The sequence below is a fragment of the Elaeis guineensis genome, chromosome 11, assembly GCF_000442705.2.
Source record: "Elaeis guineensis isolate ETL-2024a chromosome 11, EG11, whole genome shotgun sequence".
Lineage (NCBI taxonomy): Eukaryota > Viridiplantae > Streptophyta > Magnoliopsida > Arecales > Arecaceae > Elaeis > Elaeis guineensis.
The window spans coordinates 121,297,554-121,358,501 of NC_026003.2; the positions used below are offsets into that span (position 1 = coordinate 121,297,554).

Sequence of the window (60,948 nt, forward strand, 5' to 3'; positions counted from 1 at the left end):
CGTGACGGCATCTCCGGCAAAGCCTATCAAGGGCGTAGAGACCCTCTTGAGTCGGTCGGTTGATAGTTGCATCCGGAAGAAGGTCGAGTAAAACAAAACATTTGTCGAACTTTCATTATCTACAAAAATTTTTTTACATCATAGTTTGCTATTGTTGCCGAAACAACAACTGCATCGTCGTGGGGGGTTTGAATGCCCCAAACGTCTTCCTCTGTAAAAGTAATCACGTCGTTTGGGCACAGCTTCTTCATGGGCTCCCCTTCAGCAGACGTCCCCGGGCCAAATCGTTTGGAAATCATATTGATAACCCCGACCGTCGGCTGATTGATGGTCGCTTCCTCAATCGGTGGGGGTCGGCGGTCAGCCACAGGTCGAGTCGGTGGGTTCCTCCCGAATTTACTGAGATACCCTCGGCGGATGAAGGCTTCGATCTCATCCTTAAGCTGGATGCATTGCTCGTTATTGTGGCCGTGGCCCCGGTGAAATCGACAGTACTTCCGTCGGTCGAGGCCTTTTGCCTTCAGAGGCGGAGGCCGTCGCAGGTATTCTTCCCTCTCGATCTCCATCAAAATCTGCACACGGAAAGCGGAGAAAAGAGTATAGGAGTCATACCTGGGGCGTGTCAGCCTTGGAATCTGCCGTCGGGGCAACTTTTGATTTCGTCGCGGGGGCGAGACCCGACCATCAGTCGGGGGCCTGCTGGATTCGGCGGGGTCCCGACCCTTCCTTCGCTTTTCCTTCGGACCCTTGAACTCGGTCGAGCGCCGGTCGGAGGCTCCTTCGTCCGCGCGCATATACTTGTACGCGCGCTCCAGCAATTCGGCATAGGTGCGGGGAGGGCCTTGTCTAGGGAGTAGGTAAATCGGGATGCCCTCAGCCCCCGTTTCATGGCTGAGATAGCCATATCTTCGTTGAGGTCCCGGACCTCGAGCGTGGCCGTGTTGAATCGCACCACGAAGTGTCGGAGCGTCTCATTTTCTCTCTGTTTGAGGGAGAAAAAACTGTCCGACGTTCGCGGCGGCTTCCGACTGGTGCTGAAAGGAGCCACGAAAGAGTGCTCGAGCTGCCCGAAGGAGTGGATACTTTCCGATCGAAGACCGGAGTACCAGGCCCTGACAGCCTTGCGGAGCGTGGCGGGGAAGCCGATGCAGAAGAGAGCGTCGGTTGCCCCCTGAATCGTCATGAGAGCTTTGTAGCTCTCCAGGTGGTCGATCGGGTCGGTGGAGCCGTCGTAGGGCTCCACATGCGGCATCTTGAACCGATTGGGAATCGGTTCGTCGAGAATGAGTCGGGAGAGAGGTTGGGTGGTCTGAAAGTCGACATCGTTTGAAGACTTCTGTCCGTCCACCTGCAATTGTGCAAGTCGACGGTCGATTTCCTCGAATCTGCGTTCGTAGTCGTCCGTCCGTCGGTGCTGAGAGACCCCAGGAGTGGAGTCTCCAGAAGATTCCGAGAGGGAGGCAGACGGCGTTCGCGGTCGCTTCTCCTTCCTCGCTCGCTCCAGTTGGGAGGGAGAGAGCCGCTGGGACTGATGGGCATCACGCCGCGGCCGCCCCTCCTCTCTGTGGGAGCACTGTGGCAGGCACTCCCGCGGAGAGGACGAAGGATGACGCAGGCGTCGGCGGCTGCTCCTGGTGGGCATCGAACGTGCCGCCGGTTGCCCGGCCGGTTGTTGCTGGAGGCTTTTGACCGCGTCCGTCAACACGGTCATCTGCCGCACAATTGCCGCGATCTGTGCCTCCGTGGTCACCGCAGGGTGCGGAGAGGGCGGCGGAGAAGCCTCTTCCCGACGGGAAGAGCGACTCGCCGACCCGGTGACTCTCGATCGTTGAGCTCTCTTGTCTTTGTCATTAGTATCTACTGCTTTGCTAGACTTTCCCTACCTGGCGCGCCAATCTGTTGGTACCAATCCCCTCGTCGCCTGGTCACCGGAAACGAGCGCCTGCAAAAAGAAAGTCCACACTGATCGAAGGCGACTCCGACGGGGACCCTCCGACGGTCAAGTCAGAGAGGTGACTGGGCAATAGTAAAATGAAGACAGAAAGCTCGATCGAGAGAGTGTGAGAAAGGGAGCAAGCCTGGGAGTTCTTTTGAAAAGATCCCCTCGCACTGTTGCCCTCCCCGATATATATAGTGGAGCGTAGTATGGCGCCGTTATTAATGGCGTAGACAATTGAAGAATTGTCAACTCGCCGTAGACCGTCAGAGTCGCCGTGAAAATGTCACATCGCCGTGGGACTGTCAAATCATTAGGATTGACAATGCCCTAGGTGGGAGAATGCCCTTAGACGGCAGTGCCGCATACTGTTGTCAGGGCTGACAGTCTTCGACAGCTGCACAGCGATCGGAGAAGTCGACCGACCCTAGATCGATGGCCAGCTGTGCAGCGTCAAGTGGAGATTCGGACCTCTTCGACGATCAGTCGGACATGTTGCGAGAGTCGACCATCAGACTCCCTGGTTCAGTCGGTAGAGAGCCGTTAATCGACCGGTAAAGACGTCCGACGATCGATCGATCGGTCGATCGGTTGTGTCCGATTATAAGCCGGCGTGAGCAGGATCGGTCGGTATTCCCCAATATGATTCATTGAAACAAACAGCACCATGCTATTACAACAGTTGCAGTTTAATTCAAAATTTGAATTAAAAACTTAACTGATATAAAGGGAGGGAAACCCACCCAAATTTATTATTGAAAAAAAGAATGTACAAAAGAAACGTAAAAAAGAGAAAAAGAAATCCTAGTACAGAAAAAAAAAACCTCATCAAACCATCAAAACCAAAATTCAAATTTCAAATTTGAATTTCAAAAAAGAGAAACCCCCGTCCTGCCGCCGACGGCGATGAAACAATGCCAATCGTCGGAGGAGAACGTCAAATCCACTTGTCCCAAGAGGAAGGGGGACAGGCGGCTTCTCACCAAATTGACGATACCTCTATCCAATGTAGCCATGGATGGTCGTTTCGCCTTCACCGTCGACAACGCCGGCAGCTCAGAGAAGGAAGAAATCAGGCGGTCGGAGAGGAAGTGGGCAACTGGGGAAGAGCAAATGCTGGCGACTAGAAGAAGGAGAAAGTCCATAGTCGACTCGGGCCAACGGGTGCCTAGATCCTGACATCGGAAGAGAAGAGAACAGATGCCAAGGAGGGCCTCAGAACAGAGGGGGAAGCCGTCACTCAAGAACCACCAGAGTACGAGGGCTTTGATCTCGCTGCCCGAAGAGAGGAGAAGCAGTCCGAAGCCCAGATATTTTCAGCCAGAGAGAGGAGAGGAAGGGAGTCCAGCAGCGGGAAAAGAGAGAGTCGAAGAGAGGGAGAAGATATTCGCGAATTCCGGCGAGAAAAGTCTGATAACGCCCCGTGAAAAACTGGCAGAGCTGGTCCACCACCGAAAGAGACCAACGAAGAGGGAGGGAGAGAGACAGAGAGAGAGAGGGAGGCTCGGCTTTTTGCTGTCCATCATCCATCGGAGGGAGAGATCTGTCGAAGAGAGAAGAGAGGGAAGGCGGATCCATGGCTGAAAGGGATCGACGAAGAGGAAGAAAGAGAGAGAGAAAGTGGGACCTGGCCTTCTGCCGCCCATCGCCCGTCGGAGTGTGAGATCTGTCGTTGGGAACCGGAAGACAAAGAGAAGAGAGGGAGGGAGGAACCGGAAGACCAAGAGAAGAGAGGGAGGGAGGGGGAAGAAGGGACATGGCGGGAGAGAGGAAGGAGAAAAGAAGGAGGGAGAGCGCTTGGCACCGACCGTCTGAAGAGAAGAGAACAGGTGTGGCCGACGGTTGCTCGAAGAAAGGAAGAGACTTGGGAAGAGGAAGAGAGAGAGAGAGGGATGTGGGGGTTGAACATGGATCCCAACCGACCCCGTGCCAGAACAGAGAGGAGGAGTAGAGAAACAGAGAGAGAGAGAGAGGAGGGGGAGGGAGGCAAGAGGGGGTGCTCAACGACTGGCATTAAAGAGAGAGAGAGGGGGGGCCCGATGGCTGGCAACAAAGAGAGGGAATGGGCTTACCTGAGGGGGTTCCAACCGCAAAGAGATAGAAAAAATCGGAGAGGAAACCCATCGGAGAAGGCCTCATCGGAGAAGACAGGAGGCCCAAGGGAACCAACGGTGAAGAGAAAAGGAAGGATGGGGAAGAATGGGAGAGAGAAGAGGAGTGAGAGAGAGAAGAGGAGTGAGAGAGAGAGAGAGGGGTCCGGCAGCCGGCTGACGCCAGCTGGCTGCTGGGGAACGGACCCGTCGGAAGGCTCTGGAACACGAAGTCAGAGGGACGAAAAAAGTTCTCAGAGCTTCTCTCTCTAAAAAGAATAGATAGAGAAAAATATGATCATTATTATTATCTTTTTTTTGAAAAAATTATTATGTCTATATATAAATATTATCACAGCAAAACCTTTATGCAACCTGAGTTACCATTACTCTCACAAAAAAATTTTAGATACTCTCATTCCCAATAAATTCCCCCATACATTTCTTTACCATCCCTTTGAGGAGAGAGAGAGAACGACAGAGAGAGAGAGAGGAGGTGCACTTGTCAAAAGCAAAAAAAATGCTTATCAAGTTACATGGAGGATGGCAGTCATAAATTTTTTCGGCCACATGCATCACATATATAGAGAAATATGATGTTTCCTATAATAATCAAATTTATGAGATCATGTTGAGATCTTGAGTTGAACGTAGAGCAAGGACCAATTATAATTTGAAAGAATTATTGCTATTGTCGTCTACTAATTATGATGCATTATTTTTTGACAAAAGAAGTTGTCATTTGAGGCTACGAATGTTGAAACAAGAGCCCACTTTGGGACCATCATCATGGTCGTAAATGGAGTCATTATGGCGATGTTCACGCGGGTCGCTCCTCTAACTAGCCGATGCAGCGGAAAAGGGGCCTAACTCATGGAGCGGAGGTCATGAGACCTACCACTACTTTCTTCGTTGGAGTCTCCCCAATTTTTTTCAGAAAGAATAAGCCCTTTTTCCCATTAAAGTCTTGAAGCTGGCCAAAGAAAAAAATTCTTTAGGCTTCCACTAGCAGGGATACGATAATTTTATCCGGCTCTCCGCCGGATACAATCCAAATAGGATAGATTTTATTTGATTAAATTAAAATTTAAAATAAATTTTATATTAATTTTTATAATTTAATTTAAATTTAAATTTAATTTTTTTAATTTTAATTATAGCAATAAAATCTTTTAGATTCCCTTGCAGTCCCAATTAAGTCTATTAGCCCCCATGGATGGAAACTAATAAAAATAAATAAAAAATAATTATTTATAATTAACATGATAGCTTTTAAAAATTAAAAAAAATATGACATAACAAAAATGATAGCAAGTAAATAATTAAGTGCTATATTATATTTTTATTTTAAAAAATTATCATGTTAGCTATAAATAATTATTTTTTATTAATTTTTGTTAGCTCCTTCCACAGAGACTAACAGGAGGACTTAATTGAGACTCAAAGAGAATCTAAGAGATTTGATTGCTATAATTAAAACTAGAGGGATTAAAGTGGAATCTAGATAAAACTAGAGCGACTAATATAGAGTTTGTCCTTATGATGAATATAGATTTTAAAAAAATATATATTCAAAGTAAATTTGAATCGGATATAGATAATAATATGCTCCACTCTGAATCTGACCTAATATCATCTTAATCTATATCTTCACTTCAAAAATTATAATTATTTTATAATATTTATATATGTATCCAATCCGATCCTTTTTATCCATCTATTATCAATGGAACTCTGGTACCTCACTCAAAAATATGGATGGACTTTGGTCGTGGCCAACCTATACATTAGCCACTGACCCTCACATCAACCGTCGATCTATACATAGATTTTCGACCTTGTTGCTCCTAATCTCCGCGCTTGAAGTCGGATAGCCGAGGTGAAGATAGCCGAGGTGACGCTGTCGCGGAAGCTTCACTCGAATACCTGCAAAAAGCCCTCATCAGGGTGTTCTCTAGTGAAGATCCTTCGACACTCAAATCAGGAGATGGAGAATAATGAAAATGAGAGAGTGGAAATGAAGAACTTACTTTGAGGGTCTCTGTGCCCCTTTATTTATAAGAAGAAATTGGAGTCATATACGTCTCGAAGTTTTGATAGCTTTTTGCATTTGGCATATGGATTGATTCGGAGAAGTTATTTTCTTTTGCGAGAGACTCAATCATGGAAGAATCCTTCTTTATTTGAATTTTTTCAATTCATGAGAGAGAGAGACGGATTTGTCGGTGAAGAGCTTAGCTCGGCTATGGATGAGCTAAAATAGATCGTCCAAAATCGAGATTTTGGAGACCGTGGTGTGCTCGTTGTTGACCTCAGATGATTTGGAATTAGTTGATTATGGACGAGCTAAAATAGGTTGTCCAAGACCAAGGTGAAATCGTCATCAAGGGCTGAGGATAGATAGTAGCCACAACTATCTCGATGGAGTATATCTGATGACCTTCGTGACTATTATATGCACGTGATCTGACAAATGTCCATCTCTCATAGATCGATCTGAACCGAGGATCCTTTCAGCCGAGGTCAAGGTACAGATCCACAACAGACCTCATCATCAATATTCCCATATATAGAAGCCAGCAATCCATACTTCGACCACCGATCCTTCTATCAACAACCAACCCCCTCTATCATTGGCTGACCCCATCTCTGTGCACATCAAATTGCTGACCTATATGTCGACCGACTCTCTCATCATCAAAGCGATCTCTGATCAGGCTTCGAGTTCCGACCCCACATCGGCTCTGACCTAGGTATCCACTGCCAATACTCATTTCCAACAGTACGTGTGGTAGGTCGTCGAGCCACTCCCTTCGACCCCTCTTCGATCATCATTTTCAAAAAGATTGACAGAAAACTCCCGTACAATTCCATCTAATCATGCTCCCACTAGAAACAGCTGACTATCGACCAGATAAGATAGGTACAATCTCTCAATATTGAGAAACTAAACCAAAGATTTTGAGATAATGCATCCAAAAGAGTTGGAACAATATTCAATTCTTCTCTCCTACAACTCTCATCTTTATAAATAGAGTTAACCAGGAGACCCTCAAGATAGATAATTTCTCCCGTATGCTTCTTCCTATCTATTTTGTTGATTCCTAAGTTAAGCATCGAAAAATTCATTCAGAACTAATCCCGATCAGAGACTTATTTTATAAATTCAGTCGTCGTCATCTTATCGGTCACCGTCTCACTCCAGTCGATCTGATCCAAGTCAGAAATCTGCCACAATACCATCCTATTTGATTCGATTTGTATCTCTATTTGATATCTGACCCAAGATAGATATGCGACAGTTATAAATATAGAGTTTTTAATTATAGAATGAATATCGATATTGTTTGATTTGATCCGTATCTTATTTGGTGCCATCTCTATTTGCTGATACGAAATAGCATCCATGACTTACAATTTTTTGAGTTAGCACTTCATTGTTTTTTTAAGAATTATTCTTTACTTCTTTCTTATAGAATGATGGGCAAAAATAAGCAAATAAAAAATTATTATTATTAATATTTTTTATAGATTATAATTAAGACTGAGCATAGATTGGATTCGATCAGATTGAGAAAAAAATTTTATCCGACCAAATCCAATCGGATTGAAGAAAATTCAATCCGTTACTGACCGTTTATCGTATAGAAACTGTTTGAAATAGAAATGAATAGTTTACAGCGGGTTCAGATGGATTATATTGGTTTGGCCTTCAATATTGATCCAATATTAATTTTAAATTTAATATTAATTTATTTAATTTTTTTTTATCAATTTAATATAAAAAAATTTTAATTTTTAAAATAAAATTTAAATAAAATATTAAAGTATTGAAGTCTAAACAATGTTGTCCAAAATAAAATGTGTTTGTGAACTATAACGTCGGCTAGATTTGATTTCATATGAATTAAAAATATAAAAATTAAATTTAATTATAAATAATTATTTTTTTATAAATTTTAATTTTATTTAATTTAATTTATATCCATCAATCGATCAAAACCGTTGTTTATTGATCGGATTGGATGGATTCTTCGATTTCGATTATTTGCTCAGCCCACAGCCCAAGTTATAACGACCTCAATTTTAATCTATCGGTGCGCCAGCGGGTGGAAAACATTAAAAAAATCTCAAATCTCATCAATCCAATTAAAAATCAGACGGACAGAAACCATCCACCTACCTGGATTACGAGGAGCCCTGGCAGCCCAAGATCCGACCGCAGATCTCGTATCAATTTTTCCATTCTCCCCTTGTACGCCACCGCGTCGGCGCGGGTCACCGTATCGCTCTCACCCTGGTACCACAGCACCGCACCTACCCGGCTGCCGCCGCCACCGGCTGCCCTCGCCCGCCGCACCATCTCCCCATACAGCCGCGTCCCCTTCTCCCACTGGGTTATCTTGGTGCCCCCTATGGCGCACGGCACGAGGCCCACGACCGCCGGCGCGGCGGCGGAGTTCAGGATCTCGTGGGCGAAGGGCATGCCGGGCCCCACACCGCAGGTCTTAAGCACGTCGATGTCGGCGTGGAGGGGCTCTCGCGCTTCCTCCCACCGTAGGCCTGCGTTCAGGCGGAGTATCGATGGGCTCGGCCGGCATTCCGGCGGGACGACGTGGTTCCACCGGTCGCCGGTGACGCCGCCACGCCCGGCCATGTTACTCTGCCCGGCCAGTATGAAGATCAGCTTCCCGGCCTCCGCCGCCGCACCGGCTCCGGCTCCGCCCGAGCAGGCAAAGAGGTGCGAGGGGGAGACTGATGCGAGCAGCTGCAGAAGTAGCGAGACGAGCGGAAACATGGCGTTTTTTCTTGTGAGTGCTTGTTGTGTGTCCCGAGAGAGAATATAGAGAAGAAGGCGAGAATTATCGGTTAGCTCACCTGTGTAATACCAAATCAGCACACCACCTAAGCAAATAAATTTTTTCTCGTTCAAAATGATAAAAATTAAAATCTGTCATAATTAATAATAATTTTATTATATTTAATTTTTTTTATCAAATTTGAAAAATAGTATATTTTTTTAACTAATAGATAATGTGTTGACTTGGAGGAGGTCCTGAGACGTAACAGTGTAGCTTTATTCTGGTTCGAGGTCTCTTGAGACGTAATTTGTTTGTTAGAGAGAGAGAGAGAGAGGCAAGTGAGTAATGGATCACAAGTTTGGCTCATGGCTCATATATGGGTGGGGTTTATCGGTGAATTATGGCCATGGGATCGAGGGAATATTGAATGAGGATTTAAAAATTAGAAAAAAAATAAAAATAAATATTAAGAGATATTTGATTGGAGGGAGTGGAGATTTAGAATTGGATTCGGAATGGGTGATTCTCATTCCAACTGTTTGATTGGGAGGAGTTCAATTCCGATTCCGATTTCAGGATGGAATGGGAATGGTTCAATTTATATAGAACTCAATCTCTACTCTCCTTTATAGATTCAAATTTTCATTCCAATTCTGATTTCGATTCCGATTCCGATCACGAACCAAATGCTTCGAGGGATTTGATCATTCCGATTTCGATTCCAAACCATTCCGATTTCTATTCTCATTCTGATTTCGATTACGAATCAAACACCTCCCGATTCCAATTCCAAACCATTCCGATTCTCATTTCCATTCTGATTTCGATTACGAATCAAACACTTCCCTTAGGTGTTTGATTCGTAATCGAAATCTAGGGAGGTGTAGGAATCGAAATGATTTGGAATCAGAATCGGAATGATCAAATCCCCCCGAAGCATTTGATTCGTGATCGAAATTAGGAAGGTGTTTGATTCGTAATCGAAATCAGAATGAAAATCGGAATCGGAATGGTTTGGAATCGGAATCAGAATGGTCAAATCTCCCGAAGCGTTTGGTTCATGACCGAAATCGGAATCGAAATCAGAATTAGAATAAAAATTTGAATCTATAAAGGAGAGTAGAGATTGAGTTCTATATAGATTGAGCCATTTCCATTCCATCCTGGAATCGGAATCGAAATGGACTCTTCCCAACCAAACGGTTGGAATAGGAGTTACCAATTCCGATTCCAAACCTCCACTCCCTCCAACCAAACACTCTCATAAATAGGGAGGTGTTTGATTCGTAATCGAAATCAGAATGAGAATGAAAATCGGAATGGTTTGGAATCGGAATCGAAATAGTCAAATCCTCCGAAGCGTTTGGTTCGTGATCGAAATCGGAATCGAAATCAAAATTGGAATGAAAATTTGAATCCATAAAGGAGAGTAGAGATTGAGTTCTATATAGATTGAGCCATTCCTCTTCCACTCTGGAATCGAAATCAAAATGAAACTCCTTCCAACCAAACGGTTGGAATGGGAGTCACCTATTCTGATTACGATTCCAAACTCTACTCTCTCCAACCAAACACCCTCTTAAAGGATCGGAGGATCTCTATTTTCTTCTAAAATCGAAATAGAAACAGAACTCCGTCAAACTTAATGGTTGGAATGATAGTTATTTATTTTCATTTCAGTCCATCTTTGTCCAACCAAATATATTTTAAATATTAAAAAAAAATAATTTTGATAGATTCGAGCAATCCAATTGCTTTTGGAATCGAAATGTGAATGAGATTTTTTTAAAAGAAGTCCAACTTCCTTAACGTGGAGTGAAAAGCAAGTCTTGGAGTTGTATCTTCCGTGCAAAAGAAGGGATCCACCATTGGTTACTTTGAGAAGAAGGATGCTGTTCGAAGAGCTTTGAGATGTGTGCGGCAGGTGATTCAATGGTTGATTTGTGTAAAGAAAGGTGAAACCTTCTTTCACCCCGATCAGAGATGGTCATCCCAAGAGTTATGAATATCTAGCGAGAAGAGAGGTCACAGACCTCATGCTATCAAGAGAAAGCAAAAACAACGTTGGATGAGATGATTAAAATCTTACGAGAATCAACCAGCTGAAACGAAGGTCGTTAAAGTTGTTACACTGAGGTCAATAATAAGCCAAACAAAATCTAACACAAGCTAATTTAAACTGTTCACTGTAACCTTCAATTTGGCTTCGACCAACTCTATGGATCAACCAGGCTCTGGTTGGCCAAATGATGGGTCTACAACCCCGTCTACAACCAATGTTGTAATTCACTCATGTAAATATCTACTGTAATAAAATCAGGTGGAACCACTTCCTCCCATGTCAATCCAAAAAAACCAAAAGAAGAGAGGTCATGGCCAGGGATGGGAACACATGATGCCAGCGCTAAAGACTCCTACATCAAACTGAAACCGACGAACATCAAACTCCAATCATATTTACCTTTGTCGTGTTTGTGTAGTATTTATGTAGATTCCAAAATGTTGAAAAAGATACATTATTGATGTCTCTTTCCTTGGTTGGACAGCTGAAGAAGGGTCATTGAATAGGACACTGGCGAGGTTAGGTTTTTTTTTGGTAGAACCTGGAGCCAAAGGCTCCCCATTTAAAGATATAAGTTCAGTATCAAAGTTTACAGACCTGATTACAATGTTTCAGAAAATTATCCCTTGCATAGATTGCATAACATACGTGGCTAAAGAACCCAACCAGCATAAAAACTAAATTCAAACAAAATTCTGTCATCAACAGGATCCATGTACATTTCTACACCAACAATTTCTGACCTCAAACTTCAGAATTCATCCAAATTGACCAAGCCCAATTACAATTGGCAGCTAATACAAAATCTGCAGAGCTCCGATTCAACCCAATTTTCTTCCACAAGTTTTGCCCCTATGGTCTTCCTGAAAAATAATGGCCAATTTATATGGAATAGCTTCATTAGTGCTCTAAAAACAATCTGTTTGCTGAGCTAATTTGGCATTGAGATCAGCAGCTCTATTTGTGTCACGCCCCCGACCTAAGATTGTGAATCGAGGATCATGACAACCGCCGCATACTCATAGAAAACTCTTCCCATAAGCATGCAAGGTATCTTATCATGCTATCTTAAAACAACAGCGGAATAATTAATCAATAATTCAAATCCAAAACATAACGATCTAAATTTCTTCTTTAATATTTCAATAAATTCAACAACGATTCATAGGCTTTACATCAAATTCAAATAAGACTTTCGACCGAAAATAAAAGTATAGAGATTCTGCTTCTGATCACTCTTCCATTCATATCTTGTATCTTAATTCCTCAATATCTGTAAAAATAGTAAAATAAGAGGTAATGAGCTAGACAGTCCAGTAAGCAATGACCATTTTTCAACAGATTTCATCAGATATTTAAGTAAATAATTATTTATAATTTGCTTTCCTATAAACATGAGATATCAAAAATACATGACACTTAAGCTTCCAATACAGAATATCAATGATCATTGGTGGGCCCTGAGTATCTCCCACCTTACAATTAGCAATATCAGAAATAACAGCTTAAGAATCTCCTTCCAGGCAAATACAGGTGGCTTTTAATTCCACAACTGCTACCCACAAACCCATTCAAGCAGATACAAGTTCAGCATGTTGAACAGGACAATGATAGGTTGATTTTCCACCCGTTTTAATCAAGCATCCATTAGAGTTTCGAATGATAAAACCTACTGTCACTTTGTCGCTTCTTACCGCTGCATCAAAGTTGACATTAAGATATCCAGAGGGGGGAGGTGACCAAGAAACAGATAAGTATGAAGAACTACCCAATTCAGGCAGTGAGAGATCAACCCAGCGCCTCGACGGACTCTTAGAGCCAAGCTGATTGCCATCATTATCATTAGGAACAAAGTAATCAGGGATTTTATACAGCAATTGAATAGGAGAAGACAATGCATGCTGAAAGATTCTGTCATTACGATTTATCCTTAACAGCCAAGCTGTGATTGCCACAACTGATTTGCGTTTCCCCTCGACCTCAGCGGCAGATAAAAACTCCACCAAGCCGGGCATCGAGGAAGGAATGATATCAATTTTATAAAAGCCTCTAATGAGATTCCAACAATTACATGCAAATGAGCAATCAATCAAAACATGCTGGATATTTTCCTCTGTACCTGGGCAGAGATCACAACCAATTGCATCATTGCTGATAACACCCCTCCTCACTAGCAGACTCCTGCAAGGGATGCATTGCCACATTACTTTCCACCAGAAAAACTTGATTCGCAAAGAGACCTTTAATTTCCACACCCAACATATATTTGGATTCATGCTTGTTTGAGTCTCCCAGATAAGAGGGTATATATCTTTAAGTTTTATATTGTCTGAAAATCTGTCTCCATGTTAACTGAGCAGAACAAATAGTTTGCCCATTCGGCACTCGACTAATTTGTTTCGTTTGAGATTTTAAATACCGATACCGCACTCATGTCGATTATCAATCGATACTATATCGTATCGATCCATATTAATAATAAAAAAATTAAAAAAAAATCTATTCAATGACCAAAAAAATAAAAAATGAGAAAATCAAATTGTATCTGTGCCATACCAACTGTACCGTTTCATATGGCATCGTACCATATAGTTCGGATCCATACCATACCGAACTGATTGGTACGATCCGATTCAGATCATTTATCGAAAAATTGATTTGAACTGTATCAATTTTCAATTGTTATAATACGATATAGAGTATATCGATCGGTTCAAATTGGTACGAAATATTATGATTTCATTATGTTAGGTGATATTAACGGGCACAAAATATTAGTATTTCATTTCAAGTTAGAAGAGATAAGATCGCACACTTTCATGTCAGATGGTTGAGAGTCAACATTAATGTAAGTAGGCCATCTAGCTAGGAATTGTGTCTATGCACGGATCATTAACAACACTTACCTTATCACCAAATCCAATTAGCCACATGAAATTGTATTGTATCAGAAAACCACAAGCTGTAATTTTCTCCCAGATGGCTGAACATTTCTTTGGATTAGAATACTCAGCCCAGGATCTTGAAAATTTGTATTTAGCTTTGACAACTCTTGACCATAGGGAATTTGGCAGAAGAATCAGTTGAGAGTGGCTAGGTTGGAAGTGGGGTGGGGAGCCAGGGTTGAGAGTCGAGAACTGAGCGAGTGGGTGGAGGAACGGAACAGAGATTTGAAGGGATGCCTTCTTACCACCGTGCATCCCCCTCGGAGAGAGAGAGAGAGAGAGAGAGAGAGAGGAAACTAATTTGTAGCATTATGCTGAGTATGCTATTACATTTTGAAGAACGTAAGATACATCAAAATCTTTTTCCTAGAACTTCCGCCTTGGCTGGAAGAAACCATGACTCAGCCATCTTGGTGCTAGCCACCCACCATGATTTCACTGAGATCGGGATGAATACATGCCTTTGGTTTTTTAAATTATAAAATCAGAAAAGATAGAGTATTCTATATATATATATATATATATATATATATATATAGAGAGAGAGAGAGAGAGAGAGAGAGAGTCAATTTGTATAAAGTTTTGGGTTTTACTATAGTACTTCTTTATAATATTTTATTATAAAAAATATTTTAAATATTTTATCTCCTTTCTTCTTCCATTCGTCCCACTCCCACGCCATGCACACCCCCCTCCCCCACCCTCCCCGATAGTCTTCCCCCCTCCCCCCCGCACTCCATGCCACACTCCCCCTCCTTCGGGACGGTCTTACCTCCCCTCATTGGTGCTCGTGCTGCCCCCCAACCCCTCCCGTGATCATGCTGCGCTGCCCCCCCTCCCATCCTAGTAATGCACCCCCCTCCTCAAGGGTCTCCCCCCTGATGCTCGTGCCATCCCCCTCCATCAGTCTTTCCTCCCTGCTCCCCCTCACTGGTGCTCGTGCCGCCCCCCTCCCGCAGCCCCCAATTCTTCTTTCTTCCTCTGCCGCAACCCCCCTCCCCCCTCTATCTTCTTTCTTCTTCTCCACCACCCACACGCAAGTCCTTCGCTCGCTGGTTCTTCCCCGCCCTTGTGGCCCCGCCATCACTCTCCCTTTCCTCGCCCATGGTGTCCCCACCACCCCCAGCAGATCCTCCACCCTCCTCCCCTCCCCTCCCCTCCCCTCCCCCCCTCATGTGACCCGCCCCCTTCGCTCTCATGGCTACTCCTCCTCTAATGGTGCCCGCAGCTTCTCACACCATCACTCCCCACCACCCATGGCTTTTCCACGCCACACCCCCCACCGCCATCCCCTACCGCTCCTCCTCCACCTTCGATGGCATAGAAAAAATATTTTGAAAAAATATATATATATAATAATTTTAAAATTTAAAATATTTATCATATCAGTCGTGCATAAGGATCCTCATCCGATTGAAATCTAAATAGTCTGTATTTAATCCGACGACCAGAAATACATAAAAAGTGAAAAGACTAAAATACTTTCTGAAGCACGATAGCAAAATCCTAAAATTTTTTATTTATAGGAGTTGATATTAATTTTGCCATCATTAAAGTTCATTACTCAATATATAATAAATATTAATGGTGCCGATATTAATATACTCCATGACCATTAAAATTTATTATCTAACATGTAACAAATATTAATAGTGTTAGCAGTAATATGGAATAGGTATTAGTATTGCCAATACTAATATGCTCGGCCATCATTAAAATTAATTAATTTATATGAAATAAAATTTTGGCTATTAAAACCTTCTATTTATTATAGTTTGTTAAATTGTTACATGGTATTTCAATAATAGTTAGATTAAGGAGATAAAAATCTATACGCATGGCATGAGATTGGTATTAATGTTAAAAATTTTTGCAAAGGTACTCTTCTAAGAATCTAATATATATATATATATATATATATATATATATATATATATATATATTAGAAAGCAGAAAGTGAGAGAAGATTGATTTGCAAATGAAGATGTCCACGTAAGCAGCCCATTTTTTTCTATACATGCCATGTGGACTCTTTTATTTTAAAATATTAAATGCACGTATTCTATTCTTAATGAATGAAATTAAAAATCATTTATATCTATTAACTGGTATTATTAAAATTTTTAATTATGAACATTAAGGATATGAATGGACATGTTATTCATAAAAAAAAATTTATAAAAATATTAAAATTTATTCATATCCATTAACTGATGTTATTAAAATCTTCATGAATATTAAGGATATGAATGGACATATTATTAAATTTTTTTTTATAAATATAATCAATTATATGAATATGATCTACAAACCCGCGTGCAATGCACGGACTTAAAAACTAGTTCTCTTTGAATGCTAGTATTAGTATTATTATTATTATTAATGAGTTTCTAATTAATCATTGTTGCGTCAAGGCTCTAAGGAGAGCTAATATGGCGAATGAGGAGCATCCGTCTAATCATCGGAGAGGGGGTGCTTCGATGGAGGATCCTCCGATGCTTAAATTAGTCAGAGTTTAAGCACAATAAGAGAGAGAGTCCTAATCTAATATGACGTAATGTAGCATCATATGTGTGTACCTTTTAGAGTCTCCTTATTATCTTTATACAGAGAGGCGTTAGAGTTTATTATTCCGAATCCATAGGTTGTTAGGATAGGAAGTCCATCCACTAACTAGATTGTTAGTCGTGGGTGTTTAGCTACATTCTGGGAGTTTCTTAGGAAATTTTAACAAATTATCCACATAATCTAACTAGTCGACGGACTAAGGTTGGTCCATGATTTAGGTGTTGTTCTGATTAGATCCACATCAAGCCAAGTCGTGGGACCTCTTTCTTTATGGTCGGCAGGATCCCGTTCTGGAGGTCATTGGAAGTCCATATCGACGTTGGTCACGGGACTTTATTCTTGTCGTTGGTAAGGTATTGATCTGGAGGTCGGTGATATGTCGAGTTAAGGATCGGATGGAAGTTGATGATATTGCTTTGTTCTGGCATTCTATAATAGATTTGATGATCTTCGTTATCAAGATTCACATCAATATTTCTTTCAGTCCAAAATTCTTGAAGATTAATTCTGAAAACATTGACTGAGATGGTGTGATCTTATAATGATCATTATTAATATTTATTGTTTAATATGCAAATAAAATTTAACCAAATATACATATGTCATGAGGTTGGTATTAACGATGAAAAATTTTGCCAAAGGCCACTTCCAAGAATTCTCTTTGAATGCCGGTGTTAACAATATCATTATTTATAGCGAGTTTCTTATCAGCCATTATTAATATTCATTGTTTAATATGCAAATAAAATTTAACCAACGAAACCCTCTATTTGTCTTAACCTGTTGCATTGTTATATTATACTTAAAGAATAACTAAAAAAATATAAACTGCATATTATGTGAGTTTGGTATTGTTGATCCCGTTATTATTAGTGGGAGTTCCTGTATATTTAGAAGTTCTCAGTTCCTAATTTACATGCTGGATGATGAATATTAATAATGAGAGCTATCATGAAAAATTTATTATTTAACATGTAACAAAAATAATGCATAACTCCCACGGTAACATGCAATAAAAATCTAATTATTGAAATTTTCTATTTATTATATTAATATATTATTTTTTAAAATAATTAATTAATTAAAAAATGTATCCGTTTGCTGGTTGGATTTCTATTTGCATGCCCCACAGCCCGATCTGCCAAAACAACTCCTCATCAACACCATCCTCGGTACGCAATAGAAGCTAGTCGAACGTTTGAGCCTAATTTAATTATTAGTTTATTAATTATTATATTATATTGTATTATATTATATTATATTATGTTATATTATATTACAGTGCCATCCAGACTGTCTGATACTCTGATCGGATTAAAAAGATGGACCCCTTTCCTCCTTCAGCACTCGCTTTCTCCGAATATACAATCCAAGAAAATTATTAGATAATCCAAAATATACAACTGTTCTGATCAATAATTTCTTCAGAGTGATAGGATCCATCACTTTTGACACGCACTCGCCAAGGTAAAACCAACCATATGACTCTATCTCCCTACTATGTTTGCCCCAAAAGCCCGGACCTCTCGCCGCCTCCTCCTTTCCCCCTCTCCCCTTTCTCATTTCAAGAAGAAACCATAACAGTAGATCCGGCATTGGATTCCAAAGAACGCATCTCCTCCCATTCTCTACCATTCCAACCCTCTCGCCTCTACTGTCCCGATGCCGGTCTCTGCGCCCTCCACCCGGCCCGGCAACGCTGTCCGGAGATACCAGATCAGACCCCGACGGCAGGGGGCTGGTGGACCAGGTGGTGCCCCCGGCCGAGCGGTCGGGCCTGAGACGGCGGCTCCGCCGGCAGTGAGGATCGGGCCGGTGGACCTGGAGTGGGTCCGCGTGGTGTCGGACGGGTGGGCCAGCACGCTGCGACGGTTCATGCGGGAGAACGAGTACCTCCAGAGCCTCCATTTCAACTCCCTCCGCCTCCGCGACGGCTCCGTCGTCAACATATCCCTCCCCATCGTCCTCTCCATCATCGACGCCGACAGGGAGGCCATCGGCGACGCCTCCGACATCGCATTGGTTTGCCCCGGCGGCGATTTCGTCGCCATCCTTCGAAGGTTCGCGCTCGCGTCAATTTGCTTCGCTCTTACTTTCTCTCTGTTTGTTTAATTGTTATGATTAGAAATTTGATTTTGAAGCGAGTGGGTCAAGGTGGTGCCTTGAGCACCGTGAATTCTATTCCGGTATGGTGCTTGGATTGTTCTTCTGGTTATATGGTCAAAGGCAAGGAAAAAGAAAGATCAAAAGGGATATGGCACATGGAGGGGGAGGTGATGGTTTCCAAAAGTAGTAAAATGAAGTTATTTTGTTTTTATAGGATGGGAAGAAGGTTGAAGATACAATTCTATTTGACTTACGTTGACAGATCTGAAAAAAAAGGAAAATTGCATATAATTTCTTGTGGCGGATATGTTGGTATTCAAATCATTCGGATCTTGGTAGGTGAATAATAACTGTGGTAGACTTGTATGAGATCTGGGGATTATGGATCCGCATATTTGTTGGTAATTAAGATAACTCATTGTGGGCCGATCATCCAACTATTGAGCACCATTCCTTCAAGACACTTGGCTGTCCCTATTAACCATGGTGAGAATTTGACATAATAAGGGTAGTATTTTATAAATTTAAAAAAAATCAATTTTTATTTCAATTATTTATGAGGTAGAGTTCAACAGGAGGCAGAATTGCTGTGTCTTAGCAGAGTGACAAAGAGTTTATATTCGAAGGGAGTGGACGACAGAGGCAATGTTTGCCCTTCAAAGTCTGAACTATCTTGATTAGTGCAGCGACATATTGTGGAGATGGGTAAGATTATGAAAATAGTAGAATGGGATTGCTGGAACTTCAAATTAGCTCTAATATTGAGATTAGATCTAACGTTGAATTGTGCAAGAGAATGAAGAAGATGTGCTAGTAAAGTGATAGATCAAGTTTTTACTAGTGAAATTAAAGAATGGAGGAAATCTAAATGGCATTTGCAATGTTGGCCAATAGAAGGTAGTTCTTTATTACTTAATCTGCAAAGACTACATAGACAGTGTGAGACATAGAATTTGGAACAAGAACATTGGTAAGTTGCATGGTAGTAAATTGGTTTTGTTATGGGAAGCTTTCAGTTTAAAGTTTAATAGTCCTCAAGAAAGGTAGGGAAAGTGGATGTGTAGGCTTGAGTGAGGGCTAGTGGATGAATAGATTTATCCATGATCCTATCTATCATCTATAACCCAATTGTGTGTTCTCATTAGGGTATCCATTAGCAATTGCTGCAAGCTATTGGGGAACTACTATTGGGAAATGAATGGATGGGAAGTTGGAGGATTTGTTAGTGCTTATTTTTTCCTATGAAGGTAGTGTCTAAGAAGAAAAACTTCAAGGTATTCAGTTGCCTTTGAATCTTGACTTCAAAGTGGAAGCAATTAGATGGAAGGGAAAGGTGATCAGACGCGGGTTTCTATCTTACTAGGCACTTTGTGAGAGGGGTGGGAGGCAGCGGGAGTTGGTTGCCAGTGGTTGTACTTGTTCTTTCTAAAGTTCAAGCATGATTTCATTCTGAGGCTTGTCTAAAGGTGCAAAATTTTATAGATTAGTTGATGGAAACAGATGGTCAATAACCTCTGGGCAGCATTGTCAGGAGATAATCAAATTAAAGGGTTTTAACTTGCATGACAAATTTATGCATGTATGCAATTTATATTCATCTTATGTATGCATTCAATTTTTGTTCCATTGAATTTTTGAGATCTCATTTTTGAAGGAGAAGATTCTAATTTCTAAAGAGCTTTCACTTGAATTACTTATTTAAGCGTTTGATACATGATTCTAGTCACAAGTCTTTTGTACTGATTGTTTACTGGGGTATTAGGAGAGCTTACCAGATCTATGAAGATTCTTAAGTTTTATAATATTTTTTTATACAATGAGTATTGAACGTTAATGTGAAAACATGGATCTAGATAACTCACCACCCAATGGTACTGAATTAGAAGCAACAGAGCAGTATGTTTAAGGACTCTTGGTTTTATACGGTCTCTCAATCAAGGGTTTTACACAATATCTTAATGTATTACGCTGAGTACTCTTTCTTGTTATGCAGTATTGAAATATACAAGCATAACAAAGAAGAAAAAATCGCCAGAACATGGGGAATTTACAACAGCTCCTGGGTTACCTTACGTCGACAAGGTAATTGGCCCAGCTGGAAACTAGCTCATTGGAGGAGATCTTGAAGTGTTAGAGCCTATCAAATATAATGATGGCCATGATCACTACAGACTCTCTCCTCGAGAACTTTGCAGGGAGGGAATTTGACAAACATAAGGTGGATGCTGTGTTTGCTTTTCAATTGAGAAACCTTGTACATAATGGCCTTGCTTTGCTAATGCATCATACTCGCAGGTGCCTCTTAGAAATGGGCTACCAAAATCCTATTCCGTTACTTCATCTGTTAGGTGGTTTTGCCAAGGAAGATGATGTGCCTTTGGCTGTGAGGATGGAGCAACACAGCAAGGTTTTTTCCTGGTCTATATGATATTGATTCTTTCTTTCGCTGCAAGTCATACTTAGGACAGGCTTGATCATTTGCTTGCATGCTGTAAACCACATGAATTTTGAGATACCTTACAGGTTCTAGAAGATGGACCAACAGAACCTGTCGGATGCTATTGTGGCAGTATTCCTTTCCCCCGTGCATTATGCAGGACCAACAAAACTACAATGGCATGCTAAGGCAAGAATTAATGCAGGGGCCAATTTCTATATTGTGGTCGTGATCCTGCTGGAATGAGTCATCTGACAGACAAGGGACTTGTATGACCCATATCATGGGAAACAGGTTTTAAGCCTGGCTCCAGGCTTAGAGAAGTTGACTATCTTACCTTTCAGGGGACATTATCATATATTATTGGTTTTAGTTTTGGCCATTGTCAATGGTCTCTCGACCCAAAAAGTAAAAAGGATAAAAAAACAACAGTTTTTGCCAACGGAACATGTTAAACAGTACAATCAGTATAAATGTTACATCTTATTTTCCCAAGGCAAAGCTCAGCCGGCCAATAATCTGGAGGCCATCATGTTTTTGTAAGACCAACATGCCCTCCCCGCGGAGCTTTCTTCTGGGAAGAAATATAACTCGGCTTACTTCTTGGACTTATAACAGGCTTACGGCAAACCAGAATAGTGCGCGAAGTCTAACCTGAAGAATCCCATACTAGCCCAAACAAAAAGTTCTAAACAAAGTGAGATCTGAATCAAGTCTCAAGGTTGCAACATAAATTTCAGGAATATCGGCACCAGCCATAGATTCTGCTTTTTGTTCGAGAATAGATTCAGTTGGCTCTTTTCCTTCGATAAATTTTATTATTTTATAAGTCACGAATTTGAAATTTGAGAATTCTTTGCGCACCATCTGTGGTGTAAAAAATCTGAGATAGAACGTGCTGTGCTGAGATTACGTGGTCATTATTTTTCAATATATATTTAATATTTATAATTTTATTTTTTATTTAAAATTTTAAATAATAAAAATATTTTTTTTTTAAAAATTATAATATTTATTTTAAAAAATTATGATATCTTTTTCGAAAAAAATATGACACCCTAAAATTTATGATATCTCTTCTCCGTAGAATTATGATATTTTTTTTTAAATTATAATATTTTAAATATTATAATTTTTATAAAAAAATATCATAATTTTATAAACAAAAAATATTATAATTTTATAAAAAAAATATTATAATTATTTTTAAAAAAAATATCAAAATTTTTATAAAAAAATATTATAATTTTTTAAAAAAAATATTTTTATCATCTAAAATTTTAAATAAAAAAATAAAATTATAAATATTATATATACGTTAAAAAATAATGACTACGTTATTTAATAGCACGAAACGGCCGCTCCACATCAGTTTTTCTATGCCACGGGCGGTGCACAAAGAATTTCTAATTTCTAATCTGGGATTCCACAGATTTTCTACGCCACGGGCGGTGCACAAAAAATTTCTAATCTGGGATTCCACAAAAATCCACTCGTAAAATGGGTTTCTATAAGTCGTATCGGATAACTTTTGTAACCGCATGCACGGATGACTTGAACCAGCAGTTGGCCGTCCTTGGACAGGAACCATGACCGGACCTCAACTCCTCAAAAACAGTTAAGTCACAAAACATTTCATCAAGATTTTTCAAAGAAACATTTCATCACAGAGAACATAACGAGCAAGAAACACAAGATTTAAGGTTTAATTCCCTCCATGCCAACTGAGATAAACAAAATACTGTCAAAATCATAGAAAAGGGTGGAAAAGATTATCTTTTTGGCAGTAGTTCCTTCATAAAACCTTGGAGGCCAGAAATCGGTTCCATCTCCGAGGTTTAAACAAAGAGCTCACTCGCTCCAGCATTGCTCTCCATTCCCACGATATCTTCTCCTTAACAGCATCCCATGCCCATTTTAATGCTCGCAAGGGATCTATCGGCAGAAACAAAGGTCGATTCAACAAGCAGATCGGGAATGTGAGGAAGCCAATGAAAAGATCGACTTGAAAAGAAACTAAACCTCCGATGGAGAATAAGAGACCTTGTCGTGAAAGAAATTCATCATCAGAAAGGGCCTCTTCCTGGTTGCTTCCTTGATTGGCCAACACGGAGTTGTGTTCGATTCGGGGGCTCGGAGAGAGATTTGGAGGCCGTGAAGAAGAAGGGATCAGAAGTGGAACAGCGGCAACGCTTGACGCGTTCCATGGGATTGCGAGGAGAAGAGGGGGGACTCAGGGGAGGGATTCCGAGGACTGAGGAATTGGGGATGGAGTGATGGCCGGGCCAAAAACGGACAGGGGACCTATCAGCGGACATCATTCAATAATAAAATCTAGGCATAGAAACAAAAATAAGGTAAAACAAGAAGAAATTTTCAGTTTTTTTTCTCCACTCCAAATAAAGCAAAAAAAAGAAAAAAAAAGAAGCAAGAATAAAACCTAGCAGAGAGTGTTAACAAAAAAAACCTAGCAAAGAGGAAGGCAGTAGGCCGGTCGGTTGACTCAATGGGTGAATGCGTAGAGGACGGTGGAGATGTAGACGACGAGGGCGGTGGAGACGAGGGTGACGAGCGCCGCCACCGCCCGGACGGTGGCGGAGCTGCCGCAGGACAGCATCCCGAGGCGGATCTGGATGACGTTGACCATGGAGAGCAGCAGGAAAAGGCATCCCATCATCGAGCCGACGGCGGAGGCAAGCATCCCGAGGCGGAGCACCCGCGCGTTGATGTGGGCCCGGAAGGCTTCGTCGACGTCGTTGCTGTTGATCAGATTGATGGCGAGCTTGAGGCCCTGTGCGACGAGGCTGGAGAAGAGGAAGAAGCTGAAGGAGACCACCTCGAATACCAGGAGGTTGCGGATGACGTCCGGGCCGGCGTCGCAGGTGGACTTCCCTTCGAGGCTCCGCTGGCCCGGGGAGGTGAGGGAGAGCCCCACGAAGACGGCGATCGTGAAAAGTGAATTCACGTTCACCAGCCCGTCCAGCGCCGTCACGTGGACGCTCGTCGTGCTCCACGTCTCACCCATCGCCGATCTCTCGTGTAGTTTTTCCTTGGCCCCGTATTCTTGTCCTCCGATCTGGGAGAGAGAAGGGAAAAACAGAGGGGTTTTTCCTCTACTTGGGGAGGGCGCACTGCTTACGGATCCATCAAAGGGAACGGGGATCCTGGAAACAAAAGCGAATGTAAATCCTACTCCGTGGAGTATTCTTTGTGATTCAGTGGAATTTGAGGAGGAGGAGGAGGAGGGGGAGTGTGAGAGGCTTGAAAGGGTTTAGGGAAGATGAAGGGAAAGGTAAAGTAGGAGTGCGGGGTAGGCGGGGGGAAAGGCCGTTCCGTCGATAAAGAATCCAGAAAAGCTAAAGCCGAATCGGCGATGCCTAGTTAATTGTCAAATAGTCAAGTACACCACCTGCCCCGAAACCGACATTTGGTACAGCAGAAGAAGCACTTGAGCTGGCATGGAGACTTCCATTTCATTTGAAAAACCCATTTTGAATTTTCAAAATTAGATTTTTTTTTAATAAACTGAAAATAGAACAGATTTGTATAGGATATTGATATATCCGTAGTTATATGAATTTAAAACAATATTAAATTTATATCAAAATTAATATCTATATTTATTTTAAATACAATGAATCGAATACTAAATATATTCATATTTTTCTATCTAGATATAGATAGAAATAGAAAGTTATTTTAGATATAAATTAAATTTTGAATAGAATTTAATATAAAAAATTAATAATAATGATGTAATTAGAAAGAATGGATTTAATAAAAAATAATTTTATTAAATATTTATTGAAACAATAAATAATAATCATAATAAAAAGTATTTATTGAAAGAATGAATTCAATAGTGAAATAAATTTATAAAATAATAAAATAAAATAATTATTGCATTCTTCATAAGGCACATTACTGTTTGGGGAAGGTGATGGCGATAAAGGTTCTGTAAGCTTTCGATGGTTATTGGTTACACCTAAACTCTTCCATCCGTTGTTGGCATTAGAATCTGGAGTCCTGGACTCAGTGACAAACTCAACATTCAAGTTAAGCTTGTAAGCATCGGAAAAGATGTTGACCATTGGTCAAACCGTGTATGAACACCAGAAAAGCAAGGCATAGTGCTTTAAAAGAAAAAACATACTTCTTTTACGCGCTAAGTCAGTCTTGTCTTGCCCTAAACTTCCTTAATTTAAAATAATCTTTTCATTGGGCAAGCTTAAAATTTATCATACTTTTTTATTATATATTCAACCATTCTAGAACATCTAATCAGAAAGGAGAGAAATTATTGCATGCTACTAATCATTAAGACTCATTTGTTGACAGAGAATAGAGGAGAGAAGAGACATTTCTGTAAAGTGAAGAAAGAGCTTCTTGTTTGGTTGAAGTTTTAAGAGAAGAGAGAGTGGTAAAAATATTTTTCATAGAAAGTCACTTTCCACATTTAATGAGAAGTGAAAATCGCTGAAGAAAGTGGATTTTGGCATTTTCGTGATATAGAAAATGGTAGTATTTTTTCTTTCCTAAAATATTCTTTTAAATCTATAATTAAAATTTAGTAAAATATCAATGGATGATTAGGATGAAATACTGAATAGTAATATAATATTTATTAATATTATCTTAATATTTATATAAATATAATATTAATATTTATTATATTAATATAATATTTATATTATATTATATAATAATTTTTTTATATTTTTTTTTATTTTTTTTTATATTATATTTATATTAATATAAATATAATATTTATATTTATATAAAGTTTATGAGTAAAAATGTATAGTGTTATATCTATTAAAGGTATAATAGTTATTTTACATAATTTTTTTAAAAAATAAGTGCTCATCCAAACATAAGTTACTTTATAATAAGTCATCTTCCCATGGTTAACCAAACATACCAAAATATTATTCTCAAAAATAATTTTTAAAAAATTAAAAAATTATTTTTTTAAAAAAATTTTCATAACTAAACGAGTATCAAGACATGTTGGCACGGATTCTATTCATCTCATTTTCGTCTTAGTAATTAGCCCACAGCTGCTCGTCTTAGTAATTAGCCCACAGCACTAGAGACCTTGGCGCGCATGCGATGCAGGTGCAAACAGGGCATGCTATAATTTTTTCCAATAAGGATTTATTCGAAAGAAATACCTTCAAATACAGAGGAAGAGCATGGAGAAGAAGAGACGATGCTGGAGAAGGTTATCGTGGGGTTGCAGGCCCAATCCATGCTGAAAGAGAAAACATCCATTTGAAGCAAATAATTGATTGTCGATATTTTAATGATTTTCAGATTAAAAAAAAAATCCCATGAGTCTAAGTATGTGATAAAAGAAAAAACTTTTAATTAAATTGGAAACCTGAAAATAATGTCATTTAACGAATATCATATAAAAATTAGATATTATTCACATGCTTTTTTTTTTGGTACATTGTGGGGTTAAGAAGGAAATCAAAACATTATAGACCGGGAACCAAACTCCTACCACGTCAGTCATGTTAACATCTCGAACATGTTGAGGAAGATTAGAAGCAGAGTGAAAAAACAAGATTACCAGCGAGACGAGCTAATCCATCTGCCTGACTAATAATATACCAAGTCATCATAAACGAGAATCTCTACACTAAATGAAACTTTCTTCGACGTCTCTGTGAGGCTTCAAATAGCTCGACTCTGATTACTTCTTTTTTGCCCCCCCCAAAAGACATCCTTTCGATTATGTGCTTGAAATCCATGCGCAAGATTTCAAATAAAAAACAAAAGAAGATGGCTGGGAGTTTCCTCCCTAAAATACGTCGCGTTTCTTTTCCTTAAAGAAGATAACTGGGCTTCTACCAAAAAAAAAAAAAAGCTGGGCGTAACGATGGCCCAGCAAGTCAAGAAAAGGGCTAAAAAATAAGCCCCAGGTACAGAGGAAACATGGAGCCCATTGGGCCGATCAGCCTTCCACATCCTCACCCCACTCTCAGTGCGGCGCTGCTCCTTCCCTTCAAGAATGGCTTCCCACCGGCCCCGAGTTCGTCGGCTCGGAAGGCGACGATGATAGCTCGAGAAGCTCACAATGAGCGGAGTCCAGCGGTGATTGTCGCCATGGTGGTTCCTTTCAATTTTCAGGTTTGGTTTAAAGTTCCAGTGGGGTTCGACACTGAGCCGATAAAGTCCCAGTTCAGTAGCTTTTCTCTTGATCATCTGGTCCAGTGGAGGCCCAATTCTGTGATTTTTCCATTAATCAATAAATCGGAGTCATCTGATTCAATGGCCCGGGATTGACAATCAAACTCCCCAAAGCTGAGCCCAACAAGAATCAAGCTCCACTGCTATGGGTCAAAGACAAAAAAAAAAAAAAGATTGCAATTGCTCGATAGCCATATCAATCTGGTCGTGTCCGTGACAACACTATACTTTATTAGCGTTTAACTTTTCTCCTTTTGGTTATCTCAAAAAAAACTTTTCCTTTTGGTCTATCATAACTACCATGGGACGTCCAAAGAATACAACTTGGGGAGGAGATATTTCTGACAAAATGTCCTTTTTATTGATTCTTTTCTTTCTTGTATAAATGGCAAGGCATGATGTTATTTTTGTTACATCGAATATCATAGTTTGAAAAAATAAAAGGAGCGTGCCAAAAAGAGCTCTGGTAACTAGTTTTCAGTTGCCCATCATATGGAAAGCCATGTTATGAACAGGCAACCATTGTTTGACTATATTAATTGGATTCCACCTTCTCTACGACTCTGCTATGAAGCTACTCTCGTACATTGCAATGAGCTCTCTAGAGGTATATCTTCCTCCATAATCTGGCCTTCAGCTATGAAGATCCAATCGTAATCTAGTTTCAGACGTCATCTTCTTTTTGTTTAACAATCCGCGCAATCTTGGAATAACAGAACAGTTCAGCCTCTGCTATTACTTCACTCAGCCTGCCGCTATATGAAAACCTACATCTTATTTTGCGTCAGGAATGAGATGCTGGGTGCATGACTTCAACTACAGTTTCTGATGTTTGCTGGCATTTCAAGAACTGTAAATTCTTGAAAGATAAAGATGATCCATAATATATTTATTGTTAAGCATCTGTTCATAGATTCCGGCAACAGCCAATAGGCGTTGAACTTGTTATCTTCCATGACGTGGTTTTCCTTTCCTTCTTATTGTATATAGCATTTCTATGTCTTATAAATCACCATATCTGTCATCCAAGAATATTTTCTGATAAATATCTTGTTTACTATAAAGTACAGTTTTAGGTTGAGAAGGCTCCATCTAAGTATTTAGCAGATTTGATGACTAGCTCTCAACCAAAAAACTCTCTAAAATTTGGTGCCCTATACCTCACAAAGTCAAATCATGATAAAAAAGAATTGTTGTGGTATAGGTGGGAGCATCTCTAGTCTTACATCGGTTATAAGTCAAGAAAGAGTATGGCTTATATGGATTGGAACCTTCTGTTCTATGTGAGGTGCTTTTTAAAAGATAAAACTATGAAACCACGTGTGACAACCTAAGATACCAAAGCAGTCAATATCTCACGTATGTAGGTATAAATCAGCCAGAGTCTTACACATAGCAACAAAACAAATTGGCCGAAAGGAATTTGAAGCTATATTTCTAATGCTTAGCTTTCTTATTCTGAAAGTATATGGACCTATTTGAGGTTGCCGTTTTGCTGTGACACCTGAAAGTTGAAACATATGATGAGGCACAGCCCTTTCGAAACACCACCCAGATTATCCAGTCCAACAAAGGCACCCACTTTTTGGAACAAAATTGCTTCTGTGTTATATGGTTTCAAAACGACCAAGAAAATGATCACCCAGATGCACTCCTACATCTGTACCCTTATTGAAATGATCATGACTTTGTAAACAGTAAAAATGCAACCATTCCTTGAGCTAATTTAAAGAAGGTTGCTCGGTAACAAAGCCTCTCTAGTCAAATACAGACTTCACTGTTGGATATGGCATGTATGGAGAAACATTTTTCCATTCTCCTTGTAAACTTAAACTAAAAAAGTCAAGAAAATTGCAGTTGCCATGTTATGAGCAGCTTTTAATTTGTCGAAGTTTGCATCTTTTTTGTCCATCAATATTTAGTTTTTTGCCACTGCCATTTCGTTCCTTTTCTCCATAGCTCCTTCAGCTAAAAGCTGGTCTAGAGCATAGACCAGGTCCTCTGCTCTCCCCCAGTCGAAAGGCTCATGTAAATGGGTATGGTGATTTTAATGAAAGAACTCAACGATATTCTGCAGCGATGGACTCTGTCATCTCTCAACAGATTGTCTATCTCCTTCTGATGCGAATAAGCTTAATGTTGCAGAATATTATTCTCCAATCGGATTAAGTGCTTTTCTCCTGTTACCTTCTGCAAAGTGCTTTGAGAAGTTTCAAATGCAGCACGACCTCAAAAAGTTTGAAGCTTGAAATATGATGCACTACGGGGAATAATATTAGAATTTTCGAATTTTTATATAGATATATGGACCTAGATGACTGAATTCTTGTGCGAGTCAGAAGGCATGCTGTTCTTTATTGTTGTGTTGAAGGTTATCCCTTTCAGCTGCAACAAACACCAAGTCGGGTAGCTCTGGTGGTTTTCGGCTGCCTGCAAGTTGGTGAGCCATGTTATGGACAGACGTACATAATTTGAATTTGCATGCAATCTATTTATTGACCTCGTTTATTAAAAAAATCCTAAATTAATTCCTTATGCAATGAACTCCCTGGAGGTATATCTCGTGGTAAAACCTATTTGCAATCTAGTTTGCTGGTGTTCTTCATAGAGCATGTACACTGCACCATCGTTATAGTTTAAGTCGCAACTATATGTAGTCTTACATGTGCATGCAGAAAATTAATGCTTAATAAATCTAGATTAAGTCATGTTATGATATCATTAATTGTGCTCGAGAGGAATCGTGTCATGTGGCTACATAAAAGAGAGGCTGGTTGCAGGATTCTTAATGGTCAAAGGAGCTAAAGATTGCTTTGGGCGTTTTGAGCAGGAGAGGTGTGAGCGTAGACCTTCTGATTGAACTCTGACCTGAGAGCTTGTTATAAGTTGTGTGGGATATACCGATCGACTCTGATGCCGACTCACCGATGCCGACTCACCGATGGATCCCAATGTCGATCCATCCTCAAGGATGGACCGACCGACTTTGCCCATCTAACGACGGGCAAATTAACGGTAATTACCGGTCATGCCCGGCCGGAACGTGTCGGCCTAGCAGGCCAACACTGCCTCCGATCGCCTGAAAGCCGATCTCGCATCACCGACTCCCTGTCGGCTTGGACAACCGGCTTCCGACCTCTACATGCCTTTCTGGATGCTGAACGAGTGGTGTGGACTACAATCCTATCAAGGACATGCCGTGCAACCGTCGGGGGGCGTTGTTCTGCCAGGAAACCTGGGGCGCTGTCCTGCCAAGGACGTGAATTAATTCTTAGGACCTGTCAGCTCGTCAACGACGTGACAACCCCAGCAATTTGATAACTCTTCAGTTGTCTACATCACCGACGGTGGGACCATACCACCTCCTACTATAAAACGAGGTAAGGCAGCAGCTTGAGGGGGGTTTTTTTCTCTCTCTCTCCTCTCTCCACCGCTGAGTCCCCTGATTCCTCTCTACTGTTGCCTAGTCTTCTCTCCGACTTGATCGTCGGAGGGTCCCCGCCTGAGGCATCTCCGGTCAGTGTGGACTTTTCATTGCAGGTGCTCGTTCCTGACGACCAGGCGACGAGGGGATTGGCCGCAATAGGTTTGGCGCACCAGGAAGGGGGGTACGACCGGCATACGACCTCCACAGAGTTTGAAGAACCTTTTCGAGATGACGAGGACAAGGGCTCAGCGGTTAAGAGCAACCGGATCGGCGAGACGTTCTTCCCGTCGGGGAGAGGCTTCTCCACCACTCCCCGCCGCAGAGCCTAGCTCTCCCCATCCTGCGGTGACCACAGAGGCGCAGATCACAGCGATCGTGCGGCAGATGACCGTGTTGACGGACGCGGTCAAAAGCCTTCAACCCACCCGATTGCCGCGCTCGTCGGCGCATCCGATGCCCTCCAGGAGCAGCCGCCGACGCCCGCGTCGGTCTCCGTCTCCTCTTCCGGAGCGGCTGTTGCAGTGCTCCCACCGAGAGGAAGAGAGGCAGCTTCGGCATGATGCCCGTCGATCTCGACAACTGACCCCTTCCCAGCTGGAATGAGCAAGGAAGGAGAAGCGGCCGCGAATACCGTCCGCCTCCCTCTCGGATTCATCAGGAGACTCCACCCCCGGGGTCTCTCAGCACAGACGGGCCGACGACTACGAACGTAGGTTTGAAGAAATCGACCGTCGGCTTGCCCAGTTGCAGGTGGACAGACAGAAGTCCTCGAACGATGTCGACTTCCAGACCGCCCAACCTCTCTCCCGACTCATCCTCGATGAACCGATCTTCGGTCGGTTCAAGATGCCACACATGGAGCCTTACGACGGCTCCACCGACCCAGTTGACCGCCTGGAGAGCTACAAGGCTCTTATGACGATCCAGGGGGCAATCGATGCTCTTCTTTGCATCGGCTTTCCTGCCACACTTCGCAAAGTAGCCAGGGCCTGGTATTCCGACCTTCGTCCGGGAAGTATCCACTCCTTTGGGCAGCTCGAGCACTCCTTCGTGGCCCACTTCAGCACCAGTCGGAAGCCACCACGAACTTCGGACGGCCTTTTCTCCCTCAAACAGGGAGAAAACAAGATGCTCCGACACTTCATGGCGCGATTTAACGTGGCCACGCTTGAGGTCCGGGACCTCAATGAAGACATGGCCATCTCGACCATGAAGCGGGGGCTGAGGGCATCTTGATTCACATACTCCTTGGACAAGACCCTTCTCCGGACGTACGTCGAACTGCTGGAGTACGCGTACAAGTACATGCGTGCAGACGAAGGAGCTTCCGACCGGTGCCTGATCGAGTCCAAGGGCCTGAAGGAGAAGCGAAGGAAGGGTCGGGCCCCTGCCGAGCCTAGCAGGCCCACGACCGAGAGTCGGGTCTCACCCCCACGACGGAACCAGAGGTCGCCTCGACGGCGGAGTCCAAGGCCGATACGCCCCAGGTATGACTCCTATACTCCTCTCTCTGCTCCTCGTGCGCAGATTTTGATGGAGATCGAAGGGGAAAATATCTGCGATGGCCTCCGCCTCTGAAGGCAAAGGGCCTCGACCGGCGAAAGTACTGCCGATTCCATCGGGGCCATGGTCACACCACTGAGCAGTGCATCCAACTCAAGGATGAGATCGAGGCCCTCATACGTCAGGGATATCTCGGCAAATTCTGGAGGAACTCGCCGACTCGGCTCGTCATCGACCGACGACCCCAGCCGACTGGAGAAGCAACGGCTAACCAGCCTACGGCCGGGGTAATCAATATGATCTCCAAACGACTGGGCCCGGGGACGACTGCTGGAGGAAAGCCGACGAAGAAGCTGCGCCCGGATGATATAATTACTTTTACAGATGAAGATGTTCGGGGTATCCAAACCTCCCATGACGATGCTGTTGTTGTCTCGGCAACAATAGCAAATTATGATGTAAAAAGAATCTTTGTAGATAATGGAAGTTCAACGAACGTTTTGTTTTACTCGACTTTCTCCTGGATGCGACTGTCGGCCGATCGGCTCAAGAGAGTCTCTACACCCCTGATAGGCTTCGCTGGAGATGCTGTCACGGTGGAAGGGAAAGTTACTTTGCCCGTGACGGCTGGAACCGAACCACGATAAAGCACAGTCCACTTGACCTTTGCGGTCGTCCAAGTGCCCTCGGCCTACAATGTCATACTTGGAAGGCCCGGACTAAACGCCCTCAAGGCGATAGTTTCGACGTACCATCTCCTGGTTCGGTTTTCGACCAAAAATAGAGTCGGAGAGATGCGCGGGGATCAGCAGCTCGTCTGGCGATGCTTTCAGATCTTTGCTCAAAGCGACGAATCAAAGAGCTCCCTGACGGTCGACAAGTTGGACCAACGGGAAGAAGAAGAACGGGGTGAACCAGCCAAACAGCTCGTTCCCATCTCGATAACGGAGAATCCCGAACGAAAGGTATGGGTCGGATCTCAATTATCCTACCCCGAGCGATGACAGTTGGTAGAGCTACTGAAGACCAATGCCGACGTATTCGTTTGGTCGGCAGCGGATATGTCAGGCATCCCTCCAGAGATAATGACACACCGACTCAACATCGACCCAGCAATGAGGTCGGTGAGGCAGAAGAAGCGATCTTTTGCTCCTGAAAGACAGAAGGCCATTGACGAGAAAGTGGATAAGCTATTCGAGGCGGGCTTCATTAGAGAAACTATCTATCCCGACTGGCTCGCCAATATCGTTATGGTGAAGAAAGCCAACGGAAAGTAGAGGATCTGCATCGACTACACCAACTTGAATCGGGCCTGTCCGAAGGACAGCTTTCCACTTTCGGAGATCGACCAGTTGGTGGATGCGACGTCCGGTTATCGACTGCTCAGCTTCATGGATGCCTTCGTCGGGTACAATCAGATTCGGATGGTGCCTGAGGACGAGGAGCATACGGCTTTCGTGACCGCCAAGGGCCTTTACTGTTATAGGGTAATGCCCTTCGGTCTGAAGAACGTCGGGGCTACTTACCAGCGACTTGTCAACAAGATCTTCAAAGATCAAATCGGGCGCAACATGGAGGTGTACGTGGACAACATGCTAGTGAAGAGTGTGCAAACTTCGGATCATGTGCAAGATCTTGAAGAAACCTTCCGCACTCTACGACGACATCGGATGAAGCTGAACCCGACTAAGTGCGCCTTCGGAGTGATCTCGGGGAAGTTCTTCGGATTCCTCATTTCACAACGAGAATCAAGGCCAACCCCAAGAAGATTAAAGCAATCGTCGACATGCGACATCCGGACACCAAAAAGGAGGTGCAGCAACTTAACGGAAGGATCATCGCGCTCAGCCGATTCATTTCTCGGTCGGCCGAGAGATGCCTCCCGTTCTTCAAAACCCTGAGACAGGCAAAGCACTTCTCTTGGCCGGACGAGTGCTGACGAGCCTTCAAAGAACTAAAAAAATATCTGGCTTCTCTGCCCCTACTTGTGAGGCCGGAGGTCGGGGAGGTATTGTATCTTTACTTGGCCACCTCCCCAGAGGCAGTTAGCTTGGTGCTCGTCCGAGAGAACAAGAACCAAGTTCATCAACCGATATATTACGTCAGCAAAGTGCTTCACGAAGCTGAGACTCGGTACTCGAAGGCAGAGAAAATGATGCATCGGATACTTAAAAGAATCGATATATCCACGACGACGGGAGTTACACTCTTTCTACAGTTAAAATAATTGGGCAAAACGATCGGCTGACTTGCCGACTCGGCCCCGGTCGAGAAAGGCAAAGCGCCAACGCGACCAACGTCGCGTTCGCAACTTACTGACCTGGTCACGGCCGGTCGAAGGATATTCGGCATACCACCGTTTATCACATGGCGCGACGTAAGTACCCGACCTAGGTCTGGGTAACGGAAACTCGACTTGTCATCATTTTCCCGACTAAACGCGTCGGACGCCATCCGACTGATCACATCAGACGACATTCGACCCTACGCAATGATCGGGTCATCGGGGTGCGCCCGAAGGTCAGTCGGCCTTCGACTCAATGAACGTGCCCGACTCATGTCGGACGACGTACATTCGACTTTAACCTTCGACTCACGATCGGGCGACGGACGTTCGGCTCAAGCCCCCGACGGGCGCACACCATGACCGCCGAACGGACGGTCTGTAATCAAAATTTACTTTGCCTTTTCCACGGCGCGCGTTACCGACTATCTCGACTAACGACTTAGGATGTTACCGAGTGACCTAACATGGCATGTCGGGTCTACGACTCTACGACTCTAAGTCAAAGCGCATCTAAACATACGAAGGAAAGAAGTTGAAAATACTTAATTTCATCAAGTCTACAAAATTGGGCCGAAGCCCGATTACAAGTATGTAAAGCGAAGCAAAAAGTGACAAGACTCTGATCATTCTTTGGAGTCGACCTCTTCGATCGGGAGGAGCTCGGGGACGGTCGGTGTATCCACTCTGGTCGGCGCTGGGTCGGAGGTCGAAGCCGGGTCAGAGGTCGGAGCTGGGCTAGAGGTCGGAGCCGTCTCCTCTTCAGTGATTTGCTCTGGGATGGTTTCCTCCACCGCAGTAGCGTCTCCCGACGATGGGTCGGCCACCTCTTCTATGGCTTGGTCCTCGGATCCCGGGGGGACAATGCCGCTGAGGTTGAGCTCCGGGTACAAGGTCTGGACTGCATCCCGAGCATCTTCGTACCCCATTCGGTACGATGCGAAGCCGCTTTCCAGGAGTTCCTCCTGATATGTGTCGGAGCCGTGGAAGTCTTCCACTGCCCGATCCAATGACTCCTTCACCGACCTCGCCTCTGCCTCCGCCCGATCGAATGACTCCTTCACCGACTCTGCCTCCGCCTTCGCTATGTCAGTGTCGGCTTGGGCGATTGACAAATCCTCCACGGCCTTGGCGAGATTCTCCAGGCTGACCCGGAGCTGCTTGCGTTCGGCCTCGAGTTCGGCGACGGTGCCGTCCCGCTCGCATCGCAGTCGGTGAGCGGTCTGACCCTTGCGCTTGGCTTCCCCGCGGGCTGACTTAAGTTCGGCCCCGAGATGAGAGATCTCATCTTCAAGCCTCGCCTCCCGATCGGTCGACAGCTTCAATTGCTCGACCAGTACCATCTTTTCGGCTTCGACGGTCGTCGCCCCATCCTTCCAGACCGCCTGGACATCCCCGAACCTCCGGTATCTGGCCTCTAGTTCGAACATAGTGTAAATCAACTGCAAACGGGAACTGACCGTCAGAAAGATGAAATAATAAAGACAGTAATGGAGGAAGGAGGCGAGACAGAACTTACCCCGATCATGGTCAGATAAAAAGAAGACAGCATCTCGGTCACCTGCCGAGCCTTCAGAACCTCCACGTCAGCTGGGAGGAGGGTCCCCTGACATAGTCTCCTGGCCAAGTTATGGTCGGTCAGGGCTAACGCTCCCTCGGGGACCCAGGCGCCAGACGATGTGGCTGACACAACAGGACGAAGCTGATTATTAACCGAACTGAGTTCGACGCCAATTGCGCCGGACAAATTCAGTAATAACCTAGGAGATTCCGAACAAACTCCGGAATCGAAAACCGAAGACCAGCCCGGAGGTCCTCGACATACAGAGCCACCTGGCCCCCGGGCGGGTTGTTGACCCGTCCCCCGGCCCAGGGGCAAAGAGTCGGAACTGCTCTGGGATACAATATTAATCCCGAAGCCGATCGACATTCGGCCTCGAAAGTGAGGAGACCTCCACTTTCGGGGTCGATCAAAGATCATCGGTCGGATTCCCCGACCGAGCTTCCTGAGGAGAAGTCCTGGCCATGATGCCAGAACCAAGAAGAAGGAAAAGACAAAGATGAAGAAGGAGAAAGGATTTCAAAAGAAGCAAGAACAACGTGAATGGAAATACAAGTCTCGGATGGACCTTCCGAAGAATGAAGGTGGAAGCAGCTACCTGGGACGGAGGGGGGACCGCTCGGGCAGAGTCTCCACAGCAAAACCGTGAAAAGTGAGATTTCGAAAACAAGTTACCTCATATATATAGGGCCCCTCGATGGCCGGGATGAGGGCGCGCCGATGAGAACCTCTCGGATGATCGACACGTGGCAGCCCCCAGGCCCTCCTCCAACCCGACGGTTCGGCGCACCCATCCCAGATCGGGCCACGTCACCTTCATTTGCATGAATGACTCCGGCCCAACGACCTCCCGACACGTGGCAGAAAAACTGCACCTCAAAATTAATTCGTTGACCGCGATCCGCATTCCCGATGGGATGCCTGACGGCGGCCCACGCTCCCAAGGGAGCGCCAAGCGGCGGTTTGCTTCCCCAGAAGCCGCCTGACACCGGATCGTCTGACACCAGATCGTCCGACACTGGATCGTCTGACACCAGATCGTCCGACACTAGATCGCCTGACACCGGATCGTCTGACATCGAATCATCGAACATCAGGTCGTCAGGCACCGATTTGTCCAAATCGTCCGCTAGTGAGATCAGCAGAATCAAGACATGACGCAGTGAAGAATCCACTCCTTTCGCCCGACGCCCCTCCTGCATGAAAACGCAGGCCAACGTGACATCAGGCTCAGGAGTGGGGGGGCAACTGTTGAGATATACCGACCGATCTTGATGCCGACTCACTGACGCCGACTCACCGATGGGTCCCGATGCCGACCCATCCTCGAGGATGGACCGACCGACTTTGCCCGTCTGACGACGGACAACACTAACGATAACTACCGATCATGCCCAGCCGGAACGTGTCGGCCTAGTAGGTCAACACTGCCTCTGATCGCCTGAAAGCCGATCTTGCATCACCGACTCCCTATCAGTTTGGACAACCAGCGTCTGACCTCTACAGGCCTTTCTGGATGCCGAACGAGTGGCGTGGGCTGCAGTCCTATCAAGGACATGCCGTGCAACCGTCGGAGGGCGTTGTCCTACTAGAAAACCTGGGGCGCTGTCCTGCCAAGGACGCGAATTAATTCTTAGGACCTGTCAGCTCGTCAACGACGTGACAACCCCCGGTGATTTGACAACTCTTCAGTTGTCTACATCACCGACGGCGGGACCATACCACCTCCTACTATAAAACGAGGTAAGGCAGCAGCTTGATGGGGGCTTTTTTCTCTCTCTCGCTCTCTCCACCGTTGAGTCCCCTGATTCCTCTCTACTGTTGCCTAGTCTCCTCTCTGACTTGACCGTCGGAGGGTCTCCGCCGGAGGTATCTCCGGTCAGTGTGGACTTTTCTTTGCAGGTGCTCGTTCCCGACGATCAGACGATGAGGGGATTGGCCGCAACAAGTAGATGAGAAGTTTTTCGAGCTAATATGTTGCTGATTTGCTGTGTCTTAATTTCTTCCTGTGGTATCTCATGTTTTTTTTTTGATGGAATTGTGGGGAAGGAATTAGGGAGGCATGTGCAAAGATTTTCTTTTAAGAGGGAAGAACAGCAATCAGTGAGAGGTCACCGAGGAAGATAAGCTTTCCCATAGCGTCAGACCCAAGATGAACCCAAAGCTTGAAAGCATGGAGAGATTTCTGGAGAATGGAAAAGATGGAGTACTGACGATGGAGAAAGATCCTTCCATTTCTCTCTTACCATAAGTGACATAACAAGGCGATTACAAGTTGATCCCAAGATCTATGTAGAGTAGGCCAAATTATCTTCTGCCTCCAAAAGGTCCAAAGTGCATGTAAATTGGTGGTTCATCCTCTAATATTGAGACAAGTTTTAAAAGCGGTCCGAATGCTCCTGGAGAAAAGGCACCAAAGAAAGAGGTGGGACACTGTTTCCTCATTTCAGCTACAAAATAGATAGCCTGCACTTACCGCCCATCCATTTCTAGCCAGCATTTCCTCTGTGTGAAGTTTGTTCTTCAAGGCAAGCCATAGAAAAACTTTGATCATTTTAGGTACAGCTATTGTTTAAATAATCTTGCAATACGAGCAAAGAAGGCCGTCATTGTTATGAATTTGTAGAAAGAATCCACCGACGGTCGGATGGTGGAGACGAGATCATATACTTCTGCAGTTGCTCCATTTGTTGATATAATGACAAGCCCTTTCGTCCAACTAGACACTAAAGATCCCTCCATCTCTATTGTGATGCTGCTACATTCTCTTTGGTTGCTGGTACTACCAAATCCGGTCTAATTTGGATAGTTTGGAAGGCATTGATCAATCCACTTGACTTGTAATAGTGAAAGATAGAGCACTGGCTTTCTTGAAGGACTGTGGATCTATGCACATAATAAAGAAGAGAAAGGCTTCTTCGATGAGCTCTGACCAGGCCCTCCATTGTTTTGTCAGATTAGATTTTGATAGGATTGAATAATAATAAATAGAGAATATAATAAAGAGTTAAAGTAGTGTAAAATATCTATCTTATTCTGTTTGGCATTTAACCGATCTGAAGATGGTTGGATCTAATCGGTACCTGACCGATCCATAGATAGTCGGATCTGATCGACGTCTGACCAATTTAGAGACGATCGAATCTAATCAACATCTGGTTAATCTGGAGGTCAATGTCTGACCGATCTAGAGGTGGTCAGATTTGATCGGTGTCTGATCAATCTGGAGATGGTTAGATCTAATTGGCATCTAATCGATCTGGAGGTGGTCGGCATCTGGCCAATCTAGAGATGATCAATTTGGATTTGGTCAGCGTCTAATTTTGGTCAGCCTTTATCTTGATTTTTTGACTTCGGTCTTCTCAGATTGGCCTTCAGGTCGGTCTTTAGAATTATGGCCTTTGGGAGCTCAGCTTTTTGGATCTTGGCCTTTGGGTGTTTGGCTTTTGGGAGCTCAGCCTTCATCTTGATCTCGGGCTTGGTAGCTCGATCTCAGACTTAATAACTTAGCCTCAGACATTATCTCGATCTCAACATCTCATAAACCTACTGACTACGAGAAAGAAGAAGAATGATGAGTAAGGATTTGAGAGTCTCTTACCACGAGATCTTAGACTATAGGAGTTTCTCCCTTCAAAATTTGTCCCCTCGAGGTCTCCTTAGGCGTTAGCCCTATTTATATAATCGTGATTTGGAGGAAGAAATCAAAAATTACCGTAACCTACTTCTTTAGCTGCATTTAAATCTATTGTGATCATTTTTTTTTATTTAAAATCCACCAAAATTTTAATTTTTAAATTTAAATATTTTTAAAATCTCTTGCCATGTTTATCCATGATAGGCAAGCTATAACTGTCAGTTGCCATCAAGTAAAAGGTCACTAAAAAGCAATGCAAGATGTATTGCGCCAATCCAATAGTCCTCCCAAAATCTGGCGTCCTTCCCGCCTCCCTGATTGAAGGATGTGCATTTGAAGAACGCACCTAAATCCTTGCATTTGTCCTTCCTGTGGTATCTTGTGAAGAAAAAAACGCATGATAAAGAGAGTAGCATACATGTAATCCTAATGGTCGTGATATGTGGGGAATATTTCAAGGTTTGTCTATGTACATACATCATATGCATGCATATATGTACAGAATTTGGAGATTGAGATATCAATACAGTTAATATTTAAATTCTGATGGATGGAGAATTTGTGGACTGAAATGGTTGTTGGAGATTTTTTTACTTAGTTTTGCATAAATCAAGGGAACATGATATAAAAATCAATGTAATGATGATGACTCAATACTTCATCTAACAATTTTTTTATATAATTTATAATGTCTTGGGACCCCACTTAAAAGGATTTATCAAAAAGAATATTTTGGATTTGATCTTGTATATGTATCGGAGATCTAGCCAGTACATAATTAATATAGGATTAAATATGCTCGTAAGGACCTACTAGATTTTTTTTTTTTTTTTTTAAAGAAGGGGCTTTTACTTCCATTTTATTGTCTGCATCTTTTAAGCTTCCTCAAGTTGCAACTGTAATAAACCACCTTTCACCTGTTGCCCATGCAAGAATTATAAATCTAAGAAATGTAGGAATTGGAATATGAGAATCCTTTTGCTTAGCAAAATTTCGGTGTGGAATTTTCTTCTTCTTAAGGCATATACGTATGTGAAACAGGGAAAGCAATTCATTTATTTTATTACAGTAAATAATTTTGAAAAATTTTGCACCTAAATCAGTACCCAAAAGATTCTTTACAGAGTGGTATTTTAGCTCTCATCTTCATCTCCTCTGATGGATCATATGGTAAAGACATCTAAAGCAGTTTCTTTTTTCTTTTTTTGATAAGGTGATACATTCAAATAATTTTTATATAAATATAATAAAGAAAATCAGAAAATAAAAAAGTCTGAAGTTATCAGAAACAATCCCCATTCTAATCCAAAGGATTTTTTCTATGTGCTCAGCTACATAGGCGGGCATCCAATTTGCTACAGTATTTGACTCTCGGAATATATATCTAATTACGAGTGCAGTACATCCCTCTAGCAAAATCGCGACATCATATAGTAGGAGATAAGTAAATCCTCCTTGGATGCAGGTCTATAACCAGAAAACCACCGTGGTGGAGTCATCCCCAAAAATGAGTTGGCCAGCCCCCAGGGTCCGTCTAACAAACACAATCCCTACCTGGCAAACACAATTTCTGTCCAAGCTGCGAAGCTCCGCACCAAATACCGTGGGCTCAAATAAGTGACTCCCTCCAGTCACCACTAGCCTGAAATCTGGCTCATAGATCACAAAGTCTGCCTCACCATGCCTGCTCTAGACACTCTCATCGAAATTTACCTTTAGGTATGATAGAGGAGGGGGATCCCAAGTAACGAATATCCGATAGGACGCTGTATAAGCAAAGTGGGAGCTCCAGATTTCTGGAAGGCATGAATGTCACATAGGTCAACTCTATTACCATGGTCAAGGCTCTCTCTAGAATAAACCTCACTGAACAATGCATGGATTCAAACACCAGACTATGCCTAGCCAACCAAATGTGGAGGGTCATATAGACCGCACGGATGTCCACCACCCCCTGGGGATGTCACCACTAGTGCTGCGCTCTAAAAACTTTAGAAAGGCCTAGGTCAGATCCTCCATCTAAACTATTTGCAAGTACATCCTTGCTAAGGATCAAACATATCTCACCCTTGGACATCGGAATAAAATATGCTCCATGGTCTCCTCCTCCAAGTCGCAATAAGGACAAACCAACTGAATATCCATGCCTTGAGCATAGAAGAGATCTGGTAAGAAGCTATCATCAAGCAGCTTCCAAAGAAATAGGCTCACCCTCGAATGCATCCCGATCCTCCAGACCCATCTAACATCTCTATGTCTAGTGGACTCCCTCCTATAGAACTGGTAAAGATCAGTCATCACAACCCTCGAAGTGTAGGAATGTCCTTAATTCCTGATGTCTAATTTGCTATAAATGAAAATCGCAAGGGATGACACCCACTCTCCTAGCTGCACCCCAGATAGACAGGATACAGCTATCCAATTCCATCTCCTGCCATCCGCAAGAAGAAGATCAATAATTCTCATAGAGTCAATTACCTCAGAGCTGATAAAGGTAGGCCACCGGCTCAAGAGCAGGTCTCCAATGTATAGATCATACAGAATACTTATAGAGTGACCATCCCCCACTAGCTATCTCATCTAGAGGATCATATCGAGAGTACAGGGTACAGATCTCTCTTTACAAGGAGATACTATGGTTAGACCGAATCTCTCCACCAAGAGACCACGGTCCATACCTAGAGGAGGTTTATTCATCCATGGAAACATACATCAGGTACCTTGTTTTTGTTAGATTTTTTTTTTTCTTCAAACAAGAGAAAAATTGGATGGATTACAACAAGCTCTTCAGGTTGTGTTCATAAGTTTTTGATTTCTATAGATTTTTTTCAAAAAATATAAAAAATTCTTCTTTTTATCTAAAGAATTTCCAGTGAATATGTGCATATTAGTTCTCTTCCCATGTGGAAGTGCAAAAGCAACCTATTTCGAGAACATTAGATAAACGATGCCCTGCATTAGGATATGACGTACAATATAGATCAGCACCACATCACGATAGGATTCCAATAGGGCAAGCGAGGTCTCTCTTTTCAAAGTACAAGCATGGGACGCTTCCGCCCCTTAGGCTGCCAACTTTGACCTTGGTGATCGCGACTTGGGGGCTGCGTCGAGCCTCCGCGATGATGACCAAAAGACATGGATTTTTTTTTCCTTTTTGGGTAAAAAAAAAGGACATGGATTTTTTAATGCAAATTGGGATTCTCTACTTTGGAATTATAGCACTGGCCCAAAACACAAATTAGGTCTTAACTAATCAAAAATAAAAGAATTAGATGAAATAATGGGTGTTTTCTTTGTAATTGGATTTTCATGGTGTGTAAAAAGGAAAAATCTTGATTCCCATAAAATTGGTTGTTGGATTAGAGATAGATAACTTATGAACATTTAGCCCATTCAAGCGCGATATAAATGCATTTGTGCTTATTTCTCCGTGATTGAATTAGTCCATCAGCTAAGTTCAACTAAAAATTATTTCTAGTAATATTAAACTAATAGCTATTTATCTTCTTTTTCCTCCTCTTCCTCTGAAAGGGATGGGGCGGACAAATTATTGTATGCACCAGATGCAAGTGAAACAGGATAAATTTCAAAGCATATACACGATGGATAGCGTGCAATTGAGAATTGGTGAAATGCAAGGGTAGCATGGCGTGTTATCCACCGTGGGATTTGACGCGATCCAATTGCACCTGATGCATGCAACACGGAGGCGGTGGGGTGGGTGAGGGTACTAAATGTGTTTATCTGTCCATCGAGTCCTCTCACTGTATTCAGCTATCAGCGCTTATAGATGATAGGATAACGTATCAGCTGAATCTGAAAGGGAATTTATTTCTCTTTAACCCGAAATGGAGTGGGAAAGCTGTATCTCTGATGCTGGCCTTTCCTTTTCTGAAAGTCTACAGCCCTATTTTTTGGCTGGCGACCCATGAAAGTCAGACCCAAAGGTTCCATTTCTACAAGTTGAAATATTTATTAGGACAGAGCCATGCTTCCTAAAACACCAGCCAAGTCCCATTGTCCACCATTTAAAGCACTGGTTTCTGAAATCAAAATGTTGATGTAAGGCATGGTTTTTCTTTTTTCTTCAAGACAACGACTGAAATGGCAAAACTAAAATCTCTATTCACGTTGAAATGATATTTGTTAACCTTCAGATTAACCAGGACCCAATACATAACCAAGGAAAAAAATAAGAAGAAGAAGAATAAGAAACAGCTAAATTTGTAAAATTCCAAGGCATTTCTTGCATAGATTACACAAAGTGCATATTATCAATTAGTCCAGTAAAATTTTTAGTCGGCATCAGTTTTACACCATCATATATGATATTCATGTGCAATCTGGAGCTTCCATCGATGCTGAGATGTTGCCATGTGTCAGCAAGGTGCTCCACGTATCTATTTGTTTAATAAAAACACATCAGCATATGATATATATACTAAAATATTTATTTAGTAAATAATATTCATTTTTATTAGTTAAACTCATGCATGTGGGTGGTAAACTAGAGCTGAGTAGGAGTGTATTAGCCAAGTGTGTGATCCCACACATCAATATTTTTTCTCATGAGATCACAGCTATTCAAGCTTCCCTCAAAGCATTTTAATGCATGTTAATATGGTGTATTTTGGGATATTAGGTTTGGTTTTCAAGAACCCTAAGCTATTGGGTTGAGTTTACTACAATAAAATGCATGTTTCCACTAGTTGATGGATGTTGGCCAAATAACTTGAGCTTTGAGGTGCACACAAGGCCTCTAATGTAGCTAACACATATCTCGAGGCTACCAACATTCAGATTGAGATGCTTCGAGTTGCATGTGTTTTGTGGAGAATTAGAGACCACTTTGAGTTGTAACACGAGTTTAGAAGTAATTGAAAATCTCATGCTGGATGAAATCTCATGCTGGATGAAAATTTCTGATAATGACTCACTTGTAGGGATTGGTGGTCTTGGTCTGATAACACATGGTTCAGATTGGACTGCTGGGCCATTTCTACTGAAAATCTAGAATATCCTTGGCATAGGTCCAGTCAATGTGCATCCTTGCTCCTTAGTAAAACATTTTTTCCCCTTTCTCTTTGCGAGAAAATTGTTAATAGCACTATTGATTGTGTGCTGCTTTAAAATGGGAGCAGTAAAATTTATTGAGTAATACAACTAGGAGTGCTGACAGTATATATTTTCGAATGGTGATAACAAGATCAAATATAAAGATACACATACATATTTTCACTTATGTACGCTTTGATATTTGATGAATTCTAAATTAAATTACATATGGATATAAGCTAACATTTGTAAATTTTGTTATGTCCATTCGTTTTCCCTGCATATTTGAGATGCTTAAAAGCTTAACTTAGATGCTGTTTCAACAATACCATAATACGAATATCAACTCCCTGCATGGATAGATGCTTGAGACCAGCTAAACCTTAAAATGCTAGTGGTTGATTAAACTTCAAGAGTTCAAAAAAGGATGCAAGTATTTCCATAGATGCTCCATTGTATTAATTTAAATCATGGGGATTATATAACTAACCGAAAAATGAGCATTATAGACCCTTCAAAAAAGAAAAACTTTTGTAAGGAAAGGACAGATAAAACTCACATGTTACTCATGGGAAAGCGAAGTGGAGCAAATCTCTCCCATCGGATTCTGCGCCGGTCCTCACAACTTAACCTAAACAGCGGATTTTAGCTAAAAGCAAATCCGCACAACTAAATATTTTGCATAATTTCTTAATACTCCAATATCTCCATTCCGGTTCCAGGATCAGATAAAAATTAGCGCGCACCGCAGAGGAGCCGGTTTCACTTGGAAAATAATCGGTGGACCCCACATTTGGAGCCTGCTTATCTTATTTTAAAACTTCGCCGCAACACACCAAAGTGAACCTCTCCAGATTCTAACCCCAGTGGGCCACTGTTCCGGTGTCTCGCAGAATATCCAAATAAATTTCTCCGAAGTCCAAAAACAAGTAATTCGTACCAACCATTGGTGGACGTTAAGACACTCGGCCAATCAAGAATGGAGATAGGTTCGATAAGCATCGGAACGCGGGGAATTATATCGCTCGCCCGATGTAGTAGGAAAAGAAGACCCCTGTTTGTTACGTTGTTGTCGCTTTCTCCACCCCTGTTGCCTATAAATCCGACCACTACCCCTTCTCTCTGCCTCCATATTCGCTCTTCCCGCTTTCGATCCCTCCGACTCCTTCCGATCCATCTTCCGATTCCAGCGAGATGTCGGCTCCATCATGCTCAGCTTCAGACCTGGCTCCGCTCCTCGGCGGCACCGGCAACTCGTCCGCCGCGGCCCAGTACATCTGCTCCCAGTTCGATACGGTGGCGCTCCAGTTAACCGACGCCGCCTCCGCCATCGATACCACCTACCTCCTCTTCTCCGCCTATCTCGTCTTCGCCATGCAGCTCGGCTTCGCCATGCTCTGCACCGGATCTGTCCGGGCCAAGAACACCATGAACATCATGCTCACCAACGTCCTTGACGCCGCCGCCGGCGCCCTCTTCTACTACCTCTTCGGATTCGCATTCGCCTTCGGGACCCCCTCCAACGGCTTCATCGGCCGCCACTTCTTCGGTCTCAAGCGCGTTCCCGAGCCAGGATTCGACTACTCCTACTTCCTCTATCAGTGGGCCTTCGCCATCGCCGCCGCCGGCATCACCTCCGGCTCCATCGCCGAACGCACCCAGTTTGTCGCCTACCTCATCTACTCCTCCTTCCTCACCGGCTTCGTCTACCCCATCGTCTCCCACTGGTTCTGGTCCGCTGACGGCTGGGCCTCCCCCTCCCGCCCCGTTGGCAAGTCCCTCCTCTTCCGCTCCGGCGTCATCGACTTCGCCGGATCCGGCGTCGTCCACCTCGTCGGTGGCGTCGCCGGCCTCTGGGGCGCCCTCATCGAGGGCCCCCGAATGGGGCGCTTCGACGATGCCGGCCGGTCCGTGGCCCTCCGTGGCCACTCCGCCTCCCTCGTCGTCCTGGGAACTTTCCTCCTGTGGTTCGGCTGGTACGGCTTCAACCCGGGCTCCTTCATCACCATCTACAAGTCCTACGGCCCGATCGGCTCCATCCACGGCCAGTGGTCCGCCGTCGGCCGCACCGCCGTCACCACCACCCTCGCGGGTTGCACGGCAGCGCTCACCACCCTCTTCGGGAAGCGCCTCCAGACGGGGCATTGGAACGTGATCGACGTCTGCAACGGCCTCCTCGGCGGCTTCGCGGCGATCACCGCCGGGTGCTCGGTCGTGGACCCCTGGGCGGCGGTGATCTGCGGCTTCGTGGCGGCCTGGGTGCTGATCGGCCTGAACAAGCTCGCGGCGAAGGTGAAGCTCGACGATCCCCTGGAGGCGGCACAGCTCCACGGTGGGTGCGGGGCGTGGGGGATCATCTTCACCGCCCTGTTCGCACGTGAGAAGTACGTGAACGAGGTGTACCCGGGGCGGCCAGGGAGGCCGTACGGGCTCTTGATGGGGGGAGGGGGGAGGCTGCTGGGGGCGCACATCGTCGAGATCCTGGTGATCGCGGGGTGGGTGAGCTGCACGATGGGCCCGCTCTTCTTCGCGCTGCACCGGATTGGGTTGCTCAGGATCTCGTCGGAGGACGAGATGGCCGGGATGGATCTCACCCGCCACGGGGGCTTCGCCTACGTCTACGACGCCGAAGACTCCGCCAGCGGGAAGGATGGCGCCAACGGCGCCACCGGATTCATGCTCATGTCCGCCAACGTTAGGGTCGAGCCCAACTCGGGCGCCACCACCGATCAGGTTTAGCTTCTTGCTTGTTATATTAGGTTGGAGTAGAGCCACACTCTCCTCTGTAAGCCCAGAAATGTAAGTATATATTGGGTTTTTTAGGTTACGATGCTTTTCATTTTTACTTTAATATTTTCTGTTTGTGGTGGGATATGGTTGTATTACCATGTGGACTGAGAAATGTGAGGAAGACATGTAGGAGTGTGACAAGTGGATGGCTGTGATCATCTGGGGGATTTTATTTCTCATGTGGTGATAAATGATGGATGTTCTCTTGTTGTTTTGCACTTGCAGTTGGTTTGTCGTGGTTTCACTGGGCTTGTGAACTTTAATGTCGCTTGGATTATTACTTTACACCACTCCCTGTATATTGTGTTTCTCTTCTAAAATTTTGATTATTAGAATGGAAGCATAGCCACTAGTTCGGTGTTTCTAAACTAAAATAAAAAGGTTCTGAATAGGCTATAGATCCAGAAATGCCTCAAAAGAATTTTGAATGGTCGAAAATATCAGTGTTAGCAGAAATGCAGAAAAAATGTTATATTCTTAAATTTCTCATGCAATAAATGCCATAAAGGGAGAAACTTTCTACCACAAAAAAAAAAAAAAAAGGGGAGAGAGGAGGCACAGGATCTAGAATCATGAGAAGAGAGCACGACAGAGCAGGCATGGTTTGCGTCCTGAAAAAGAGTGATTCTTTTTGTCCTTTGCTCTTGGAATTTCTTTTGAATGTTGGATCATAGCAGAGGGGCCTCCTACAAAGAGCTTCCATGGAATGGTTCGATTCTGGACGGGAAAGGAGAAGGTGACAGGCGTTGGATTCTTCGACCATTGTGGTTACCATGTCTCGTGCAAAGCTTGCGTCCAAGGAACCTCGAGGATACATCGGAAGGGCTCCACCAATTAAGCATGCCAGCTTTATGGAAGAAGGTGGGAATAGGACAACTAACGGTACACAGCCAAAGGCATGGTGAGAGCCAGTTATGTGAACCATAAAAATGAAATTCTCTATTTCCAATTCGAATAATTATAAGCCTATATTTATTCGAAAGAGGTTGGCAACATGATTACACAAACTGCTCGCGGTATTGCATGTCCAGCCATTGATGCAGTACATGGTATTATATTCATCACCGGGGTTGGGGAGATGGGAAAAAGAAAAAATTTGATTGGGCTATAATTTGACTGTGGCGGAGGGTCACTCAACCCTCCATTTCTCCGAAAGCAAAATATTAAAATATTTTTTTTTATAAGATTCATACACATACAAGCCGTATATAAATACAGCACAAAAGTTAGGAACCAAAATATAGCCTATTTCTATATCTGTCTACATCATCTCTCCAGCATGCTCTATGATGGAGGAGCGACCTAATTAGCTGTACCATTCGTCTCACAATAAATGTACTTAATTGCTAATGAAGTGCACTCTCACATAACTTCCAAATGTTATAGAAGAGTGAATGGTTGGGAATGACTCTCCTCTAACCTGAATCCACTCCATTACTAGTAATAGTAAAATCATCCTCAATGATTAGGTAATCAACTCGTCTTACATAAGTGATATATGCTCAGACCACTCACAGCTCAATACTCGAAACGGTAAGCTCAAAAAGATGCTTGTTGCCTGCGGCACCATCTTCAAATCCATCCCACGGATAATAAACTATGCTCCTTCTCTGCTGCTCATCACATTGCCTTCAAAATTGATCCTGATATACATTTGAGGTGAGGGTTCTCATGAAATGAACATCCTACAAGTCGTCGAATAGAGAGGAAGTCCCAAAATTCCGTAATCCTCTAGGCCAAATTAATCGATGATGTGAGAGTGCTCTCAACAACCTAATTCAGGGGTCTCTCAAAGATAAATCTCGCACATAGCCCCTTGGACTTGATCTTATATTATTCCTAGTCAACCAGATATAATAAAAAATGTAGGCTACTCTAGTACTCAAGACTTGAGTAGCCTTAGTGCCAGCGCTCCGTTGCAAAGTCTCAAGAAAAGATTATAATGATGTCTCTGTTTAGGCTACCATTAAGAAGAACTTGGACAGCCACTAAATTTGCTCAACTCTTGGGCAAAGAAAAAAAAACATGCTCCACAATCTCATCCTTCCCGCAACAAGGGCAAATGGATAGAAGGGCCGTACTCGCGGTCTCTCCATTCAAATTTGGTAGGGAGATGATTCTAGACAACCTTCCATCCAAATAAGCTTTCAAATCCATACACCATCCAATCTCTTGACTAGATCCCCCCTATATAAATCCACAAGTCATAGAGATCCCTCTAAGTGATGCTTTGACGATAGCAAAAAGCCATGATCCGTCATGCATAGAATTCACGGTGGTAATCGGCCACAATTTTTCATTCGCATTTGTTGTTCATTAATACACTTTAGCCATCCGTCTATGAATTACACCCAGCTTATATAGCTTTCTAAATCCTCAAAAAAAAATTTATTTATTTGAAAAATTAGAATTTTATATCCATTCTATTTTTGGAGTGCTGACTCCAAAAGAAATCGAATTCTGTAATACATTCACCGGTTTTTTTTGTTTTTGTCTGTCTTTTTTTTCTTTTTTTTAGGCGCATTGTCGGATACAGCGGAGCCCAACTTTTGCGTTATGGTTGCGCAAGGCGACGGGGAGGGCTTCGCCCTCTGTCGCCTCTTCAACGTCACCTCTCAAAGCTCCAAGCCATTGCCTCGACGCCTCATCGAGACGTCGACTGTTTCCATCTTTGACGCTCACAGCCAGATGAACGATCCCTCGCCCCCACCCCCTTCCCACACGCGGGGCCGACCAATCGATGACCACATCTTTCCGTTGAGTTGGCTAGTTCAGGGGCGATCGGTTGCCGCCGTCGCCGGCGGCCACGCTAGATCGACACTACTGGATCCGATCGGCCACGAGCCATGGTGCAAGATATAAAACTGTTAGTACATCAAATTTTGCTTTAGAGGCACCGCAAGGGAAATATAGTTTTTTTTACATATTATTGCAATCAAAGGGAGTGAATATATATATATATATATATATATATATATATTGATACAGCTACGGGATCCTCATGTGCCTCACCAATCTCTGAATATCAAAAGGAGCTCAGTATAGAATAAAATAGTGCTGGAAGAATTTCTTCACACACAAAAAACAAACTGAATGCTGCAGAAGCAGTGAAGTCTGAGGCACTAATAAGTACTTTCAATTTAACCAGCAACCTGATTTCTTATGTGGCTCCCCATGTCAGGATCTTATAAGCAATTTAAGTTTTGACCAAGGATATACTAATTTGCTCACCATGGAAGTTCTCCCAATATAACCTGTATAACTTGACTTTGTGACCCAATGAAACCATCTCATTACTTTAATGTAAAAACAAGTTCTGCCTTTCTACCATGTTACTTAAAATAAATCACAAGACTTACCAAACAAGGCTTGACAATTCTTGAATTTGCAAATTATCATAAAACTATCCGATACAATTAATGCTCTAGCATGACATGTCACATTTTTTTTTTTTGCTATACATGCCAAAATGTTGTTGTTACGCAATATCGTACATTTTCTAGCCCCCCTCCATAAGTTGCCTATTTAATATCTGTTTTAATATTGAAACACACTTCATGAGATTGTGGGATGGAGTCGATGGAGAGGTCCGCCTTTGCAATATGTGAAATCCACGAAATCTATAAGAGATGCCAAGCAACTCGGAAGACTTCTCAAAGAACTACAACAATCTGCATGGTAGCTATTGTTTGACATGTACAGAAAAGAGTGATGCTCATAACTTAAAAGAAGAGATATTACGTAAGATAAAAGGTTTACGACTTATGAGCGGAGACTGAGCTGCAGACAAGACGTGAAATTAGGGCATGATCCAAGCGCGGAGGCCCTGATTTGGGACGGACTTGTGAAACTAATTAGTTAGTCCTAATGGATATTTTGTAGGTTTTCCAGAAAAAGAATTAGAAGAATCAACTTTATTAATACATAGAAAGTGATAAATGTTGAAGTAAATGCATGTTTTATGTTGCATAATTGCTTTTTGTTGCGATGGTTACTCAGCAATCAATTCTTGAACAGACACCAAATATGTCCAGTAATAGCAGAGGCACCACGCGAAACGGACAGAGAGAGACAAAAACGGGTCACAAATTTGAGAAAGCAACCTCACCAAAGCAAAACAAAAATTATAACAAAGCCTTGATGGCGCTTGAAAATAGGTGACAATGCACTGTTGAACTTAATCCTGAGCATTTTATGCTGACTATTGCCCCAAATATAAACTTAACAAAGTTTCGAAAATAATCTTCACTCACAGTTCAGATGATCAGGAATATTCAATTCCACATGAGAAATTTCTGGTTACGCAACAACTGAAAAAGATGAGTATATCTGATCACAGCAAAAATATACAGGAGAGATGCTTATCCTTGCCAAATAAGACCCTAAGTAATGTATCCATGTATTGCAGATAATTTTGTAACCCAGGAGTTGAAATAGATGTTTGAAGATCATAAAACTATACCGGTGGTAAGCTACTCCATGCAGCTTCAAAGTCATAGAACAGCGTTTCTGGTTGCCCTTGCTCTTTTGCACTCTCTGCTACCATCTCCTCGTCCATAAAGGCTAAAAAGCTACCCAACCGAGGCTCCCCTGAATCCTGACTGCTCCCAGAAACCGGTGGATCGGATGGCTGTACATCTTTTAGCTGGGAATCTACTCCCTGAGCATTTTCCGGAATATTTTGAGCTGCTGGGTTCACCCATCCGCAGTCAAATTCTAATGAATTCAGGTTGGTCACTTCTCGTGCAGAATGACCACGGATATCCACATCTTGACTTCCATTTGTCTCAGAAACAAATTGACTGAAGGACTGGGGTTGTGAAGAAACCATAAGTGGCTGTTGGACATCTGGGGCAGCATCCCTGTCGTTACTGTCAGAGACTCCAAGTTCAGATGCCACGCTGGCAAGTATATCCTGCCAACTTTTCATGCTATCATCTAATAGAGTCATCGTTGGGCCCTGGAAACTCTGTGACCTTAGTGGCACACATTGAGATTTCTGTGGTGCGGTTCTGTACATCTGATTCACGCTATCATCCACTGATGTTACTGATGAGCACTGAGATATCTGAGAAGTTAATGGTGCAGAATGAGATCTCTGTGACAGTGTCACTGGTGGGTGTTGGGACCTCTGTGATGTCAGTGAAGGGCACTGAGTTCTCTGTGAAGTGACTGGTGTGAAATGATATTTCTGTGGCACATTTCTCTGGAACTGATTATTCGGTGATCGGTTCTCATTCAAGCTCACAGAACCAGATCGAGCTGTCCCAACCCTTTTAAATCTTGTCTGGGAATACACAAACTGAGTCAAAGCACCAGCAACACGATTATGTCTTGGTACACATTGTGCTCTGGGATTTAATTGGTGGGATTTAGATGCATAATGACCACGCCTCTGACCAAGATAAGATAAAGGTGCCGAATTCTGGTGGTGTCTTCGGTTTGCTGGATCTGGAGTGGCATATCCAGGGGCTGAGCAAGGCTGGAGGGGATTTGATCTGGATGACGGAATGGATAATGAAGATGGGTTGGAACGACACAGTGGTACTGAGTTTTGAAAGGATGGCATCATGGAGAGTGTTGTATCAGGAAGCTTCTGTGGCCGTGAAGTTGTGTTCTTCTGTTTGAAGGACTGCCGCAGTACTTTCCACTTTCCATCTTTATCCGTAGAATGACAATGATCGGTGCTTGCACCACCATTGCCCCAATAGACACATGGGGCTGGAGAGTCACAGACATAACAGTGGCACTGCATTTACTGAGTCATAATCAATTGATTGGACCGATAGAAGGTATATTAGAAACAAGTGCTAACCAGGTGCATAAACAATACCCAAGGAAAAGCCACAATGTTTCCCGCCTCAGAAAAAGCAATGGAAAAGCCAAAGATTTTCAAGTTTAAGGAAAAGAATATAATGTGTATAAATAGCACTATAACTTACCAATTTGCAATGCTTTGCATGTGATGTGGTGCTGAAAGGGAAGTTAGCGCATAGATGCCGTGGATGAGGGTAGTCCCTGCAAGCCAACTGCAAAAGGACGACAAAAATTGTTCACAAGTAATACCCAGATGATTGACAACAAATCATAACTGCTGCTGCATTTAAGAATCATTATCTGCAGGTATACCTATTGTTTTATATGGTCATCAACAATAAATATTCAAAAACATACAATGAGAGGAAAAAAACCTGCAAATGCAAAAAACAGATCCAAGCTTGAGCCTTCAAACAATCATCATGCTTGAGCATCAAGGAACATAATTCAAGTACAGCACAAAATCCGTTACATTGTTATGAGCAGCTGGATACAATAAGCATGGATTATATGGCAATTATCTTATTCAGACAAAATGCTTATCTATTGACAAATGGCTCTCACAATGAAAGAACATTAATAATAATATTTTAAAATTATATATATATATATATATGGGTGATGCAGGAGCAATGGAGTAACCATGTTGGATCAGCCTGTGTTGGGTGGCCTATAATTTAGTCAAGAAGTCAAAATCTAGTATTAATTACGCTATTAATAGCTAGTTTTGTTATGCTTTAGCTACGTGTTATTAATATCAATATGTCTCTTGGTATTTTTAAGCTTATTAATTACAGTTCATACATGTTATATTTCAGAGTTTGTAAAAGTATTTATTTTTTTGTCCTTTAGAAAGTTGTAAGCATTAATGAGTGGGATTGCAAGGTCACCTTGTATCTATATAAATAGATATGCAGTAGGAAAAGAAATATAGTGAAGAATTTGGAATGAAATTTGGGTTAAAATCTCTTTCAATTCAACGATCAATTTTACTTGTTCTCTCTCTTTTTTTATTTGCTTCTTCATCTCCCCTACTATTTTAGGTATCAAATGGTATCAGAGTATTCATTCAATCTCTTTATGTCCTTAAAATCATGGTCCGCAACAACAATGAGCAAGACGAATTCCTTTCAGACCATGAAGAGTTGCTTCATCAACATGAAGAATGCTTGGTTAGAATAGAATGAAGAGCAGATGAAGGTCTAGTAACCAATCAATTGAAAGAAGTAGCCAATTAGTTCAAAGAACAAGAAAAAGGGTTTGAGCAACTTCAAGCTATGCTAGCTCAACTGATGACAACTAGACCTTCTTCAAATGAAAGGCCATCATCCTCTGAAGTTATTCCTCCATCACAATATCAAGATCAAACTCAAGGGCAAGGCACCAGTTAAGGCCAAAGTTAGGAATTCACCTCAAAAGCCTCCTAATGTGGTGATATCTCATACTCCAAATTCTCCTTCCAAGACTCTCGTGTCCCATCCTCCAACTCTTGAAACCCACACAATTGCAAGATCCAAGTATGCTATGCATTCATCAATCATAATAGTGAATCATGTGGAGGCATTCAAGTCTAAGAAAAGATATTGAAGATTGATCATAAGGCCTTATGCTTTGATCCCCTAAAGGTTTTAATCGAAAAGGGATAGTTATATTCGATAAATGCTTACTTTCTCTTTACATCGCATATCCAAAGATTCTGAAGATCCCTACTTGCATGTAGTATACACACGCTAATCATTTGCAAGAATTTATCAAACAAAATATTATAAAATTACATCTATCATGACGAAAGATGTACAATGTGAGGTGTACGAAGGAAAGACTATGGGCAGCACAGCAAAAGGCATTTATAGGCCTACACCAAATTCTTAACAAAGCTTTCAACTCAAGGACAAGTTCCATGCAATGGAAGCATCTAATGCAGGAGCAATGGAGCAACCATTTTGGATCAGCCCATTTTGGTTCAGACCATTTTTTTGGCTATGATTCAATCAATGTCAAAATCTAGTATTAATTATGCTAATAATAGCTAGTAGTTATTATGCTAATAATAGTTAGTGGTTATCATGCATTAGTTATGTATTATTAATATTGAATGTGCATTCGTGCTTTAAGGCTTATTAATTATGGTTCATGCCTTTTAGAGTTTGTAAAAGTATGTATTTATTTATTTATCTATCTTTCAGAAATTTGTAACTTCTGAGTGAGATTTGTATTAATTTTTTGCTGACTTTAGTGGTGGATTCTACTTGTTATCTCTCCTTCCTAATTGCTTCTCCATTATCTAGATCTCTTTCCCCTCTTTTGCTTAACTCCTAAGTATTTCTGGTGTTAAAAACACTTGAATCATTTATACAAAAAGGGGCATTATATCGTTTATTTTTTTACTCAAACTTTATCTCTGTTTTACAATAAGATATCTAAATAACATTCACAAATTGGGGAAATAAAAGGAAGGTTGTGTGTGTGTGTGTTTAGGCTCGCCCCATGAATTTACTACCAACTTACATTTAATCTTTGTCAACTAAAATATATTTAATCCATGGAAATGCATGAGCACGTAGAGAATAGGTACAACTGAGTACAGAAACAAGCACCACATAAAATGGCAGTCAAATAGAGGATTGAGTGTGAGGTCCCAAAAAAGAATTAACACCATTTTGTCTGACTAAAATTATGTTGAATTCAATTTGTCCTTAAAATACAATGAATGTCCTCATAAGATATTTATAAGAAGCTCCCCATATTCAACATCCTATTCTCTCCAATCTAAACTCATCTACCACACAGCTAAGATATATGTACTAGTTCAGATGATTGTACACAAATGAATGTGCTATGCTGATCCTTAACTTAAATTTAAGTTAAAATGTCGATTATAAACATAAATTTCACATGCGCATGTCACTTTTAATATAAATATATAGAAGCTACTTCTTTGCAGAAGGAACAGCATCAATTTTATAGTATTTAGGCTAAGAAGAAACTCGGGGGATTTCTAAAAGATGTCTATTGGAAGAATGATAACCAAAATATGTGGAAACATAATAGATTAAGCAAGAAACCTCTCACACAACTTATGTACATTTACTTGGCCAGTGTAATCTTGGATTAGATTGGACACTTAAAGATAAAATCCGATTATTCAAAAAAAAAAAGTACTCTTAAATAATTGACATACAATCAAGACACTTAGAAAATCAGATAAATCATTTTGAGCACCTTAACCCAAGATTTCAGATCAAATCATATTTGTCTCAATATGAATATATGCTAGTGATGGATTATTTATTGGACTTGTTTCTTCCATTTGAGGTCCAACCCAAGAGTTGTGTCCTTTGGATAAAAGAGAGAGGAGAGAGGAGGGGGGGAGAGGGAGAGAGAGAGAGAGAATATAGTACAATTTTACAACCATAGATTTTGAACGTTGACTATTCAGTGTAGCAACAACTACACACTAATCCAACGTCCACAACCACAAAATACTAATCCAAGGTCTCTCTTAGATGATAAGATGAATAGCCACTTCTCCAACCTTGCCCACAGCAGCAAACAACTTTCAAGAGAGAATGATCCATCCTGATGAGCTTAGTTGGCCAGTCTGAAGCTAAACACTCGGTTATTTCTACACCACCACTGGTAAAGTCCTAGAACTAGAAATCAATATAAGACATATTTAAATCTTATAAAGCACATCCATCTAACAACTATGATAAAACTCCATACATCATTAAATATTAGATCCAACACAATTCATCAATCAACACACATTAATTTAGTCACGTGCTTAGTTTATCGTATCAATTTTGGCTAAAAGTGAAGGTTATCCCAAATAATCTTCTGCAATGAAGAGGGAGACAACATGTCAGAAATGGAGCGACCCTTGATCAAAAAATGGATTAGGTGATCAGGGAGTTAGGATGATTCATATAAAACATACTAGCAAAGGGAGGGCTAGGACACATACCAAAGTGATTATGAGTTGTTTCCAATGATTAAAGTCTTGGATTGTCCCGAATCATCCCAAACATTGCAGACAGAACAATGAGATATTGCGTCTTTAGATGGGTCCAAGCCCCAGCACATGAAAAGTGTCTATCCCAGCCCATCCTAGCCAATACGAATCATGAAGGTGAACCAAATGGCTACACCATACTGACAGTTGGGACAAACTAGCATCCCAGTAATTCACTAGTACACCATTTCTTTTTATCTTTTACCATGTTTGTTGGTGGAAAAGCATCAAGGAAGGTGCTGTTGCAAGAGCTATGAATTCTAGCACACATAGATACCTCACAAACTAGTGCTATATGCATCAAGAATTTTTAAATAAAATGTCCTGAAAAAATTTATGAAACATGGACTACATTTTTGTCCACTAAATACCATATTACCATCTCAGCAATGCTTAAAAAAATATATACTGATGAGTGAAGAGAATGCATTTTGTCTCTGTTCTGTTTAAGAAAAATCCTAAGAAGATACTTAAAATGTTGTCTTCTCTCTTCAAGATACTATTGGGAAGAAACTAGGAGAAAGAAGAAGGTTAAAAGATTCCAAAGATAGGATGGTAACTCGATGTTCCTACATAAATCATTCTAGAACTTATGAATAGAACTAGCTAATGTGCACAGAAGGAAAGGCATGGAGATATGTCACTTCAATTAAAATCCAAGCACTTGTGCAGCTCTATTCCTGTAGTTGTCTTCATACTAATTATATTCTTTTCGAAGGGACCAACAAGTGCCCAATGTTAGTCATGTGAAATGGCACATGAACACTTTAAAATATTCAATTTATTGAAAAAATCAGATGCCTAGATACTCCAAGATGCTCTTTGTACTTCAAGTCATCCAATTTTGGTCTCATCTCCATTACATGTAAACTTTTAGCAGCACTACGTAAAAGTTGTCATCTAATATAACACTAACAAATACTTTATCAATTTCATAAAATCACAAAGCAATTGGTCCAATCGACTTTTCTTGTATCATGGATCAATACTAGGCATTGCACGGACATGAATATGAGAATTGGATTTAGGTACATATCCAAGTGTCAGAGTTGGCAAGAGGGAAAAGAAAGATAAAAACATACATAGGATAAAATGATTTTTTATTAAATTATATATTACACCTTTAAATATTGTCTATTTAAATACTAAAAAAATTATTAAAAAGATATTATTTGTTATGATCTTTCAATATACATGTTTCTCATTCTAACTTCCTAACCAACTTAAGGATATAAATAAAATTTTTGCAAAGTTCTCTAAAAGGAAAAAATGCTCCTCACATCAAAGTGAAGGGTCAAGCTTGGTGTTGGAAGAATTCAACTCTTTGCCAATCTTTAAAAATGAGCTTCATAAGTATCCGAGTATTTAATACATATCCAATAATATATGTGTGTGTGTGTGTGTGTGTGTTCAATACAAATTTTTGGAGCTAGATGCAAGTGTCCATTTAACATAGGTCCATACATAGTCATGCATACATCAATATCATTCTGACTTGTAGCCTTGTCCAACTGCTTGAAGATACCTGTGTTGGATCCTTCTAGGCATTTAGACACTTGACATCCTTTTCACATCTCAGAGTTTCACTTTCACATGACCAGGAGAGAGAACTATCAATTATTTTCACAAATGGCTAAAGCTTCATGACTTCATTCTGTTCAATGAAAATTATGGTGGAACATGTTAGACACTACTTAATCATTACCTATGACATATGGTTCCTTGAAGAAAACAAAACTAGATCACATGAAAACATAACTTAATTACAGGTGTTGCACTATAGCAATTTGAACAACAATTAAATAACTCAGATAGAATACACAAAGTTATCAATTGAATTGCAAGTTTTAGATTGAAGAAGATCGGCATACTAAATGGCTGATTAAATACATAGCTGGTGTTCAAATGGTTAAGGAAGCAAACAGGCCTCTAAGCACTTAAACGGATAAATAGCGCAAAGCCATTTAAGTGACTGCATACGTGCTTAAGCGGCCATTTTTTGTAATAGTGTAAGGACAGAGTACATCTAAGAAAGCGGAGTAGACATTTTCATAATTTTCTAGGTATTACACTGGACAGTCAGTTTGCTCACTTCAGTGCAACGAAAATGAAACAATTGGCATAAAGTCTGTACCAGCAACCTAGTGCAATTAAGTTCTTGTCATGCTAGGCTTCTTTTAGCTTTCTCTGTAATTTGGGTTATCAAACAAATATTATGCATCAAAAATATATGTCTTATACTACAGAAAAATTTGAAGAAAAAGAAAAGCAACAATAACATCAGAGCGCAAGTTGCTGCATAGTCATGGAAGCAGCAACACACTCTTAGACCCCAACTAACAATATTATCTCGCTTCATAAATGATAGACATGTACTTCTTGATTAGATAAAAATGATCAGAAAGGACAAAGCTAAACCAAATCAGGAGATATATTTATCTCCATCAGGACATTATCAACTATCGCAATACCCATGGAAAAAGCCAAAAGCTTTGCAGATTGGGAGGAAAAAAAGAAAATCAACATACATGAATTTCTATACCCTTTTCCAGCACTTTGCTAACCACCAAGAGGGAAAGGCGAAAGTAAAACTCAAGCATCAAAAATCCCCTCTATTTTGAAGATAAATTACAGTAGCAATATAATGGAAAGAATCCAACTAAAATCACCCCTAAAAAACAATAAAAAAGGTTATAAAAAAGAAAGAAAAATTATACCTGCCCCTTCTCTCCAAGTATGAGCAGGTCATCCGACCCATCTCCCCCACCGCCCTTATCACCAACAACCGAGACCGGATTATCAGGATCGGAATCCAACACCAAGCAATCATCATCGAACTCATCACTCGCAGCACCCTTCGCCGGCCTCCACGACTCAGAATTCTGCATCTGCTTCGCCGGAGGGACCGAAAACTCGTCCACCACCAAGACATCATCGACTTCCTCCGCCCCTCCATCGGCACAATCGAGCAGGTCAGCGACCCAATCGAACGAGTCCCATTGGTCCAGAGAAAGATCCTCATCGTCAGAGCTAATCTCCACCACCGCTGACTCCGAACCCATCGATTTCTAAACGGCAAACACCACCAAAAGATTTAACGCCGACATCGTTTGATTTTGCTACAACAAGGCTCCGTTGGAGCACCAACAAAATGGAAATTTTAGGGCTAACAGAGCGTAGGAAGATCTATTTTCCCAAAAACCGGATTGCCTTTGATGGGGATTTCACAGAGAGTAGAACAAAATTTACGATTCTTGTGCTGTTTCGACTGGAAAGATTCTAAAATCGAGACAAAGATGGGGAAAAAAGACTGATCGGAAAAGCGGAAGAAGAGGGAGAGGAGAAAGAACGGAGTGAGGGAGGGGAAGCAGAGGTCTTCGGGAGTGGAGGGTGTGGGAACTGGAAAGGGTGGGCAAAACTGCCTTGCTAGCGTCACCGCACTCCTTTTTTTTTCTTTTTTCTTTTTATGGGCGGAATTGAAACCCTAGCCTTCCAAAATTGAGCGGAACGGGCTCGTTTCCGGTTCGAACCGCGATTGGCCACGAGACTTGTTGAATGCGGCCGGCGGATGATTCGGAAGGACGATTCGGTGGGACATTGAATGATGCCGTGCCGATCTGAAATGCGATGGTAGTTAATTTATCTCGGTCAACGTCAACAATGAACTTAACTTTTCAGTTTTACCACGGTAAAAATATAGGCCAACGTAGAT

The 60,948-nt window shown here is 42.2% G+C and overlaps 4 protein-coding genes and 1 pseudogene across 8 annotated transcripts in view; 2 read left to right on the plus strand and 3 right to left on the minus strand.

The window, feature by feature from the left end:
• The window catches only part of LOC105054546 (probable carbohydrate esterase At4g34215), a 19,739-nt gene extending 10,823 nt beyond the window's left edge, over nucleotides 1-8,916 (minus strand). The window contains exons 1-2 of one of the 2 annotated variants that reach the window (XM_010936084.4): nucleotides 8,210-8,916; nucleotides 5,725-5,952 (exon numbers count right to left, since the gene is read on the minus strand). In XM_010936084.4, coding sequence (XP_010934386.2) covers nucleotides 5,941-5,952; nucleotides 8,210-8,824 — 627 coding nt within the window. In that variant the 5' untranslated portion in view covers nucleotides 8,825-8,916 and the 3' untranslated portion in view covers nucleotides 5,725-5,940. Of the gene's footprint in view, nucleotides 1-5,724; nucleotides 5,953-8,209 lie in introns of those variants that run through there. The other variant, XM_073246192.1, reaches the window with a different exon arrangement.
• An 8,959-nt stretch (nucleotides 8,917-17,875) lies between these two features.
• On the plus strand, nucleotides 17,876-21,783 carry LOC105054547 (ATP sulfurylase 2-like; annotated as a pseudogene).
• Nucleotides 21,784-22,569: 786 nt separating this feature from the next.
• On the minus strand, nucleotides 22,570-24,289 carry LOC105054424 (uncharacterized). Of its 4 annotated transcripts, none has more exons than XR_833586.4 (2): nucleotides 22,990-24,288; nucleotides 22,570-22,881 (listed from the first exon to the last, which is right to left on the minus strand). XR_833586.4 is itself a non-coding variant. In XM_010935924.4 (2 exons), exon 1 carries the CDS (start codon nucleotides 23,969-23,971, stop codon nucleotides 23,450-23,452), a length of 522 nt encoding a protein of 173 aa, XP_010934226.1. In that variant the 5' UTR covers nucleotides 23,972-24,289; the 3' UTR covers nucleotides 22,570-23,250; nucleotides 23,414-23,449. The 4 variants fall into 4 exon arrangements, 2 of the variants coding, with proteins under 2 accessions (XP_010934226.1, XP_073102168.1); XR_833585.4 differs by having other exon boundaries at nucleotides 22,969-24,288; XM_010935924.4 differs by having other exon boundaries at nucleotides 22,570-23,250; nucleotides 23,414-24,289.
• Nucleotides 24,290-45,731: 21,442 nt separating this feature from the next.
• On the plus strand, nucleotides 45,732-47,622 carry LOC105054425 (ammonium transporter 1 member 2-like). Its single transcript, XM_010935925.4, has one exon. The coding sequence runs from the start codon at nucleotides 45,809-45,811 to the stop codon at nucleotides 47,351-47,353; it is 1,545 nt and encodes a 514-aa protein (XP_010934227.1). The 5' UTR covers nucleotides 45,732-45,808; the 3' UTR covers nucleotides 47,354-47,622.
• Nucleotides 47,623-51,528: 3,906 nt separating this feature from the next.
• Nucleotides 51,529-60,687, minus strand: LOC105054426 (uncharacterized). Its single transcript, XM_010935926.3, has 3 exons — nucleotides 59,954-60,687; nucleotides 53,347-53,433; nucleotides 51,529-53,153 (listed from the first exon to the last, which is right to left on the minus strand). Exons 1-3 carry the CDS (start codon nucleotides 60,296-60,298, stop codon nucleotides 51,861-51,863), a joined length of 1,725 nt encoding a protein of 574 aa, XP_010934228.1. The 5' UTR covers nucleotides 60,299-60,687; the 3' UTR covers nucleotides 51,529-51,860.
• Between the last annotated feature and the right edge of the window lie 261 nt (nucleotides 60,688-60,948).

Excerpts from the sequence above, each read along its gene's own strand:
- LOC105054424 (XM_010935924.4), bottom strand. The coding sequence starts at position 23,971 with ATGGGTGAGACGTGGAGCACGACGAGCGTCCACGTGACGGCGCTGGAC.
- LOC105054425 (XM_010935925.4), top strand. The coding sequence starts at position 45,809 with ATGTCGGCTCCATCATGCTCAGCTTCAGACCTGGCTCCGCTCCTCGGC.
- LOC105054426 (XM_010935926.3), bottom strand. The coding sequence starts at position 60,298 with ATGGGTTCGGAGTCAGCGGTGGTGGAGATTAGCTCTGACGATGAGGAT. Across the intron at positions 53,434-59,953 it reads TACTTGGAGAGAAGGGGCAG|TTGGCTTGCAGGGACTACCC; the intron begins GTATAATTTTTC and ends GTCCTTTTGCAG. Across the intron at positions 53,154-53,346 it reads ATGCAAAGCATTGCAAATTG|TGCCACTGTTATGTCTGTGA; the intron begins GTAAGTTATAGT and ends CAGTAAATGCAG.